Raw genomic sequence first — 51,140 nt, 5'->3', positions numbered from 1 at the left:
GAACTGTTTGTAGGTTGTACATTAATGCAGCAAATCAATTCACACTTAAGCTTGATTACTCCACATATGTGTGAAATTTGTGAATTTGCCTTTATTTGATGATTTCTCACATTAGCTGAGAGTTTCTCAGTATGCCTGTAGACACCGGTTTGAGCCCTAACTAAATTTGGATAACTAAAGAAATTTTTCATGATGAAGATGAACTCACGCCGTTTTACTCTCAGACGCAGTCCCACACATGTAGGGCCTATTGGTTTTACCTTGCTTTGTTGAACAAGGATATCGGACGCTAGCAAAAAAATGAGAGCAATGGAAAAATGTTTTCATTGCTCTCCTTAGTTGTTACTTGTCTTTCAGCAAGGTTATAAAAAACAGCACAAAGCAGCATTTAGAATAATGAAGCATAGACAAGGAATGAGACCATTAAATCAAAAACAACTCTGTTCAAATAAGGTAATTCTCTGAGAAGGCCAATCGTCCACGCCAGTGAGTTGTTTAATTTTTATTCTTATTTTCCAATCTGCTGTGAAAATCCAAGTCATGATAAAGGTGTGCTTGTTGTGTCAGTAGCTGGAGCATAGAATATAATCCAGCTAGTCCCGTTTTTAGCAATACAGGCATGACTTTCAACTGCCTATGACCAGTTTATTTATCCCTACAAGAGCAAAGTGGGCTTTATTTTTATTTTTGTTTTATGAAGAATGTGCCAAACCTGTGAAATAAGACAATCAAACTTGGTGTGTAAGATCTGTGGCATTCTCATTACGTTTCGTTTAAGATGCACTGGATCACACAGGTTTGATACATCAAGCAATTTCTAATGAAATTCCAGCCTCTCCCTCAAGAGTTTTTAGAGGTACCGCTATTTTACCGTGTCATGTCACTGATACCAGAGATGACCTGACACAGATTACCTGGCAGAGAAGGACAAGAGAAAAACCTCACAATGACATTTTTATTACTACCCAACCCAGGAATGGACTACAGGTGGTCAATGGATGATGATCGATTTAAATATGTCGTAATATTTAATGACAAAAATGGAACTCTCCAGTTTTCCAATGTTGCCCTGAAGGATGAAGGCAGATCCACGCGCGTCTTCACCTTGTTTCCCAGTGGAAATCAGAAGACTGAGATACCTCTAAACTTGCTTACTATGAAAAAAACAAACTAACAAACATCTTTTTTTTTACATATTCTGAGTGTTTCTGTGTGAGACAGAGAATTACTTTCACCATCCTGCTTGCATGTTGATTTATTTTAGTGGTGGCTCACTGGTGCTTTGGCAGATAAAGTGAAGATGACAAACTCAGCCAAAAGGTGATGCTACTGAGCTGAAGACATCAAAACTTCCTCAGGCACTCAGTGCATTTTATTGAACCTTATCTCACCATGAGGCATTTTTTTTAATCTAATGATGAAATATATTTGTTTATAAAAGTAATCTTTATACTTTCAGTTATTTTTACAAAACCCTGCATCAGTATTGTTAACAAAAAAGACACACACTATCAAAATTCTGTAAACACATATGTCAACATACTTCTCTTTGTTGAGGGGTGTTGTGACATTTGGTGTCACTCACTCACAATGGTCAAAAAAATCAATATTAAAATAAAAACATAAAAGCAAATGTCAAAAATTTAAACAAAATACAAATGTATTTTTATTCAGTCACCAAGTTTAGTTGTTTGTGGTTTGAATGATGCAGAACCAGCGATTCATTTTAAGATTACAAAAATATGAAACATAATTCTCTTTATTTTGGACTCAGTACAAAATAAGTAAAACAACAGTAATGGTTATTGAGGTCAATATACCTCAAATTTAGAGCTTCAAGCTATTAATGTATGTACGTGAAAACCATGAATATAGGCCTGACATTAGAGGATAATGACTAGAGGAAAATGTGATGAGAAACAGCACCCTGTGCTTCAAAATCTCAAACACAAAGGCACAGTAAACATGAAGTTTACCTTCATGTTTACTGTGCCAGCAGTAAAAGAATTGATTCTAAAATAGCTTTGGAATGAAATGGAAAAGTAACCAGAATTTACTAAAACATATCTGATAGTATTTACTTTTGTACTTTTGATAGAATTAATATTTCCTTGGTTCAAGATGAACACATTTCTCACTATATTTTTTGCAGTCTCTCCTACAGAGGTGAACAGTTCAGTGGACTGAGAGGACTCATTTGAGTGTGTGACAGAAGCAAACTCAAATTTTAATTTCAGCACTCAGGACATTTTTTGAAGTTCACTGTTCTGATAGAGTTGGGCTTTGGGCAGATCAAATGATTAAACCACTAAAGCACTCTGCTCCTATCTGATTTATAGTTCTGTAGCAGAGTTGGGTGTGGAGTAAAGTGTTTTAATCTGCATCAAAACATTTGCTCATCCACTGGGACACGGAGTTCTGCTGGAGTCCGTCACCCACTGGGAATTGGTCTGACTTACTACCAATGCAGAACAACCCTGCCACTGTGGCTGTACAGTAATCAAGTGGCTCATAATAATGGTCACATAGCTAGCATTCTCAAAGCAACCCACATAAGAAAACCCAGTGAAAACTGCATTGTTCCTCTTGAATATGACATTCAACAGATGGACTCTGCAGTACTCTGGCACAGACCTTCCCAGAGAGGCTGTGGAGAAAGGCTGATTTTCATATCTTGATAGATGCTATATAAATACAGTTTTACTTACTACATTACCTACCTATGGCACCTGCAGCAGTGTGCAAGAGGGTAGGTCCATGCTGTTTCTTCAGAATATTTTAGAGGGGGCCCCGTGATCAAAAGTCTCAAACCTGATAACCCTCAGTGTGAAGCGTCTAACACATACGGAAGAAAACTCGGTCAGCTCTATGTGCACGTGGCATCAGGTGATGTCAGCTTGGACTGAGCTGTGCAGTTTGACCAAATCTTTTTTGAAATTGTTTGATTTTTTGCTGCTGTTGTGTCATTCAGATGTTTCTGTTTTTTTTTTCTTGTGTTCTTCTATCAAAGGAGAACAAAAGAAAGCGACACAGAGACTTGAACATCTAGAATTGGACTCTCCCTATTTAGGAATTCGCCTCATGCCCAAACGAGAGGTTAGACTTTGTTGGAGAGCAGTTACTTTAAAGTAGTGGTTAAGTTACCCTATGGCCAAATTAAAGAGCGCATGAGTGATGCACCACCCAGTACATTACAACCAGTTCAACCACTTGATGTTAAGAAAGTATCTTAGCTTGTAGTTCTTTCCAAATAACACATTTGTCTCACTTGCTTTCCTACCTCAGATCTTGTCAGTAATGACAGGAAGTCTTTTCTGTTTTCAGAGAGCCGGCTCTTGTGGCACGACTCCCAAAGAAGTGCCAGCTCTTTTGGCTCCCAGATGGCTTTCGCTTATGGCATATCACTACTTGTCAGTACATGAAAGTTTTTGAATGTTTTAGAGACAGGTGATGCATGATGTTTAAGCACTGTCTGAGTCATCTGTTTGAGTAATATATTATCTATATTTGAGCTTTTACTGGTGTTGTGTCATTCAGATGTGATTCTGTTTTCTTTTCTTTGGACTTCTATCAAAGAAAACAAAGAAAAACCTGAAAATCTACACACAAAAAATAACTCTCCCTACGGAGGTATTCCAGCAATGCCCAGATAAAAGGTTAGACATCCACTACTTGTCCTAGCCTGTCAATGGTTCTTTTCATTGTCATAGTTAATCCCATTTATTTTTGTACCTTTGAGCAAGGTTTGAATGCACACTGTAAATTTAACAGAATTGATTCACCTTTGAATAGCACTGCATGCAGTGAGTTTAATTAGCCATATATTATAAAAAGGAAGTTCACCTGAGTTACAGGTCTTCCGGTTTTAAAACTAGATGGTCTGCTCACAGACCCGCAGCTTGATTGTCATTTTCCTGAGAACACCAGAATTGGTAGGTCTGCTACTGGCGCCTGAACCATGCAGTGGGGCCTGGGTTAGGCAACAGGTAATTCCTGGGTGACAAAAGCACTGATTTTGTTAATGTTCCCTAACCTTCGCTCTTTAATGTTTTGAATTGTTGTTTGTATATATTGTTTATTGTTTACTTCTTCTTTTCTCGCTGATATGTTGTGTGTTTTGCATTGTTGCGTTTGAGAGAATCCATCAACAATAACCAAATTTCTGGTATGTGGTTCCACATATACTTGGCCAATAAATTTGGTTCTGATTCTGTGCATTTGACACCACCAAATGATCCATAGTCTGGTAGCAGTTTAAAGGACACTACCCACCATCTCATCAGAAGCATTTCTTATCTCATCCTACCAGTAGAGAGTGAGAGTTAAAACTAGAGAAATAAAACCAGTCAGTCTTGCTGGGGGTCGTCGTGTTGCCTCTCCGGTGCAATTGTTGCCACTTTTATTTTAACCAAAGCAGGTGAAGTAGATTAACAGTGGTTCATGCTTCCTAACTGGACAGATTGATATGTCTGAAGTTTGGCTGACTTTGTGTTATACACTATTCTTCAGTCCCTTTCTTTTATTTATTTGGTCTGAAACAGTGTATTTTCATCTAAATGAATGATGATGAGTGATGGGAAATGTTTAGTAACATGAATGAACTGAAACGTTTCACATGATCTATTACATTCTATAACATTTAGGGATTTTTTTAAAATTTTATTTAATTGTTAAACATCGTGTAGAGGGGAAAGCAGTGCTGGAAACAGAGAGAAAGCAAATCTATGACTATGTTGTACTGTAATTTGAATACATTAGTACCCATTCCATAACTTTTTAAAACAAAACTAAATAAAATGATAGAAAGTCTGTACAATAATATGTAGCAAGTAAAAATGTGCAACCAAAGAGGAATAATTCACAAGCCAAAATCCTGTGATGGGAAAAAAAATACAGCTGGCCCTTTTTTTTTTCGTAAAAACAAAAGTTGTCAGGTCTGTGATCCAAAGTAATTAAAATGAAAAGGTTCAAGGATCCCACACAAAGGCATACTGTTAAAGCAACCGGGGGTGGGGTGGAGGAGCGGGCCAAAGTTCAAATGACTAACAGTTCTAAATAAGCCGAAACTTAGATAACATTCAAAATGACAATGGAAAGTATGACACAAATATGAAAAAAAGTACCGTGTGTTCTTCTCCCAAGTGGGCAAATTATTGATATAGCCTACAGTGTTTGGTGATTTCTCACTTGAGTCTAGAAGTGATTCTAAATTTCAGCCAGTAACTGACTGCAAATGATTTTCACCCAAATATTAAACACAATTCTTATTTTAAAAATTGCTCAGTTACTTTAAGACTCTGAAAGTGAGGCACTTTCTAAAAATGTATTTGGATGCTTCTCGTGGCTTTTTCAAGTGAACTTAAACACTTTTCATCTGGACAGGTGTAATCCCAAAGAAGAAGAACAATCAGTTTATGTTTCTTGTTTAACCTCTTAATTGAATATTTATGTTGATGCCACTAACAGGCATCATAGAACTTGTGTTTAACAAAACTGTACCGGAATATAAAGTGATCAAAAAGTACAATCAAAGAGGAATGATCATGAAGGAAAAACTTCTGGGATGCAAAAAAATAAAACATTTGAAAGCAAATTTCTTAATTCTGTGATCCAAACGAAATAAAGGGCAAAGGACCATGTAATTGCAACCCACTTACTTTTCTTTTATTTGCTTTCTCAGACTAAGTAGCTTTCTTGTTTTTTACAACCTGCTCCTCTCTGACTCCACCTTCCCTTCCAATAAGTTACGGAGGAAGGTTTTTTTTTTTCTCACACACGACTCAGCGGATTTGAAGCGTCCAAACGTCATCACTTTAGAAACGTGTTTCTAACTTGTTAACTGAACTCAACCCTGGTGTGCATGGGTAGCTGTTCGCAGGAAAAAGAAGAGCAAATGGGTGGACTTGCTTGTGTTTTCGTGCGCAGTTATTTCGGGAAAAATTGAAATGCGTCGTTTCTTTTTGGCACCTTGCCTGGCGCTGCTGGCTGTGCTCCTGCTGAGCAGCGGTGCTGACGGTATGTAGAAAGATTTGTTCTTTATTCATGTATGCTTGCACTACAACAAAGCTCATATAACTACAGTCATAGATCAAAGGGCAAACGCTAAGAAAGATGGGGCGAGTATTTGTAGAAACAGATTCATGTGTCAATCTCAGTCGGCGTGTGCGAAACAGATCTGTGCGCGTGTATTCAGATTTACGTAACGTAACGTAAAAAGAACAGACGTGTGCACCTTAGAACACACATGCGGGGGAGTTGACCGTCCGATTGGGGTCTGGGATGTGGGGCTTCTCTGCTACTGCGGACTCGGGGGCGATCTCCTTGTCTCCACTCCAGGGAAAAGTTAACACCTCCTTGGTCTAGGTGCAGTTTCCCGCTCTGGGGGAAAGGGTACCTGGACCTGGGGTTTAGAGTGTGTTTGAGGAGTGTGATTGTGTGTACAGCGTCTATTTATGTCCATCTCCACGTTGGGTGAGTGCTGAGTATGTGTGCATGGCGATGGGAATGGGTCCTAGCCTGTTTGGCGCCCTGGGCGAACACTCCCTCTGGCGCCCCCACCCCACACACATAAAACATATTAAGGATTGTACATTAACACTAGATTTACTATCCTGCGCAAATTTGCGTAACTTCCCTAAACCCAAAACCCCCTAGAATTACTGGCTTTTTTTATTTTCTGGTGCAAGTCCCGAGGTGTTAAGCACCCCTGCTGAGATTTTCACAGGTCGTCAGATTGTTCCTCCTACAGCTTTTGTTGTGCAAACCACCCATTATCCTTGAGGCCTGGCACATTTGCATTTGCTCACTTAGAGTTGCTCAGATCCAAGGCAGGCCAAACCTCTGTGTTACAACTTTCAGAAATGCCTGGTAGAAATGCTTCGACTTACTCATGAGATTTTGACCACATTTCTTGCAGTAGTCACAGCTATACTGAATGCACGACCGTTGTTGCCAGCTGCAAGAAATGCTTGGTAGGGAACAGCTGTTTCCTACCAAGGTTCGTTGTCCATTCACACAGTATATTGCAACCAAGCCAGACAAATTTGGGATCAAGTTCTGGATGGCCACGAATTTGGACACCAAATATGTCTGCAGTGCATCTCCTTACTTGGGAAAGGACCCCAGTCGTCAGAAGGGAGAGAGGCTGGCAGAGAACATGGGCATGAAACTGATGGAGCCGTTTTTGGATGATGGGAGAAATGTCACAATGGACAATTTCTTTACTTCACTGTCACTGTCGCACAGACTGCTGCAGCGCAAAACAACGTTACTGGGCACGGTGAATAAAGTCCGGCGTGAACTTCCTCAACTTGCAAAAGATACTGCAAAGCGAGAGGTATTCTCCACTTCAGTGCTTAGAAGTGACAGTGTCTCCTTGACAATTTATGCACCTAAAAAAAAACAAGACTGTTCCATGCACCAAGACGTGACGATCGGTGATGGCAGAAAGAGGAAACCCAACACGATAACAGACTATAACCACATGAATGTATGTGAATACAATTTAACACCAGTGCTACAATGTTTTCTGATGTGTGCTATACAGGCCTATAGACACGCAGGTGGCCAGTAGCGGTTTTCTACAATATGCTGGACCTGGCGGCAGTGAATGCCTACATTTTGTACAAGGCATGTACAGGGTGGACAGGCAAAAGAAGATTGTTTCTGACTCTTCTAGCTCAGCAACTTCGTTGCCGATTCATGCAGCACAAGGAAATATTAGCACAGAGGCAGGCTGCTGCAGCTTCTGTGCCAGGGACTGTAAAGACAACGCAGTGCCAGGTGCAAGAGAGCTGCAACAGGAATCGCAGCAGGTTTACCTGTGCAACATGTCAGAAATTCACCTGTGCCAAACGCAGGGAAAAGTAAAGTTTGAAACACTTTGAAATAAAACAGACTTGTGTACCCATATATTGTGAATGTGTTTCTTTTGTATGTAGGTTGTAACACAGAGGTTTGGCCTGCCTTGGATCTGAGTAAACAAATGCCAGTGTTGCACACAAACACACACACACACACACACACACACACACACACACACACACACATGTCTGGTTTGCTATCCTCGTGGGGACATCCCATTGACATAATGCTTTCCCTAGCCCCTTACCCTAACCCTAACCATTAAAAATGAATGCCTAACCCTAACCCTTACCCTAAACCTAACCATAACCTAATTGTAACCCTGACAGTAAAACCGCATTTTGAGTGTGAAAATTGCTTTCAACCCCGAGGGGACCTGGATTTTGGTCCCCACGGTGCAGAAAGTCCCCACCAGGATAGTAAAAGTCAGATTTTGGTCCCCACCAGGATAGTACGAACCCGTACACACACACACACACACACACACACACACACACACACACACACACACACACACACACACAGCAAATCTGCATTTATTTGTCCCACAAGTGGAAAATCTGCATTGTCATTGCAAAAAAGTGGACAGAGCACGGTATAGAAAGTGCACTATACAAACAATCTGGAAACATATATATGGACACGAGTATTCAAAAATATTGGTGTATGTACACACACACACACACATCTATCTATCTATCTATCTATCTATCTATCTATCTATCTATCTATCTGTCTGTGTATATGTGTGTGTGTGTGTGTGTATGTATGTATGTATATATATATATATATATATATATATATATATATATATATATATATATATATATATATATATATACACATATAGATGTGTCTGTGTGTATAACTAGACTTTATGCATATTATATAGGGTGTGCTATATAAATATATAAATATATGTACAACTCTGTGTATATATGTTTATGGCCAGGCATCCAATGTAGTGACAAGGATTGACAAGAACTAATATTGCATATAAGAAATATTGCATATACAAACTACCATAGTGTATAGTACGCTGCAGGTAAGGAAGGAAAGTAGCCTTACACGGAAGGAAAGACCTGAATCTCTCATGGTTAGGGGTTGGGGGAGGGTGTGTTTGCACAACAAAAGCAGGAGAACAATGGAGCTGAAGACCTGTGAAAATCTCAGTGGGGTGCCAAGAGGTGTTAAGGTCGGGGGGAATTTACGCAAATTTGCGCAGGCTAGTAAATCTAGTAGTAGGGACTTGCACCAGGGAAAAAAGGCTCAGTAATTCTAGTGTTAACATAAAACTGTTGTCAGAACCATACTGAATTTCACCAGAGAAACACACACACATACACATATGAAGAGAGAGAGTATGCACTGTATGCAAACAGCTACCAAACAGCCATCATAATTCGTCATACAATGAGAACAGGACAAATCAACAATTGACAATAACTAATTAATATTAAAATCTGTAACATGATGTATTGTTTGGAGTTTAGTCTGTTACTTTTACTATTTTTACCATTTCTTTTTGGAGCAACTGTAACCCACATAATTTCCTTAGGGATTAATAAAGTATTCTGATTCTGATTGTTTCAGGATACATGACTTGTCATTATCCAATGACACATCTGCTTACCTGTATCTTTTGCTCATTTCTCCTCCTCTTCTTTTCTTTTTTTTCTAAACTGAGCACCTGATGGCTTTGAACTTTTCTTGTCCATCTTCCATTGGTTTTAATTTTGCACTCCAGTATGAACACAAATCCCCAACCCGAGGATCACCACAACATAACTTAATAGACCTACACCTTAGTTCACAGATTCACTTGTCTAAGGTGTATTTCTGGGATTTCACACAACCCAGGATTCAAATCATGAATACATAATTGGCTTGGATTTACAACATTATGAATGAAATGTGCTCTATTTGGAAGCAGCCGGCCCCTCCCCTTTCGACAGGTTGTGTGTGAAACTTTAAATCATCAAACTATAAATTTTAAATTGTTATTGATCCCTTTACCCCGAGTCCTAAAGTGTATATTTATTTTCTTACTCTTCTTATATTTATTGTTTGTTTACTTGCACTGCTGTACCTGGAGCCTCGTCGTCTCGTCTCTCTATATACTGGACTGTATATGGCGAAGATGACAATAAAGTTTACTTTGTCTTCAGCAGCGAGCAGGCGCAGCGAGGGCTCTCGCGCTCACTTACCGCGTATAGAATTTTGAAAAAACACCGGTGCAAATTATAAGTCTGTATCATAATGTCTGGTGTTTTCGTGTTTGTTGTTTTGTTTTTATTTTGTTTTATTTTGCGAGTTGGTTATTAGACGCTGCTCCAGCCAGCCAGAGAATCCCCCGCCGCCCCGCCCTCTCCTCCCTGTGCCGCAAGCACCAGGCGCACCTCGCAAACGGAGGGCGCCCTTACTCCCAGCAAATGGGCGATAGAAAACCGATCGGTGCCTATGCCATCCCCAATATGCACTGGCTGATGTCGGGGCAGCATGAGTACAGCAATTTTTTATTTTTTTTGCCGTTGCCCGTCTGGGGCTCTACTCAGCTCTTTCCAGGAGGGTGGCACGGTTGCCTCTCTGTTTGTCTTCCTTGGATTCTTGCACTCTGGGGGTATCTGGATATATGAAACGCCAGGGCTGCCAATGAATTAATTAAATACACCATTAAATAATCAATTAAATGTGGCAATAAATAATTAAAATGGGAAATAATGAATTAAATATTTTTTTTAATTAATTAATTATTGCCACATTTAAATAATTATTTAATGGTATATTTAATTAATACATTTTGGCACAGTTGACTCCTTCAGGTCTCACCATGAATTTATTTTATCTGTCAACCTCACCCATCAAACTCAGGGGGCGGGGTTAACGCTGATCGAGTCAAAACCATTGCTTTGGCCTGGTGGCCATTGTTTTTAGCACACAACATCCGGCAGGTTGAAACTAACAGAACTGAACTTTGAAAAACCCTGTTTGCCTGTCACCAAATACCATTTTAATATTTTTTAGCCGAGAATGTAGACTTCAGATATCTGGTCGGTTTGTTGACAGTTTATATATATATATATATATAGACACACACACACACGTTTACACAAACATGTCAGCTCTTTGTTTAAATGTATACAGATGCCCTGCAGGTACTTACAGATCATCCTACTCATTTAGTAACTTCCTAAGCAGAATAGATTATTCCAACATACTCATTGGATTTCAATATCCCTGAGCACATGAGAAATGTGTATTCCCAGACTAGGTGGCAGTAGTTCCTGGAGGTTGCAGTCTCTTGCTGGGTGAAATTGGTTACAAATTAGGTGCTGCACCAAAAACTAAGTGTTTACTTTGGTTGAGAGCAGATTGCCACCATTGTCTGTATTTTTCCATGTTTGTCTGTGAATGCTCACCAACTACTAGCTGAGCAGTAGTACATCTTGAAAAAGAGTAATGCAAACCAAAATTAAAGCCACGGTGTTCAGTCAGCAGCTGGAGCATAAAATATAATACAGCTGACCCATTTTTTAAAAAATTTTTTCCACTACATGATTTTTGATTGTCTGTCCATATAGTGTAAAGTTGAGTCCAGTTTGTCATAAATACCATCAAGTGTTCTTGCAACACATAATGATTAATGTGTTATGCCTTGCATAAAAAACAAAAAAACAACACAGGAGGTCAGATACAAGTTAACTTATACTTTAGTGTTTAATCCTGTAAACTTTATTGGGCACTCTATTTCAACTTTTTCAGTTCCCATCATTAATACTTCTTCATTTACTTTACAGCTCTGCAGGTGATTGGTGGAAGCGTGACAGTGGTTCAAGGAGATACAGCTATCTTACCTTGCAAACTCCAACTCACTGACACCACGGAAGACTTGACACAGATTACCTGGCAGAGGAGGACCAGAGAAAAACCCAGTAATGACAATTTTATCACTGTTGGACCAAGTGAAGAACCACGGTTTGTCCATAGACGTGATGATCGATTTAAATATATCGGGAATTTTAATGACAAAAATGGAACTCTCCAGTTATCCAATGTTGCCCTGAAGGATGAAGGCAGCTACACATGCATCTTCACCTTGTTTCCCGGTGGAACTAAGAAGACTGAAATACCTCTAAAAGTGACTGGTATGGAAGAAAAAACCACAACTTTTATTTAGAATAATTCTCTTTGCGCGTGTGTTTGAAACAGTTACTTTCACCATGTTGCTCGCATGTTAAGTAATTGTGTGCTGTAACTCTCCTAGTGCCTCCTTTCACAAACGTCAAGGACAATCTTCCCACTTTGGGCACAGAAGAGGTTTTATTTGCTACCTGCACGGCTGCTGGCTCCAGGCCTCCTGCAGAGGTGAGGTGGCTCACTGGTGGTTTGGGAGACAAAGTGAGGACAACAACAAACTCCATCCAGGATGACAATGGTACCACTACTACAGTCAGCTCTCTGTTTGGCGTTCCTACAAGCGAGATTAATGGTCACCAGGTCCAGTGTGTCATCAGCGGTGACTTCCTGACTAAAGAAATAAGTCTGCCCTTCACCATACAGGTTTACTGTGAGTATCAGCTGCTCATGTAGTTTATTATTTGTCTTCTTTTGTGTCACTGTTGATTTAAAAATTTTAATGATTTGATCAGATTTTAGTTTAAAACTGTAGTGTATGATACAAGACAAGCTAGAATTATTATCTGAATGTCATGTTGTTCTATATTAAAAAGGCATGCAGACACACACCACCCAGCATTACACTCAGCTGTTTAATTACTAAACTGTAGAAAGTCTGCAAAAACAGCTTGGATTATTTCTCTATACTGGTTACTCATTGTTATCTAGCCATGCACATATTTAATAATAAAATACTTTAAAAACAAAAGAAAAGCAAAGTCTGATCATTCAGTGCTTTTTATAATATAGGTATTTATAACTCTAAATCATTTTTTGTTAGACAGTAACCCTCACTTACATACTTTCTGCAACAGAAAACAAAACATTTAAAGTTGTTCTTCTTCTTCAGGATTTTTTTACTTGCCACATCATCTTTGATCTCATGACTTTCCTTTGAGTAAAGGGTCAATTGTCAAAATGTCAAGCAGAAATAGACATTTCAGACATTTTTTGGAAGTGGGGAAAAATCTAAATGAAAACAAATTGCTCTCACAAGGATGATTTGATAATGAGGAAGAGATTTGTTGGGTCAAACCATAAGACAAAAATAACTGAGGCTATTTTGAAAAAGAGAAAGCTCATTCAGTAGCTTTGCTTAGTGATGTGGTGGTACATTTGTGGCGTTATGTTTCTGTGAAAATTCTCTTAAAAGGCAAAACTTGGCGTGCATAGTTGAAAGTGACTGTTGGCAAGCTAGTGACCACTTGGAATGTAGGACCACAGAAGGATAATAGCATGATTTCAAATTTCACAACAGAGGCTATATTTGATATTTTTTTAGAATCCTGTGAAACAGCACAGTGGTTAGCATGCTTTTTGTCGGTGCTTTGATTGATATAAATCTTATCAACAACAGAGAGCATGACCCCTGCACTCCACTGCACCAGCCACCCATGCACATATCCACACACCCCTTTGTGTGCATCCACAAAGTAGTGTAAATTAGTAGCAGTGTCAGAATGCAACAAAAAAAAAAGTTTCTCTGAATGAAATTGAAAGTAAACAAAAATTCACCAAAATGTACTTTATGTAACAGTATAGGATTTAAACACGTGTGAAATGTTATTTCTTTATTTCAGGATTAAATCTGTTCTTGTTTTCTTTTTTTGCAGTCTCTCCCACAGAAGTGAACATCAGACTGATTTCAGAGGACACATTTGAGTGTGTGGCAGAGGCCAACCCAAAAGCTAAATATAACTGGAGCAGGTAAACTAATTTGCAGAATGGTTTAACCAAAACATTTCAGTACTCTGGGTTTTTTTTAGTTGACCTTAATTATACTGTGTTCAAGATGTGGTTCAAAAAGAGTTTAAACTGCACCCTCAGAGTTTGATTTATGTTCTTTGACACAAAAAATGAACCCTGAGACAGAGTATTGTATTTAAGGCTATATTACATCATGTAGCAGTATTCAGTGAAACATGTTCCAAAGTAAGGCTTTACTGTAATGACATTACATTATCAGTTATACAGTAATATAGCATTAGCACTATACTAAATTCAGTAATATAATTAGTTACTAATATGTTGTTACTTGCATTACAATTATGCTACAAAGGTTCTTGAGTTAACTGAATGATGGTGGATGGAAAGGGAAAAAACAAACATCAAGCATACCTTTTCTTCATGAGCACTTTGCTACAATCAGCTGGTTTTAATTGGTATGCAGGGTGGAGGGAAATGCTAGAGCAGTCTACAACGTTTGAAGAGTGAAGACATGGATATTTATTTGTTTTATTGCACTAAAGTAGCAGAGTGCAGTGGTAAAGTGCAATACTGCATCCTGCTAGCACAGCATAGGCCAATGTTTCCCAACCATTTGGAGCCACGGCACATTTTTCACGTTAGAAAAATCACAGCACACCACCAAACAAAAAGGTCACAAAAAGCATTCTGATTATTTTTCTCTGCGCAACAGGTATAGTGGAAGTGGTTCATTTTCCTAGTATACCTTTTTAGCTTTGTTTTGACCACTACTCATGCTAGGGCCTTCATCTGGGGACCAAGGTCAGACTGACCTTTTGACTTTTTCCTTTTCAAATATTTATCTGTTGCTATTATGCGCTGCATGTCTCACAGTATGACTATTATATAATTTCGTCTTTGTCTTCTTCTGTTTTACTGGCAGTTGCAAATCCATTTAATTGGAGGAAGTAGTTGTACTGCCATCTAGTGGAAGAGAATGTAATTGTTCTGTCCGTTACTCACGCCGATCTCTTAGAGTACTAATCAGTTGGCACCAGATAATCTTCCACAGCACACCTGATCATTTCTCAAGGTACAGCTATGTGCCACGGCACAGTTGTTGGGAAACACTGGCCTAGGCCAGCGGTCCCCACCCTTTTTTGCGCCACGGACCGGTATATGTCTGACATTATTTTCACGGACTGGCCTTTCAGGTGTCGCGGATAAATACAGCAAAATAAAACCAGTACCGGTACCAAAAAAAGAAGATTTTTCAGAACTCACGGGAAAAGACCCAGGGAAACAGAGTTAACGATAAAAACGATAAAAATAAAATAACAAAAACTGCTAAAAATCCTCAAAATCATAAATTTTACACCCGAGCCTCAACTCTTACGGCCTGGTACTAAACGACTGATGGACCAGTACCAGTTCGTGACCTGGGAGTTGTGGACAGCTGGCCTAGACTAGAGCACATAGACAGCCTTACTTTGGAACACATACTCAGCTCATAAGCTGAGTGTGAAGTAAGCAGGCTTGGCCAAGTCCAACACTCACTCGTAACGGATTTGACTTAGTACTAGCAAAATGGACCAGCTCTTACTACAGTTGTACAAGGACCAAATAACAATGGGAGCGTAATGATAGACCATAAATATCGAATTCCTGGAATACCTTTCACAGGATCACCGCCCTGAACCTCCACCCACCATTGAAGAGGTGTTTCAACTAAGTGCCCAACGGCATCCAAAGACAGCATCCTCAACCACCGCCCAATACAGACTGCACCCAATATCTATGGTGCCTCCATGGGTGGTGAGCACTTAGGAGGGGAAGGCCAATGTTCTCAGTGGTATTAGGATATGTTGTAGTTAAAATTTGCCATAAAAGGATATCTTCCTTTATAAAGTATTTATTTTACTGGAATTGCCAAGTCTTATTGCATTGATCCACATGCAGAAAATAAACTTGTTAACATAATGTTTGACTTTAACCTTTTAGCTCAATGTAGCTCAATTATTTTGAATTAGGACTAATCTCGCTTTAACCATTTTTTACTGCGCAATTAGAAAAAGTAACCTTGGCAGAACCTCTCTCATGCACTTTAAGATTTCTGAAAGTTAGGAGGTAAAGTTTCAAACTTTTCTTCTCCAATTAATTGAAAAAACACTGACATCACAAAAAAATAAGCAAAAAAAGTGTATCAGTAAAGATGATAGATTACAATGAATATATAAAAATATATAAAAACATGTTTAAAAAATATTAACATAGGTTTAGATCGAAATTCTAAACTTTTCAAACTGAGAAACATTTCAAACAGAGAGCTCAAGGGTGAAATTGTTACTTTGAATCTGAAAGAAAATTAAGAAAATAAAATACACTTAATGGTGACAACTTAATGAGAATGCAAAAGCTTTTAAAAGGGAAAGGCGTCAGTGTGTGATCATGACTTTCCTGTTCAAAGGGTTTGTGTGAGTATGTTCGAGGTCATGAGGCGCACTCTCTGCGGCTTTGTGATCAGGAAAGTTGGTATGTGACTGTGGAAACAACTCCCTATATGTTGGGTTTCTGAGTTCTGACTCCCTCCACGCTCTCCCTTCAGGTAAAGCAAGACACAAAGGTTAGTTCACTTTTTCACTGACAACAGACAAAGACAACTTCACCTGGCAAGGTGTAGTTTATTGACTGTGTTACTCAGCAATCCAGCGTTGATTGAAGCGCATCCACTCAGTTAATTTGTAAGCCCATGATGAGGATGATTAGCATCAGGTGCTAACCCTAACCAGGTGTTGCGCGAAAGCATGAACACCGCCATACGCATACAGAAGAAAATGAGGGACCAGGAACAGACAACAAAACTTAAAAAAACAAAACAGATATGATAGGTCGACTAGCGAGGACTGGCGAACCATGACACTACAACTGCATAAACTATTTTCTCATTGATTGACCAGAGACACACAAGTACAAAGTAGTTTTATCTCTCTTTCCTATATCTGTGCTGGGATGAAGGCTGTTATATTGATTCTTTTGCAATGGTTTTATTCAGTAACTCTCAAACAGTCAGTTTGGTTTTGAGGCTCTTGTTTATTTCTTCACAACAACCTGATATTTTATTACATAAAGACTTGGTGTTTCTGTTGTGTGTTTTAATATAAATGGAACGTGATTGATAATGTTTTGATGTACTGAGCAGTCCTGACATCTGTGAATTTGAGATCTGAAGATTTAATTTTAGATTCATATAACATTGGTGATACTGCTTAATGCTTTCATGTTAGAACGATTGATACATTCCTTTTATGTGGGTATAGGAATGCAGAGATATTGCCCATATACATGCCCATTAACCTCCTAAGACCCGAACTCTTCCACAACATGCATTTTTAATTTCTCTTTGATATTTGGGCATATTGGGGCCCAATGAATGTAAAAACAAAGAATTACCAGATTTTTTTTTTTACCTTATTTTTGTTTTTAAGAAAAATGATAGCCACAAATGAGGATATTTATTTAAAATTTTGATAGAACAGTAGCAGTATAATGTCCTCGTAAGTGGATATCAGGCCCATGTAGAGCAAAATTGAGTATTTTGGTCTAAATAACCCAAAATGTGATGTCCACATATGTGGATGGCAGGTCCTAGGAGGTTAAGGTTGGATCGACTTAACTATTTTCTATTGTCTATTAACTATTGGTATATTATACACATACCAAAAGTGAGCAAGGCAGTGTGTGGGAGTTTGTTTATCTTTGTAATACCTCTGCGTCATGCTGGTTTTAGTTATTGTTTAAAAATGGTCAATGATCAACCTGAGAGTAGGAACTCTTTATCAACTCTTTATCAATCTGTGGTATGCAACTTAACAAAAGTTAAGCCACTGCTATGCTGTCTTATTCTGCAGAAACCATATTCACAGTCAAAGCATTGTATGCTTTATATGGCGTGTAACATCTGGTCTGATAACCCTTTGCTTATTAATGCAGTCCTCACAAGGGTGGCTATCTCCAATACTACAGGGCATTATAATTATTATATAAATTATACAAAATTAAAACTACTCTGCAACCTACCTCCTGCAGAAAGAAATACTTTTAGTCAGTTACCATAATCATAAAGTGGTCTAATATTTTTTAATCTTTCTTTTAATGGTCCAGAAAATTCACCTTAGATGCCCTTTTGTGTTTTATCAGACAAGTTTCACATGCACCCAAATCTTTCATCTTCTTGTTTTATTACAAATATGCTCAGCATGCACCCTCCACCCTCCCTACCTGCAGACACACACATGCACACACAAACGTATTGCCTGCTTGATTATAAAATGTAAAACATTTGTAAAGAAGCACAAATGGCCTTTAATGGAAGGCTTTCAGGTGGTGAAGGGGGGCAAGGAAAATGAACTTTTTTTAGAACACAAAGAAGACAACGCACACTGTGACAAGGGTTGAGCAGGGTTTAAATACACTGCCGAAAAAAAAAATACACTTGTGCTGGATAAACTGTACTGATGGACTGGGTAATCTGTTAGGGACTGAAGGATGGCACATTGTTTAATGGATATGAAAATCAAGCTGACTGAGCTGGGCTGAATTCAGTGACAGTCTAAAAGTGAAAAACTGAAATGTTATAGCAGCAACTCAAAATGGAACTGAGTAGTTCAACAGCCCCGCACATGTTTACATGTTTGTATGCATACTGGACAATGTCAGGGTGTACTCCTAATGCAGTGGTTCCCAAACCTTTTCTTGCTAGCCCCCCTTTATTTTACAAGAAAATCTTCTCACCCCCCCCCCCCCCCCCCCCCCCCATAATTATTTAATGTTTAGTTGGGTTTTTTGGTCTTCTTTTTTTACTGTGTAAGAATATTCAACACTGCTATCAATACATTTTTCGAAAAATGACTCTCTGTGCAAAATGAGTTTAAAAACATAAATGACTGTGGGATGGTATTTGTCCGTGATTTGAACCGGGGGAACAAATTGTGGCAGGATCAGCCTGATATTATTTGTGTCCCATTGTAACTTTACTGTATAAAGAGCTAACAACTAAAAATCAAGAATGTGGGATAGTGTTTGTCCGTGATTTGGACAGCTCAGCGCGTGCTCCTGACGCAGGGGAAATAAATTTTGCTGGGTACACCTACCTTGGCACCACCCTTGTGCAGGTGAAGCGAAAGGCCAAGATATGCTTCATCATATTTTCTAGTCTTTGGCATGGAAGGAAGTTGGTTTGGAAGCGTATTTGGCAACGCTTTATCCTCTGCTTTGCGTTTGTGTGGGAACCCCATCAAAAACCTGTGCATTATGCTAGCAGTGTCAAAGCATTCTTTGTTTTGGCTCTGCGCCCCACACTTTGGGAACCACTATCCTAATAAAAGGACAGATGGTGTGCTGGGGAGCTCTCCTCAAATCTGGACCAGATTCCTGAGCTCCTAGACAGTCTCTGACATATGTTGGATTCAGGCGAGTGCAAAGACCACTCAGTAGCATTCTTTTTATCCCCCAGGAACTGCATGCATACTCTCACCACACTGGCATGAGCTTGCAAGGGGTGGAACCCAGTAACCACTGCACCAGTGTAAAGTCTGTTCCCTAGTCTGTATTGGACTGTGCATACCTCCATGAATATGTCCATGTTAAACAGTCTGCTGAATAAGTCCACTGGCCTATCTCCTAAACATCACCTTACATCCAGACATGTCATCATCAGGTATGTCATATGAACCTGAATTAAAGCCTAAAACTAGCAGGACAAATACTTTTTAGAAGAAACACAATGACATCATATGAAAAACAGGACTTGGTAAACCCCCTTTTTGATGACACACACGTAAACATGTCTGATCATCCTGTCTGCTTGTTTGTTTTGAGGGACAACATTTTTGGTTGATATCATTAACTCGTCAAAGCATCCCATTTTTTGCCTCTAAGATAACTACAAAAACTGTCCAGGAAAAGCAAGATACAAAACTTTGTGGCAGAATTGCACTTGAAAACTAAATATTGCCAGTAAATACACAAGTAGGTCCATTTCAGTATAAGAAAATTATAATGTGTAACAGAAAGCCCAGTTCAAACTTGTTTGAAAGCACCTGGAAGTATTTACCACTGCAGATGTGTTGTTTTGGCTGTCCAGGGGCTCGGCTGATTCAGCTCAGCAGATTGAAACCAATTCTCAAATCAGAGCCAGTAGGCCTTGTGTTGGCCAATAATATGGATGACACATTCAGAAAGCAAATGATTCATGGGACTGTTCTACAGGTTTAAAAAGAGTTGGCACTCATTAAACAATCATCTTTTCAGGCAGATACAAATACAGACTTGCCTGTTTGTTCTCATTTACAGGATGTGTGCACAGTTCATATTGAAAGTTGATATCATCCTTGTTGATCTTTGTTGGCCTTCAGACAACAATTCTGACGTCTAAAGAACCGAATGGGACAGGCAAAAAAAAAAAAGATCAGCCTGATGTTATTTGTGTCCCACTGTAACTTTACTGTATAAAGAGCTAACAACTAAAAATCAAGAATGTGGGATACTGTTTGTCCGTGATTTGGACAGCTCAGCGCGTGCTCCCGACACAGGGGAAATAAATTTTGCCGGGTACACCTACTTTGGCACCACCGTTGTGCAGGTGAAGCCAAAGGCCAAGATATGCTTCATCGTATTTTCTAGTCTTTGGCATGGAAGGATGTGTCATTTACAGGATGTGTGCACAGTTCATATTGAAAGTTAGGACATACTTGGATGAAATACTGAGTCCTAAAATAAAATAGTTACACCCTCCATCTTGAGATTATTTTGAAGTGATTGCTAGTAACAAATGTGTTATGTTCATAAATAGACAAAGGAATCACAGATAACATGAATATTTTTTCTCATACTAAAGCTGTTTTATTTTCCTTTTTTATTTCATTATGAAGAAACTCCTATCCATTAAACTGGTGTCACTCAGTAGTCTTTCTTGGGCTCTCTGTCTATAGTTTACTGCTGATGATCCATTAGATGTGAGGAATTCCTGGTGAATGCCGTGTTTGTGTTAGTGTTGCTTTATGTTTATTGCTCTAAAGCTACACTAAGTGATTAAGACTAGTTCTTTCTGTTAGAGTTATTGAGCGCTATGTGGACCCTGTGGAGAAACAGAAGTTTTATTTTCTGGTATCCAAACCTGCTTTTGTTTAGATGTGACCTATTGAATCGTCCGATCAATGCACTACATAAGGCAATAAAAACTAATTCAAAAGGGAAACATTGCTTTAAATTTGATTCTTTTAACTTATAAAATGGTGAACAAGATGGTACACAGTACAAAACATTACTAAAACTAAAATTTTCTGCCCAAGAAAGAAATGATGTAACATGTAAGGTTAGCTTTACTTTTGCATTTAGGCTGAAATGAAAGAATACAGTATCTTGGGGTGAGCAATAAAAGAGCTAAGACAAATGACTAATAATTGAAATTAACGTGAGTTTTGACACAACTCACAGTTTTCTGCCCTCTCTGTACATCTCACATTAAAGTTTGTTCATGTTTTTCCAGATCTGGCCAGCCTTTGCTGGAATCTGCTGTCAAAGTAGAGGGTGCAAAGCTACAACTGCTGAGTCTGACCTCTGGTCTAAACGGCCTCTATCGGTGTGAAGCATCTAATCCACATGGAAGTAAACACAATCAGCTCTATGTGCATGTGGCATCAGGTGAGGTCAGCTTGAATTTAGCTGTGCAGTTTGTTCAAATCTTTCTGGATTTGTTTCTGACTTTTGGATTTGAACTGATGTTGTGCCATTTTGATGTTATTCTGTTTTCTGGTGCTACCCCTCCACAAGTTTATATAAATACATACTTGAACATCTAAAATTTGAGTAAAGCCTCTCCTTATGGAGCTTCAATGATTTTCCAGCCATGCCCAAGAAACATGTTAGAATGCCTTTGTAAACATCTAATTTAGCTTAAACTACAACCTGCATTCAAAAGAAAAGTTAATGAATAGGCAACTGATCCTCTACCCAGTTCAGTACACAATATCATTCAAGTCACCACTGAAGCGTAGACCATGTACCACCATATCAAGTTTGTTTCATATTTGCATGTCAAGTTTCTTTGATTTACTTTTGCGCAACAAATCTTGTCAGTACAAGTCTGTAATGTGTTCAGTGGAGGTGTTGCATGGTGTTTGAATACCATCTGGGCCATCTAAATGTGAAAATATAAAACTGAATTGCAGGAAACTGGGAACTCATTATATTCTTCCTTTTTGTGTCCCTGTAGGAACTTGCTCTACTGCTTGGACTTTATTTGGCCTTTTGGTTTCCCTCAATGTCATTGGAGCTGCAGTATGGTGCTTTTCTAAATCTGGATATTTTAAAAAGTATGTAGAACAATGACTCTACAGATACTTAATATGTAGCACAATATCGAGTACTTCTCATATGAAACCATAGTCACATGATGTACAAATAGGTCCACACATTTGTACACAAAAAAAACTAGTGCCGTTGCAGTGCAGACTCTCAGGTTGGACAGTAATATTTGTTCATTTATATACACAATTCTCAGTTGTCTTAATATATTTTGAAGGTCTCAAATATAATTCAGCATTTCCCTCTAAAACTGTTGCAGAAGAGTGTGGGCTGTACTATAAATTAAACAGGTAAAAAGTCTGGAGAGGATTCCAAGTGTTACATTTGCACCCTGGAAGCTTTTTCTATCTCAGTGCAAGATAAACAGAATGTAGTCTAAGGAGCTTGGAAAGAAAAGCGTCTGGACTTCTTTAAGTTGATTGAAGACATTTCACCTCTCATCCGAGAAGCTTCTTCAGTTCTAAGGGTCAAATGGTGGAGAGTCCCAGATTTAAACAGGAAGAAACCTGCGGCAGAACCAAGCTCAGAGTGGGGCGGTCGTCTGCCGCGACTGATTGGGGAGAGAAAATGAAGGACATGACAATACTTGTAAACTTGTTGTATATTCACCTGAATACAGCAAATTCAGTCAGTGCCTCACAGTGAGGACAAAATAAATGCATAAAGATCAACAATAAATATGTCATGGTGCTGGGTCATTGACCCAGCGTTTTTTGTTTAGTATGATTACTGTCTTCTGTTCTAGTTTATTCTGATTTTGGTATCCTGTGTCCTCCCCTTGTGCCCTGTTTGTGTCCCGGAGTTTGTGTTTGTGATTTTCCTGTTTTATTTTGAAGGTTTGTGTCTGGTGTCACTGTGTTCAGCTTGTATCCTCCGGTCATCTTGTGTATTAGGATCAGCTGTGCTTCCCACCTGTGTGTCATTACCTGGTCTCCTTGTGTGATATATTGTGGGTGTCGGTCTGTGCTCGTTGTCGGCTCGTCTGCATTTCATGGTGTTCTTTTCCTTAGTCTGCGTCTCTCTGCCCCTCACCCTGTCTCGTGTGATCTCAGGTTTGCTATTTAGTTTTCCCAGTTTGTTCAGTAGCTTCTCTCTTCTTACTTCCTGTTTTTGTCACTCTGCCACTTGTAAATAAACTCTCACTCATATGATCAGTCATTGCCTGCATTTTGGGTCCTTTTCCTCCAACACTACACGGCTTGCCCCGGCAGCCGTGGCAAAATATCTGAAAACAGAAAAGAATCACAAAAGGAGGAAAAGAGAATTAAAAACTAAGATGTGGTGGGATACAGAGACAAAGTTGTTATTGCTCCTGAAAGTTCCTGACCTAACTGTAAATTGCGAACGCTATGTCTTTTGTATTTTTTCACAGGCGGCATCATCTAGTTTCAAAAGATTCTAAAAATGGGACTAATAGCCAAAGAGAAATTCTCCGCGAAAAGGTAAAAGTGTTTTTTGTTTCCCCCAAATTTAAACATCACCCTAAATATATTGCATATTCAGTCATAACTAAAATGCCATTTTATATAAATGATCTGAATTGTCTCTCTCAGGGATCTCAGCTGACAGCTGTGGAAAGCAGAAATGGACAATACAGCGCCTGTACTGAGGGCTCCACCAACGTGTGATTGCGGACTGACTAATAAACAGATAAGGAACAGGTTAAAGTACTTGGTATCATTTACATTCCTCCCTCCATTGATATTTCTCCATTTATGAATGTTAGGACCTCATGACATCCTCACTGAGTCTGATTTGACAGTTTCATCAGTAACATGGGCAGTAGTAGTCCACCGAGTAGTTGACTGATATCATTTTGTAGAGCTGTGGCAATGCTCCTAACATTCCTACTCTGCTGCTGGGTCAATGCTCTTGTATGTTGTTGTTCAGCATTCATGTAATACACTGTTCTGAGAGATGCGGAGCAAATGTTTTTGCAACAGCATGTATGAATATGCTGTCCTGGAGCAGCTGAACTCTGTCTGGAACCTGAATAGGCTTCAGGTACCATCTCATGCTACCAGTCATGGATACTAGCAAAACTACAGACAACTCAGTCAGGATGGATGAGAGTGTAAGAGTAAGAGTGAAGTAAATAAAAAGTGAAATAAATGACCAGAAATGGATGTGGACAGATGGATATTTTTCAGTTCATTCAACTGAATTCCATCTTGCAAAGTTTTGGTTGTTAATGACTGCTTGGTTTTAAAATGCAGCATACCAGAAAGAGCTTTGAAGCATCACACAACCAACAAAGCTTCTCCCGTGTGTCATATAGTTCTGACTTTTTTGTTGTTGTTGTTGTTTTGTTTTCAGTGGAGGGGGGTGGGTGTTTATGTTTGTGGCAACTTTTTTAAAAGCCTTAAATCATTCAAGTGTGCTGTTTGCTTTGTTTTAAATTAACCAGCTTTAAGTTATTGTGTTTCATTTACATTTCTGTCTTTCCTGAAATTTCAACACTGCATTTTTTTTGTTTGTTTTGTAATTATCTTTATGAAGTGTTACATTGTTAATATTTTTACCTCTTTTTTAAAAATATATTTGCATTGTTCCTCAGTACACATATTTTTAGTGTATATATCAAACCTGTCATCCATGATAATACAATACAGGATCTCGTGGATAAATGATATACACAGACCGAAGCTTTCTGACACGTCATATGGATGGAAACTGGTTTCGGTCACGAACCCTCAGATTGTAATTTTTGGGTAATCTTGTTTAATTCTTTACTATCAAGTCTCCAGCCGCTCCTAATTCACGTGAGCAGTGTTTTGACTATTCATTTCACAAGTCTGCACAGCTTCTTTGTAGCTTAGGTTTACTCACAAAATGTTTGACCAGAAAAATGACTACAGTGATCAACTGATTGTGTTATCAAATAAAATATCTCAGAAGTGCTGCGTGCGATGGAGGAGCAATGTAGTATTGTTCCAGGGAAGGCTCCGGTGCAAACAAGTCTTCTAGAAACTTGAACTGCAGTGGGTTACCTGACATGTTTCAATACTGTCTACGACACAGGAGAAAAGAAAAAAAAAACTTTTACTCTTCTGAAGTAATATACCAACATTATACATGTGGAACTGTGTCTTAATCATTTAAAAGTAGCTCTTTATCTATTCTCGCCGTTACTAGAAACTGAAAGTCAGAATGTCTCAAACTGCTGTTTTGTTTTTACAAGTTACTGTTTTTATTAAGTTGGTTTTTGACTTGCTTTAATTTTATAGAATAAACATAAATGACCTGCATGTCCCTGTCTCATTGAATATCATATTAATATAAAAAAAACCCTTTTATTTCTTTGTTCTATTAAATACACTGCACCATTATATCCCACACTGCAGTGCCACAAAGATGTCTTTCTTTCAACCTCTCTAGATCACCGTGGTAACTCATACTGAACACATAATGGACCGGAGATGGTTTAAAGTCCTTTCAATGAGTCTTTTAATGCACTATGAATGCTATAAAGTCTCTGCTGAAACCTGTTAAGACATATCTCACTATTGCCAACAAATGATGACCTGCTGGGAAGTTACAGAAGTGTGCACTAGAAGTGATAAAGTATTCAGTTAGTGACACAGAAAACCTATAAATATGTTTTTAACCACCAAATGGAAACACTAACAACAATCAGTTTATTTCTAAGCTGTTTATCTTGACAAATATTCGATCAGTGTAATTCACTTTACTTTGATCTGGCCACAAACCAACTGTGGCACAGTGTCAGACCACAAATGCATGCAGAAGACTATAATTTTTAAATGCAGCAGCTTGACAGTATAGCAGCCATTATGTACAGCTTTATGTCACTTTAAAAATAAATCAGCTTACTGGAGCTCCTGCCCTTATTTCCAGCTACATTGTTGCCTGTTGTCATTGTTTTTTGAATTTTTATTAAGGATTATCATCCATTTCAATTAATCTGTGTAAAGAAAAGTTAAATGTGTGAGTGAAGAAAGACTGGATTAACAAAGAAAGCTGCAGACCTAGCTATGTTGAAGTTGCTTCATACTAAGGCCCCCCAGTCCACTAAAATACTTAAACTCATTATCCCTTTCCTTATTTATATAGTGTCACAGTTGTGGATTCTAATAAGGGAGGAGAGATGAAGATCAGCTCTTAAGAATTTTTAATGAAATAAGTCACTTTTTATGAAAAATATGACACATTTTCATCATCTGATGGATTAAAGATAGTGGTTGTGTTTTGTGTGGTGCTAGGATCATCTCTGAGGAAGAAATGCCCTGGTGGAAAAATCTTGGCTGCTCATGATCAGAGATAACTTGAATATTGTTAAATATCCTAATTCTTTGATCTTTGGGCTGAAGTAAGAACAACACTCGGTGTATAAATGCTCAATAAACAATCTCATTATTCCATACAACACTTTGAGCATAAATGTCCGGACGGGAAATGTGGACAGGAGGGTGTCCGCCAGATGTCAAAGTGTCCGACTGTTTCTCACATTCTTATAGCTTCAGCCCCCCTCCAAAGTCATAAAACCTAAACATCCACATTCTTTCACATCCACAAGATTCAACAATTCTTTGATTAGAAGTATAATCACTGTGTTTGGGCAATTCAAATGCAAGAAAAAATAATGGCTACAACAACAACAGTAGTTACAGATAACACTCCCATCACTCTCCAGTTCTCCCCCAGCTTTATTTTTGGTGCTCCAGTTTCCCCCCACCCTCATCATGGTGCTACCTTAAGCCTTCAAACGCACTCAGACTAGAACCTCTGTATGAGGAGCTTTTGACCTTTATCCAGCTACCAGTGTCTTCCAGTCGGGTGATTTTCTGCTCCTCTTCTTTCTTCAATGTCAGGGGTTGACTACCCTTCGGTTTGTTGCATAGATGAGGGGATTTATTCTGCCCCTATGTCAAAGATCTATGTCTTCTGGGGTCACAGCTGTGTCCCCCTTTTTTGGTCGGAGCTTTTCGGACCTCCTTGGTCTGGTGCGTCTGGATTTTCGCCAATCCCTTCGTGGTTATTGCTGTGGTTCTGGGATCTTCTCGAGGTGGCTAGCAGGAGCCCAAACAGCACTACCTTTGACCCCAATTGCTGTCTTGGCAGTGTCTGTGTCTGCTGCCAAGGATCCTCCTATCTCCACGACCTCGTCTGGTGTCTGCTCCTCTCTCTGTAAGAGACAGAAAAGCCAAACACTTCTCTGACTAGCCTTGATAATCTAATGTTGTTAGCGATTTTTCTTCTAGTGATTCAAAGTTGGTTTAGAATATCATGTTCGGGACTCTCTGACCTAGAGGATTAGTCTAATTATTATCTATGAGTGTAAGCGTGTTTGCAATTACCCGCCTGCACTCTAAGTCATTTCCTACAATATATCAGTCCAGACAGTCACGCCGAACGAGCGCCAACTCTCATGAGCACATTTGCAATGTGTGTATGAAAATAATTATAAAACATTCTCAATCCTAACATTTTCCCCCCTTCCACAAGTTTTAACTGGTTCTCTAGAAAAAGTCTGGGGACTTCTGGGTCATTATAAGTTTTACCATACCTGAATTATTAAACACACAAATAAAGTCATAACAATGATTATAGAAACCATTGTTTCATGTTAAAACTCAAATTCCCCGCTTTTGACACATCCCCATGTGTCAATTCCCCAGAGCTAGAAATTAAAAGAAAAGATTAGTAACATCATTTCTCAGAAAACATCAGAAATTCTCCTCATGAATAGCTTTGCTCCAGCTCTGCCACCCTGTGTTAGGGAATGAAATCCGTTTAATTATCATGTTAAATCTGTTGAACTCCTGACTCTGCTCCGAGCCTGCATCCGCAGAACTGCCTAGAAACCAAACCTGTGTGTTAACATGAAATTCACATTTGCAACTCCATCTTTCCCCACTGTCTTTCCCTCACTGACCACAGCAGGGGAATTTATGATTCAGCCATGAATCCAGGTCACCTGATTCATCACTGAGCCCAACCGTCACTGGCATCTGATAGTGTGGCACTGCATCTTCTTCCCTTAATGTCACTGTTTTCAATCTGTTAATTAGAGTCCTTAAACATGAAATAGACTGCATCCACAATGAGTCAATACAGCTGTGAATGTGGCCAATTATCAATCAGTTACCAATCAATAACAAAATGATAGCTTTTGCTTTAGTCAACCACTCACCCAGATAATCTTCAATCCCAGAAAATTCCTTCTCCTCATTTAATATTGTCTGTCATCCTCTCATGCCCTGATACCTGGCCAATCCGGAGCTGTATCATTTTCAAATGTCGAACCACACTTTGGTCGCACCAACCCTTTTTCCACTGAGCATGTCCAGCGCCATCCTAGTCTGGACCGTCAAAGGTGACTTTAATGCCGACTATTCTGACAGTCCTGTTTATTGCATTCCCTAGCCAGGTTAGCCAATCTCTTTCCCACTTTTGGTGATATTCCTCCCTCGAACATTTGCAGTTACCCACCTTTTGGCATGAAAACTGGTGGTGTGGTCAAGTGGGTGCTATAGGAAGCAAAAGCTCAGGACAGAACGGTTATCAGTCATGTGCTTCATACAAAATTTGCATATATTGATTTCATATTGATCCTCTGAGTGTAATGGTACATTTTAATTTGAATTTATCAAAGCTAAACACAATAGGTTTTCTTTCTTTACTTTACTGTTGTTCTTTTGCAGTATCACATCCTAGCACATGCCCCTGTTGGTTGTATTCTACTTTTAATAATTGACTATTTTAAGGGGAACCTAAATCACGTGGACCAGTGTTTCTTATTACATAACTCGAGTTTGAATGTGAAAAATCTACCATTCCCCTTTTATTCATAAATATTGTTTTGGTTTTGGCTATTTTCCTCTATAAAATTTAATTGACCTCTACAGTGGCCTGCTATGGTTAATAGTAACATATTCCAGTCATGAGTGATATCAAAAGTTTTCTCCACTGTAGCATTTGGCATTCCCAAGAATAATGTGATACCCTAATCAAAACACAGCCAATAAAATACAATTTTCTTAATGCAAACATCAGTAACTCAAAATTAGCAACCGCAGGGTTAAGTCTGCAGCTCCACACTTTCATGTGAAGCTACAGTCTCCCCCTCTGGTCTCTCTTGTCCTCCTGCTCCTGCAAAAAAACAAAAACAAAACAAAACATCCACCCTTTTCTTACAGGCTGGGTGAATTGTTTTTTGTCAACATTTACTAATCCTAAGGTTGGTGCAGTCTTTGTCTCAGTATCAAGTCAGTCAAAACTTTAGTCCACATCGTCAGTCCATCACAGTCCAGTCACACGCATTCATTCACACACATCCATACCAGATATTGCTGATAGTGGAGTCTCACGTGCAACCTAGTCCAGGCTCCATCACCAGCAAGATCACGTCATTAATTTTAAAAGAAAAACAATTCTTTATGATTTTGGACTGGATTGACTTGCTGCAATCCTTTTAGACTCAGGACTTACCACCTCATGTGATCAGTGTCCCATATAAGTGAACTTCCCCAAAGCCCATTACAATCAGAAACACACTTTGCGACTGTTTCCAGTAAGAATATTTCATAGCACTTTAAATTTCAGTCTTCCAGGCGCAGGTTAAAAGAGAGCTGATTCTTAAAGCATGAACTCACAAAATATCACAGATGGATCACACCTCTCATATTTCTTATCTCAGTGCACTATAACAAAAGTAAACAATAAAATAAGAATAAGAATAACAAATACTAGGGCCAGTTCCAGACATGTCCAAGCATAAAACCGTCTCTCTCTCTCTTAGAGAAAGAAAACAACCCTAACCTCACTGATAAAATCAACCTAGTGCTGAGCAAAACCCAAAAATAAACCAGAAAATTCACAGGAAAGTTTTTGCTTCCTCATGGAACAGTAGTGTTTGGGAAGTATAACCTCAGCTGCCGTAGCACCTTTTGTTCCTCCATGAATTAAATCTCAATCATAGAAAATGCAGTGCTCCGAATTAAACATTACACAGGTAGTTCATCATTTTCACTCTGTACCACTGCTCCTCATCAGGGTGTGTGAAGCACAGTAAACAATTCAGTCGAGGGCTTGAGCAGCCATAAACATCCCGAGGCATGAAGTCACGTGCAAAAATTCCACCCTGTCACCACACAGAGACATTGTTTTCATAAGCAGAGCTTTCTTAAATGTACAGAGGTGCCCTCTGGATGACATAAAATGCATTCTGTGTTATCAATGGCTTCTTGTATTCTCTATGTGTGTGTGTGTGTGTGTGTGTGTATACAGCATTTTGCATAGGCACTTGTTAGCAAAGCATTCTTCATTGTATCAGCATGTGTGTGTGTGCATCACTCTTCATTGCACGAGCTTCTGCATGTGTATTTTGTGTGTGGATCACTTCTCATTGCATCAGCATCTAGGTTTAGGTGTGTGTTATTTCTCACTCAATCAACAAGTGGACATGTGTTCATGTGTGTGTATCACTCCATGCTGAGTCAGTGTGTGTGTGTGTGTGTGTGCGTGTGTTCATCACTTCTGGTGTCTTGGGTAAACCACAGCCTGAAGCGTGCCCTGGGGTCCTGCTCTCCTCCTTTTCAGTCTTTTTGCGACCACTGCTGTTGCTCACAGTGCTGTCCATCCTGGTTCTGACCCCAATTTGGGCAGTCCTTTCCCAAATGTCCATGCTTGCCGCAGGTGAAACCTGCATCTTCTTGTGTTTTTTCCGTTCTGAGGTGGCTTTTGACCTCAGTTGCTCCTTCTATCTCCGCCACGCCCTTTTCCTCTGCCGCCCGATCATCCGTGTTGGTCCGTCACTGCCCTGCACAGTGTTAATGCAGAGTTATCAAGGTCAGCATTCTGTTGCTCGGCCTCACTTTTCATCCAGGCTTAATGGGCGTCTCTTCACAGCTCTGTCAGCTGAAGCCGTCTGGTAATTTCCCCCCATGTAGTGAAACGGGCCTTAGGTTTAGCGCTCTCCGTCTCTGCTGCATAAGATCCCTTTCCTGCAGCACTGTTGACATTTTCAGGTTGTTGTTGTGGGTCCAGCTGCTGCAGTGATTGGTCAGGGTCACGTCTAGGATGGGAGAGGGGAGAGCAGGAGTCCAGTGTATGTGTGTTCAGTGGAGCTGCAGATCCAGCAAAGCCTCTCTCTTACATTTCTCTGCCTGTGTGCGTGTTTTTGTTTCACCTTTTGTTGCGATGCTCCGGACACTTTCTCAACCTCCACAACTCAGTTGGCCCCAAATTTCAACCCAATTTTTATGTGCTCTTAAAACCTTCATTTCTCCTCTAATTCTCTCCTCTCTGCTGTCCGTTCTACAGCTGCAGATTCGTGCTGGGTGTGGTTCCCGTTATCTTAATCTATTATTTTGCTCCAGCCGCTGTGCTTGTCAACCTTTTTACCTATTGCAGAACTCAACCTGTGATTTTTAAATGCGTATCTTGTTCTACGCCAGAATAAACATCAACCCGTGATTACACAGCAGTCTCTTTGTTTATACTGGGGCTGATGCGGGAGTCCTCAGTTCCCAAATCGCCACCTCATCTAACCAGACGCCGCTGGGCCTGCCCCTGCATCCAAAGGCAGGAGGGTTGCCAAACCATGAACAAAGCTTTTTAGGGGTCCTACTCCCAAGGTTGCTATCCTAGTTACATCTGGACTGCGTTGAGAATAGGGGTGGGTTTTAATAATCGATTCATCGATTAAAATCGATTCTAGCTTGGATAACGTGAAATCGATTCATTAAAATCCTGAATCGATTTTTTTTAATATAAATTTATTTTGCCCGAAACGCCAGAATCTCAGGTGAAACCTCACAAAATTTCAACAACCACCAAACAGCTAAGACAGTAAATGAGAGCAGGAGCACGGCTTCTGCACAAGGACGTAAACACACAGCGCGGACCCGCGGATCAGAATCAGTGAGATGTCGCCTTTCTCACCTGACGGGCGCTGCAGCTTTAAGCGGCTGCGCGCGCTCCCGCGGACGGCAATCACTTTCTGGCAGACAATCACTTTTTGGCACAACAACTGCTGAAAGCCGACAGCTCGCTGATTCTGATGAGCTGTCGGGCGTGAACACACTCCAACGCGCGGGTCCGCGCTTTGTGTTCACGCCCTTTTTGCGCTGATTCTAAAGCTGTTAGTTGTGTCTCTCTCTCCAAACAATATTGACCGAACCAGCAGCAAAAGAAGATCCAAACTACGCTTCACATAAACATTGTCATGAATTCACTCTGACTTTTACTGTTTTGCTTCCACCACGATAAAATCACACTTCATGCACAGCTCTCTCTCTCTCTCTCGCTCTCTCTCTGTACTTCAAGAACAGTTTCCCGTCTAAAAATCTGTTTTCTGCATTATTCGCTTGCTTGTGTCTACTGTTGTTTACAGCGCTGTCGGCCACTGTTTTTTTTTTTTACTTACTTCCGAAAAGAAAACCTAATTTCTGCCGTTCAATACTGAACAAATTTAAACTTTTTAAAATTATGCAAAATGCAAAACGCTTAGCCGTGTCTCTAATAAAACTGCTGTAACGTCAGAGGTAACGTTCATATGTTGATTAATGGTTTTCTTTCGTTTTTGATGTACTGCAGAATATTTTTATAAAATCCCAGGCCAGGAAAATCGCCCTCATGTTTTTCTGTGTTTTATCTTCAGCTACTTTGACAGGAAGGCATCTGCTGTGACGCTCACACCTTTGATAAAGTCTTGCGTGTGTCAGCTTCCTTTTTATAGATACAAAAATATGTAAATGTACTGATCTGAATTATAATATTTCTGACTGTCAAAATTTCCCAGATTCAAATCGAATTTAATTGAATTGAATTGAATCGAATCGAATTGAATCAAATCGAATTGAATCGAATCATGGATTGAATCGATTCGGGACCTTGTGAATCGGAAACGAATCGATTCTAGAAATCAGTGACGATACCCGGCCCTAGTTGAGAATACCGGTTGGGGGAACCACTCCTAGGACAAAATCCACAAGGCCCACTAGGCATCAACCTGAGTATCTTATCAAATGTGTCTTCACTCTAGTGCCCTGTAATTCACACATCAACCGTCACTGTCACCATGTTCATATTTCACACACTGAAACACACAGATAGCGTGTCCCACATGCAGAAACACACACAGAAACCTCCGAGCTCAACTTGGAAATAATTTAAAGTTTTTCTGCACCAAAAGCCAGTCTCTATTTTATATACTGAAACTATGGCTCTAACTTTTTTTTTTCACAGTTTCTTGCCCCAAAAGCCAGTCAAATGTAGAATTTAATGTGGAACCTACACACACTGGAATTCAGCCTCAACTTATGTTGTTCTTTTTCTCACGTCAAAAACCAGACACCGACAGAATTTAATGTGAAAATACGTGTAACTCAGCGAACAGATTAATTTAGAATGTCCAATATGCACACTTCGATTTTTTTACAACAGGTAGCGCTCACCTTTTTACTCTGTTGGACCGGTCCTCTGTTCGCCTCGTCTCATGATCTCACCACAGACCAAATCTGCCTTCCTCAGCACACCAAAGATCCGGGTCACACGGCACCAAGTTGTTAAATATCCCAAGTCATTGATCTTTGGGCTGAAGGAAGAACAACACTCGGTGTATAAATGCTCAATCAACAATCTCTTTATTCCATACAACACTGAGCATAAACGTCCGGACGGGAGATGTGGACAGGAGGGTGTCCGCCAGATCTCGAAGTGTCTGAAGGTTTCTCACTTTCTTATAGCTTCAGACCCCCTCCAAAGTCATAAAACCTAAACATCCGCATTTGTTCTCTCTCTCAGTGAGCCTGAGTTACGAACTTGGCTTCCTGTTCAGTATGTTTTGTTCTTTCTAATCAGAAAAGGAAGGCCATGATTCTACACAAACAGCATTTCTTATAACTCAGCAGTATAATGCATCATACAACAGTGTAATGATTTCACAATCTTTAATCCAAGGCATAATGTGGCCTATAGCCGTATAATAATTCAACAATTATTTGATTAGAAGTATAGGGTGGCATAAGATAGTATAATAATCTCACAATGTGTAAAGCTAAAAGTTGTGTCTTCTTTGGTTATGTGTGATTTAATGTCAAGGCAGCAGGCAGGATAGGACCCAGAAGCAGACTCACAGGCAGGACTTGAACTCAATAAAGCAGCTTTATTGCTGGAGTGCAGGAGATACACAACTAACTTAAACTAAACTGAAATAAAACTCACACAACAAAAAACAGTCAGGGAAACATGTGAACAGAAAAGTGAAATAAAACAGAAGGACCCACACATAAAAGAAGGAACCAAAGGGGGATATAAGAAACTCAAGACAGACTAACTAATGAACCTAGAACATAAACCAAAATACAAAAAGGACACCAAAACACAAGACTTCAGAAACACTGGGGAAATGACCCAGAAACATGACAATTAGGTCATTCAGCCCGTATGTGTAATAGTTGAGCTGAATGTGACCACATGTTTGACAAGTTTCAATTTCCCATGAGTTTTCATAAAGATCTTCTCTGCTCCTCCTACGGAAAAAAAGTCATTATCTTCAGTATCTGTGAAGTTCACTATCTTTTCCTAAAGTGGACGACATGGTAATTCAGATTGATCTCCAACTTGCCAGCAATGAGATCTATATGTTATTGGTAACTTTTTTTCATAGTTTGACTCTGTAAACAACCACACCGGATTTTAAATCAAATTATCTTTTATTCAAGATGTTTTATGTTGTTTTTGTTTATGAATTACAGTCACTTTCATCCACAATCCCCGATTTTAAAAAGCTTAATTAATAATTGCACAACTCGCTGAGAAGTGGTTTCATGGCCAGCTGCGACATGTACCCTTGTTGTTTCATTACATATTAAACAGATTCCAAGTGTTGTAGAGGGTGTTACTCTCTACTCCCACTGAGCTGAATGCTGGACATGGCTTCACAGTGCTAATAATTAATAACTCCACCCATATTGTAAAAGCAAATTGCGAGTTTGTCAAGGCAAAGAAAATGGACGTTGGCCTTGGACTGAACTGTATATTCTATCTTATTGTCTAATAATAATGTTATTAAAATCATAACTTCTCAACAGACAAGACTCAAATTACATTATATTTACCAATTGAGCACTGAGAGATCAGGTGATGTTTCTCTTCAAAAAAAGAAAGAGAGAGATTTTGTTCTGTGATTCCATTAGCACAAGATCATGTCATAGAATACATGGAAGCAACTTACTTTGATCATTGTTTGCAGACTCTTCTCATAATGGCCAAAGCAGTAATTGTAATAACCAGGAAACACACACAATGTACAATAACTGCTGTTGCATCATGGATTCCACTTGATTCAGCTTCCTCTGTGGAAAACAAAGTGACTCATTTCACTTGTAGTACTTAATTAACTTGTGTTCCCTTCATTAGAAAGAAGTATTATTGTTTTAGTGTGAATTAGATTGTTGCTTTCATGATGGAAATCAGTACTGCTTACACATGCCCTGTGGTACAGGCAAGTGGTAACACTTCAGGCGCTCACAAAATGTGCCTTGCTGTGTTAAGAAAATAGGATTTTGGTGAGGAGAGCAATAAACACTGCCTCAGAATCTATCCATAAAATCTCTAGTGTTGTAAGACACACAAATATGAATGCAATGGAAGTGCAGTTACAGCTGATGATCTCTTTTGTGTGTGAGTATAGTGGCAGGTGTAGGTTAGCGTTCCGCTAGAATCACCTTATGTAGGATTGCCAGCCCCAAAAACAATTTTAGAGGAAACTTGCATCCCCCCATCACCCTTTAATAGGTTTCAAACCACAGGTAAAACCATAACGACTCGTGACAAACTGGTGAGGAAAATGCCAAAATTTTCACCCTCTTCTTGTTTGCATTTTCCACCTACCTAGAAATGAGGAACTCACCTGTAATTATAAGTTCCCATTTCTATTCAAAGACTCCCAAGTCCATGACCGTTTCACAAGTGTAGTTTCCTGTGGGATATTTCTGGACTCTCTCCATGATTAGTGCATATTTCTACTTTCATAATGTGGTTTGAGTGGGAAAAGCAATAATGCTGCCACACAATCTAATCTTAAAGTCTCTAATGTTGTACAATGCACAATTATGAAGGAAATGTCAGTGCAGCCAGAGGTGCTCAGCGCTATTGTGTGTGGGTGATAGGGATGGGTATCGAAAACCGGTTCTTGTTGAGAACCGGTTCCCACTGTTTCAATTCCTTGGAATTGTTTGCCATTTTTGCAAACGATTCCCTTATCGATTCCAGTCGCCCCGAATGACGTCACCGCGTTGCGGAGCGTCATTTACCTGGCAGGAAACATGGCAGCTCAAACGCTAAAAAGTTTGGTCATACTTTACAAGAACGGATGACAACAGGGCAACTTGCAATACTTGCAAAGTAGATATTTCATTTAAGGGAGGAAACACTACGAATATGCAAAAGCATTTGCTCACAAAACACGCGATGACCTTAAATGAATGTCGTGTTTTTAATTCCGCTCCGGACTCGTGAATCTCAACCCAGCAGCAGCGGAAACGTTTGCACGTCCTCTCCCGTTAATGCGGCAGGTAAATAATCAACTAACAGTGCATATTATCTGCCTTCTTACAATCTTACGATCTGCCTTATTACAAAACCTGCCATTACTGTGCATTTAGGTGACCATGATGAGAGAGACAGACAGAGTCTGGCTGGCTCAGATGCTGGCAGTTCTCGCTGCAGTCTACCGGTAGCGTCTCCTTTCAGGCCAGAATGTCACCGAGCAGTGACTAAGTTTGTGGTGAAAGGCATTTGCCAGACCAGATGCCCCCGATTTTCGGTAAGTGAATGTGTTTAATTGTAGGCAGGGAGATTACTGGATATTCTTGTGTAATTGCTACAAAATAATTTATGGTATACTTTGTTATTGCTACAGAAGAATATTTATTTTATTTTACATTTACAATTTTTTTCCCCGGGGACCCTGTGACACCCCATTGAAGAGCCATAGGCTGGATCTCTTAAGATCTCACTGTTGGGTTTGTAAGGCCATGTTACTCCTAAATTTCTATCTTTTTCAAAGAGAAGATATAAAACAAAGTTTTAAGCTAATCGACCTTAGTGTTCTCCATTTAAAAAAAAAAAAAAAAGGAATCGATAAGAGAATCAATAAAGAATTGAATTGTTATACAGAATCGAAAATGGAATCGGAATCGTGAAAATCTTATCAATACCCATCCCTAGTGGGTGAGTTTTCAACTTTCACCTAGAACAGCATTTAAGTAGTGCTCTTACCAGCCGCCTATAAAAGCTCACAAACTGCAGGTAATCCAGTGTAATCTTTAGAGCATAAGGGCAGGGACTTGTATATTTTAAAAAGAGGATAAAAACGGGATAAGCTAAAAAAAAAATGCCATTGTTGCCAACCTATTCTTCTTTCCATGCCCCACCATCAGCCAGCCTCTGCCCCTGCCCCCACACTGTATTCAGTCATGATGGGTGTGTAAGGTATGCTTTTTTGTCTGTTTGGTTGGTTGGTTTTTGTAATCTTAAAACTTCAAACGTTGATATACTCACCTGTAATCATTAGCTCCCACTTCTGTTCGAAGACTCCAGAGTCTTTGGTCATTTCACAAGTGTAGTTTCCTGTGTGACTTTTCTGGGCGCTCTCTATGATTAGTGCATACATTTGGCTTTCTAAGGTGGACATAGTCAGATTCAGGGTGGCAGCTGCAGGAGACCTTATTATTCTGCTGTCTGAGGTTTTCTGATTACTGCTGAAGGTGACAGAGCTGCTGTTTAAGGTTTGTTGTAGCTTGAAACTAAACAGAAGAGTCCCATTCCTTCTCCATGTCAGTTGAACGAGGTCACTGATTGTGTCACTGCTACAGTGCAGGGTCACTGTGCTCCCAGCTGTCAAGGATATGCCTTTCCCAACTGAGGAACAAAATAAAATCAGATCATAGTCATCATTTTGCTGCATCCAATGGATTTGTAACATTTGCATTACACTAAAAAAATCGAACCTATTTCCTGTTTAATTTTGATGCTGCATGATATATAATGCACAAAACCTGAATGCAATTATTTGCAAATGATTTAAATTCTCTATTTTATTCTATGTATTCTTAAAGGAACATATACGCTTCATATTAATTAAAAAAATCATTGCATTCTGGTTTTATTTACATTTTGCTATGCTGACTTTAAGCTGAGGCCAAGATCCCCAAACACTAACTGATCTCACTGACAGGTCATATCAACTATAGATTTAGCAGATACTCCTCAACACATCCAACTGTATCATCTCAATTTGCTTCAGCTTTTCTATGGATGCTGTTTTTTAACTGTACCTCTGCTTTTTCATGCAGAGCTGGGGTAGAGGTGCACAGTGTTAATCAATATCATGTAAAATGGTGTGGAGGTTTTATTGTCTCACACACTGAATTACAAATTTGTCTTCATGCTCTGATTTGACCTTGTCTTCTTTATTGTCATTTATTGTCTCAAAAACAACCTCTTTGAAATGTCTGCAAGTTGTTCAGAGTGAAATTTTCTGACTTGTTAGTATTCTCATGTCACACCTTTACTATTTCCGTTACACTCCTACGAACTTCAGAGTCCACTTTTCTATTCTGGTTTTGACTTTTAGAGCTCTACATGGGCAGTCACAGGCACACCTAAGTGAACTTTTAAGTCTATAAATTCCCAGCAGATCCCTGAAGTGATAAACTAAATATGTTTTGTCACTCTCAATAAACTTGAAATAAGAATTTTAAGTAAATGCAGAAGACGCAATCTTATTTGAAGAATGCTTCTTCAAATAATTCATCAATAAGGAAACCGTGCTTGGTATAAACTAGAGATGGACCGATCCGATGGACCGATCGGTATCGGTCTAATACTGACCTAAATTATTGGATCGGATATCGGAGAGAAATAAAAAAAAATGTAATCCGATCCATTAAATATCAAAAAATCACCGCACAAAACTTGCGACACGGCGTAACTCGGCTCATAACCGTAGCACATCGGAGCAGTGTGGTCACGTGATCGAACGGCTGCGTGTATTTGGAGCCTCGCTACCAAACCAGCATTTCATCTCCGAGGAAGTTATCCCAGAGAGAAGTAAAGCAAGTGTGTAAGTTCATCTCGGAATGCTTTTAAAGCCTTCCCACGTTAAGCTTAACAACCAATATATGGAGCGACTGCCTCTCTCTCCCTCCCTCTCCTGCTGCTACTTCAATCGTTAAACTGATTAATGATCAGCTGATCGGCTTTTCTATCGCGACTCCGTCTCTCTTCTTGGTTTTTGGCCCACTTTGCACCAGAAAGAGGAAACCAGCGGCTGAACAACAGCAGCACGTTTAACCTTGATAAGCTGTTGTTAGAATTTATTTAATATTACTTTCTAGACCAGGATCCTTTTCTACGTAGCTGACGGCTGGTAACTGTGCAGGGGCGGATCTAGCAAAGTCTAGCCAGGGGGGCCGAAAGGGCATGAACAGGGAAAAGGGGGGGGGGCACAAAGACATACTTTTCTCTCTTATTCTCATTTAAAATGTCTAGCTTTTAATAAATAACTATCTGAATCTTACACCCAAAGTTTTAATCTGATGTAAAATGTATAGAAGTCCATTACTGTATATAGTAACTGTTAAGTCTAATATACCCTAGTAAGCTATAGTACTTTTTCCTTTGGGAAGATACCATCTGTGCAGTCTGCAATTCTGTTGAAGAAAGATGTTGACTCTATTTAATTATTCTTGAAAAATAATTCATTTCTGTGCATTTTTTTTCACACTGCATCAAATTAAAGTTGATTATGTCAATTAAGCATCATGAGGTGGAGGGTGGGGGTTGTTCCCTATTTTTTTTTTTTTTTTGCTGGGAGTTTGCAACCCTATTAGTTAGGTTGCTTAATATTTCTGCTAAGTACTCTTTAAAATACCAGAATAGGGAGGATGGAGTAGGTTTAAGTTTATTAGATTGATCAGTATTGCTGAACTATGAAATATTTTGGGTGCAGTGTATTTTTTACATACAGGTATAACAGAATAGCTTTAGTGTTGTTGATTATTTAAACTTGAGTATGAACTTATACAAAATGCAGCAAGATATTAAAAAAAAAACGTTTTATTGATTAAAAAACACACTATATCGGATTCATATCGGTATCGGCAGATATCCAAATTTATGATATCGGTATTGGTATCGGACATAAAAAAGTGGTATCGTGCCATCTCTAGTATAAACTGAATGTATAACAGTCATGTATATTTCATTTGAACAGATTCCATTAAATGCAACATTATGACAAAATTATATGGAAAGATTTGCAGATATTTAATTCAGCATTTTGGTTAGAATTTTAATTTTTTTATGTTTTAATTTATTCATTGAACGTGTTATCAGGGCAGGTTTGCATGACAGAAGGCTGCGAACTAAAGGAGACAAAGCTTTTGCTAAAGTAGACTCTGCAACTTTCTATCATTTAGATCTGTGTGACTGTGACCTGTGGGCTCCAACTTGACTTTGGGTAACCTTTGGTTCTTATTCCTTATCATTTTTGTTGTGAAGTGCTTTGTGGTATCTATTTTTAAAGGTGCTATATAAATAGAATGTTTATTTTTTGTGAAAGATCTTAAAACAACCTTACTAACAAAAAGCCACAACTAAAAATTACTTTCCCAACTTATATTTTAGAGAAAAAAACATATTTCACAAATTGTTAAACTGTTCCTGTAGGTTATACCCATTGTCATGGAAAGCATAAATTAAATATACCTGCTTCCAGGAAGATGCAACATATCAGAGTCGAGGTCCAGTTGATGCCCAAATATCTGAGAAAGTCTCCCACAGCAACTTGAAGAAAATATTATTTAGAAACAAGATTTCAGTACAACTGACTCAAATTAAAAAAGTTAAATTCGAAATAAGATGTCCTTATCAAGAATGCCCTGGACAGTGAAGCAGCACTGAATAAACAGTCTAGCACAAAAATATCACACCAAGCATTCCTTTGACTTTTTAACGCCATAAAACTGAAGAAGAGTAGCCAAAGAGAAGAACTTAAATCAGATGTGAATGTAGTCAGATACCTTAAATTGCCAGTAAGAAAGATCACTTCCTGTGTAAACCTACATGTGTCACAACAGAAATAGCACAACAACAACACTTTCATACCGGTAATGAGTGTCATGTGTAATTTAGTCCTTATCTCTATACAACGCCTTTAGCAACTGCCACAAAACAGAGTAAACTGCATATGTAATAATCATAGCAATTATACTGCACAGCATCTAAAACACATATACAACCAAAGAATCAGCCTTACCTAACTACTTAATACAGCACACATATATTTTCCAAACAGGAAGTGAATGACATTGGTCTGTGGTTTACCTTTTTTGATTGGTTGGATCACAAGTTGGAGAGGATGTTGTAAGAGTGACATTTGTTCACTCTAACACTCACAAGATGGCCACTGAGCAACATTACACATTAAAGGTTAAAACAATTTTTAATACAGTTATTCTCACTTCAGATGTTGGTTAACTTTAAATTCATAATAGCCCAAAGTTTTTTAATTAAAAAGAAAAGATATTTATGGTTGACTATATCACTGCAGATGGAAAACAAGTTGTGATAGCACACGTTGACAGTGACATACATTTTCTGACTGTTTTCTGAACAACACAGAATCACGTAACTTGTTTTTTTTCCATGTCTGAAAATGCACAAAAGTACCCCTGATGCTATCAAATAGAATCCAACAATGAAGTGCATTTTAGCATTTCACTGCTTTGTGCTCAGATAAGGCACTACAGATTCCATGCTGCACGGCTCAAGATGAATGTGAAAATGTAATGGGCTGACCTCCAGTGTAGGTGATATGTAGCCTAAATTTTTGTACTTTGTTCTGACCGCGCTTCTGTTTTCTTGAAATGGCATTTTGCCTTCTCTAAGATTGTTTTGTGATGTCACTGAAAATTTGTGGGAGAGAAACGCATCAGTGGACGATTTTTGCTCAGTCCTATCTTGAATTGTACATTTAATTTTCTACCTAGTCAAGAACAGCATGTTTGCACTCTCTGCAGGAGCTACATCACAACACAAACAGCCCATCATCTAAATGAAAAAAAGAGCAAAAATTCTGTGTAAAGACACTCAAACACATCTGCAGAGAAGACTTCTAGTCCCACCACTTATTCATCTTCAGGCACCAAAACTGTTTCATTTTGGTTTCCCTTTCACATGTTTTTTTTACAAGATTACCATTAAACAGTGTTATAAAAGTTCAATCCCATCTAACATCTAAGATGGGCCATCATAGATTTTAGATAGTTATTCACACATTAGACCTTTTATAACTTTAAAACAATTTATCACAGCACAAATTTAAAAAAAGAAATGCCCCCAAAATATAGGAATTTCTCATAAACTGTGTTGTAATTTACTTTTATAGAAGTCCTAAAAGATATGTCTCAAAATTTACACCTGCACAGCTCGAGAAAATGACCCAGAAGGAGGGGGAGTTTTCAACATTTACATATTCTATCTCTACAAGATGGAATGACATCTATCCATGGACATAACCAGCTGTGAGGTCACCAAGGTCTGTGCCCATAGACGGTATAAAAAATGGACATTGCTAGTGTGATGTCACCCACTGTTTGCTGATGTTTTGAATCCTCAAGATTAGTGCTGGGCGATATGACGATATATATCGTGTGGACGATAAAAAAGTGTCTATCGTGCCATTTGTCTTCTATCGTTTATATCGTACTAACCCAAATTTTTATAAATTATTACATAAAATATATAATTAACCCTTTACAACCGGTCGGAGCAGGCACACTCCGTTTTACCTAACTATTTTTAAACCCCTGTAGAACTGGAACCACGTAAGGTAGTGCAATATATTTTTTTTTTTGCATGTGAAACCGGAGGAGTTGTACTTACATCTAATGCCATTAGCTTGCCCAAGGTCACGGTTTCCTTCCACATATAACTTTGCAAAAATTGCATAAGAAGCACTTGCAGCAACAAAAACATAATATTCCAAACTTGCAGCAACAAAAAGATAATATTCCAGAAACACGCTTTGCCGACGTTCATAAGACTTCCTACGTTGGCATATACGTCAGCGCGAACTATCGCATGTCCGCCATTACCTGCCCGAAACTGGAAGTGACGTCATTTTCAGGAAAGGGCCTTATAAGCCTATGTTGGTGTTTTTAAAAGACATGTTTGACTTTATGCTTTTCTGTATCGTTTCTGGGATGCTTAGAACTCAAATTACACTGTTGGAAATAGTTTATTTTGATGCATTATAATATTTATTTTCATTTTTCCTGTAGTATATAAAAATTAGTGTATCTCAAAAATAAAACTATGAAGACACTCAAAATAAATTTCTCGTGGTTGGAAACTTTTGTATTTACAGTTTTGAGGGATACACCTCTTAAATTTTTTTTTAACTAGAAATATATGTAAAAAACAAAACAAAAACGATTTTCAATTTTTTTGTAGTTTATTGCACTACAAGTTTTTGCAATTTATGTAGTTACTATGGACTTAATGCATACATATTATTAAAATTTGGGCTATAACGGTTGTATTGATATATGGAAACTTGAAATACTCCCACAAGTGGCACTACAGCATGTAAAAACATAAAGATAAGCTCTGGCGGACTTGGTTCTATGGTAGGTCTTAAAGGGTTAAATAGCCTGTGGCAAATATATTAGTGTTGTCTTCTCACTATACATGCTCTTAACTTTATGCAAGAAAAAATAAAGTATAAAAAAAAAGATATTTTTCGCAAAGAAACTCCGTCTCGTGGTTTGCGAGCTGGTGCTGCTGTACGTGCACCCGGATTTGCGACATACTTTACGGTAACTCAAAACAAAGACTGCACCCTCGGCACTCGCTGTTTACAGACTGCGTACTTTCTAGATGACCACAGGTCAGGTCGTATATCGTGATATATATCGTTATCGTGATATAAAAGAATTCATATCGTGATAAATATTTTTTCCATATCGCCCAGCACTACTCAAGATGAACTTTTCTACCATCGCCATGTTGGTTTAAGAAAACACACACACACACACACACACACACACACACACACACATTTAACAAGGAGAGACTGAATAACTGCACACTCTTTATACAAAACAGGATGACCAAGTTTGAAAAATTGACTTGTGAGAGACACACACACTGGGTCTTTCTGGTGTCCCCTCAGTAAGAGTCAGTGCAGCAACAACAACAATTCACAACAATCCCACTGTTACAGAGGGAAAGTGTCAAAGACGGTGGAAAGACTTGGAAGAGGGAGGAAGGAAGCAGGAATCAAATCTGGGATGAGAGATATGGGTAAACACAGAAAGTAAATAGAATGACACTACCACAGTGTAGTACAAGATGAGTCATCTGCCAAAAGGGGATTTCTGATATTTGCCCCAAAAGGATTGCTTGTGTTTACACAGTTGTAAATGACTTGGCCTACAATCTGTCAAACATAGGCTGAACATATCACTCATGAGCGAAAGACCCAGAAAGAACATCCTTGTCACAAGTGGCTTTTTCATATCCTTTATTTATCACTGTAAAAACTCTTTTCTATATCTTACAGTGGCTTGCAAAAGTATTCGGCCCCCTTGAACTTTTCCACATTTTGTCACATTACAGCCACAAACATGAATCAATTTTATTGGAATTCCACGTGAAAGACCAATACAAAGTGGTGTACATGTGAGAAGTGGAACGAAAATCATACATGATTCCAAACATTTTTTACAAATAAATAACTGAAAAGTAGGGTGTGCGTAATTATTCAGCCCCCTGAGTCAATACTTTGTAGAACCACCTTTTGCTGCAATTACAGCTGCCAGTCTTTTAGGGTATGTCTCTACCAGCTTTGCACATCTAGAGACTGAAATCCTTGCCCATTCTTCTTTGCAAAACAGCTCCAGCTCAGTCAGATCAGATGGACAGTGTTTGTGAACAGCAGTTTTCAGATCTTGCCACAGATTTTCGATTGGATTTAGATCTGGACTTTGACTGGGCCATTCTAACACATGGATATGTTTTGTTTTAAACCATTCCATTGTTGCCCTGGCTTTATGTTTAGGGTCGTTGTCCTGCTGGAAGGTGAACCTCCGCCCCTGTCTCAAGTCTTTTGCAGACTCCAAGAGGTTTTCTTCCAAGATTGCCCTGTATTTGGCTCCATCCATCTTCCCATCAACTCTGACCAGCTTCCCTGTCCCTGCTGAAGAGAAGCACCCCCAGAGCAGGATGCTGCCACCACCATATTTGACAGTGGGGATGGTGTGTTCAGAGTGATGTACAGTGTTAGTTTTCCGCCACACATAGCGTTTTGCATTTTGGCCAAAAGTTCCATTTTGGTCTCATCTGACCAGAGCACCTTCTTCCACATGTTTGCTGTGTCCCCCACATGGCTTGTGGCAAACTGCAAACGGGACTTCTTATGGTTTTCTGTTAACAATGGCTTTCTTCTTGCCGCTCTTCCATAAAGGCCAACTTTGTGCAGTGCACGACTAATAGTTGTCCTATGGACAGATTCCCCCACCTGAGCTGTAGATCTCTGCAGCTCGTCCAGAGTCACCATGGGCCTCTTGGCTGCATTTCTGATCAGCGCTCTCCTTGTTCGGCCTGTGAGTTTAGGTGGACGGCCTTGTCTTGGTAGGTTTGCAGTTGTGCCATACTCCTTCCATTTCTGAATGATCGCTTGAACAGTGCTCCGTGGGATGTTCTAAGGCTTGGGAAATCTTTTTGTAGCCTAAGCCTGCTTTAAATTTCTCAATAACTTTATCCCTGACCTGTCTGGTGTGTTCTTTGGACTTCATGGTGTCGTTGTTCCCAATATTCTCTTAGACAACCTCTGAGGCCATCACAGGGCAGTTGTGGAGCTGTTTTGCAAAGAAGAATGGGCAAGGATTTCAGTCTCTAGATGTGCAAAGCTGGTAGAGACATACCCTAAAAGACTGGCAGCTGTAATTGCAGCAAAAGGTGGTTCTACAAAGTATTGACTCAGGGGGCTGAATAATTACGCACACCCTACTTTTCAGTTATTTATTTGTAAAAAATGTTTGGAATCATGTATGATTTTCGTTCCACTTCTCACGTGTACACCACTTTGTATTGGTCTTTCACGTGGAATTCCAATAAAATTGATTCATGTTTGTGGCTGTAATGTCACAAAATGTGGAAAAGTTCAAGGGGGCCGAATACTTTTGCAAGCCACTGTATATATGACCCCTTCATTAATCCTGTTCAATAAAGTCTATTTACCAATCTAATCAAAGGTATTACACATAGAAAATACACAGAAATGTTAGAAATGTCCGTTTGGTAGACAACCACTTTTTATCACAAGCTGAAAGCAAGCTTTAATGCTGCAAATGGACTGATTCTTATTTTTCTACTCTCCCGGAGTACTCAAAGCGCTCTATACAACATGACTCATTCACCCAATCACACCCATTCTCACAAGTACTTCATCTATACATAGTGCTTTCTAACAACATTCATACACATTCATACTCCAATGGATGCATCGGAGAGCAAGTTCGGGTTACTATCTTGTCCAAGGATACTTGACATGCAGACTGGAGGAGCCAGGGATCGAACCACCAACCTTCTGATCAGTAGGTGACCAGCTCTACCTCCTGAGCTACAGCCACCCACTGTAGTATAATGGGGTGGGGTTTTCTCTGTTTTCTCTGAGTGATTTTAAGGTCTTCAACTAAAAATATAAAGCACGTTGAGGAAAATGTTGCTGATTGATTGACAGTACGGTTCAACTTCACAGTGATTATCTCATCAGAAACCTCATCACCCCTCATTCTGGTGGTGGATGACATAATAACCAAGCAATGCTCTTAGTCACTAGCTTGCAGTAGTCATCAGTGTTTTTCACAACATCAGTTATTATTATTGTATCTTTATTTCAGACATACACAGAAAAAAAACAAAACAAAAAAACAATATATATACACATACTTGCATTTACAAATACGAATATATATGTAAATACACACACGTATGTGCTCAGATAAAAAAACAAATAAAATAAAACAGAGTCTAAATGACATGAAATGACAATTATTAAGTCTGAAATGGAGTAGGAAGAAGTATAGCATACTTATTAATCCCTACCCCATGCTCAACATTCTATTGAATCCCACCATTCATTGTTACCCCTAATTCCCATCATCACTTACCTCACACAATAAACAAGGACGACATGTGTAAACATAGCTACAGTGATAGATATAATTTAGATACAATTTAGCATAGTTATATATACAATGGGTGATCAACTTTATCAGTTTCATATTCTTCCAAAAGTAGTTTTCGAAACATTTTTATGAACTGACTAATGCCTGAACATTGCTGTAGGTCCACAGTAAAACTATTCCACAGTTTTACCCCACAAATAGTAAGACAAAAGGTTTTAACCTTTGTCCGTGCTTTAAGAGTCTTCAGATTTAATTTTCCCCTCAATTCATAGTCCCCTTCTCTGTCAAAAAACATCCTCTGTACATTTCCTGGTAACATATTGTATCTGGCTTTGTACATAATTTTTGCAGTTTTATATTTTATAAGATCCATAAACTTCAGAATTTTTAATTTCAAGAACATGATGTTAGTGTGGTCTCTAAATCCTGCTTTAGTAATCATCCTGATTGCTTTTTTCTGAATTTTACATAATGGTTGAAGTGAAGTTTTGTATGTATTTCCCCAGATTTCCACACAGTATTCCAAATATGGCAATATAAGTGAACAGTAAAGTACCCGGAGTGATTTGGAAGGCAAAAAATGTATAGCTTTACTCAGTACAGAGATGCTTCTTGACAGTTTAGCTTGTATATGCTTTATGTGAGGTTTCCAGCAGATTTTGTTATCTATTATCACACCCAGAAATTTTGTATGAGAAACTTGCTCTACTTCAACATTATTTATTAACAATTTTGCTCCAGCATCTTTTTTACAATTTCCAAATAACATAAATGTAGTTTTTTTCAAATTTAGTGATAACTTGTTTCTGTCAAACCATATTTTCAGTTTAATCATTTCTTGTGTGACAATTTCCAAAAGCTGCTGTGAATTCTCTCCAGCACAAAAAATATTTGTATCATCTGCAAATAAAATAAACTGTAATATATCAGATGTTTTACATATATTATTGATGTACAGGATAAACAGCTTTGGTCCCAATACTGACCCCTGTGGAACTCCACAAACAATGTCCAGGCACTCTGATTGATATTCACCAATCTTCACAAATTGTTGCCTGTCTCTCAAGTAACTCTTTACCCACTCTAGCACCACTCCTCTAATGCCATAGTACTCCAGTTTATCAAGTAATATTTCATGATTAATTGTGTCAAAGGCTTTTTTTAGGTCAATGAAAACACCAACTGTGCATTGTCTTTGATCTATATTGTTGGTGATATTTTCAATTAGTTCCATTAATGCCATAGATGTTGATCTATTTGGTCTGAAACCATACTGACTGTCCGTTATTATTTTATGTTTATCTATAAATTTGTCAAGTCTATTAATGAAAACTTTTTCCAGTATTTTTGAAAATTGTGAAAGTAGAGAAACAGGCCTGTAATTTGTGAATTGGTGTCTATCTCCATTTTTAAACAGTGGTATTACTTTAGCTGTTTTCATTTGTCTTGGGAATGCACCAGCTTGTAGAGACAAATTGCAAATGTATGTTAATGGTTTAGAGATGCCATCGATCACTTTCTTAACGATTTCCATATCAACGTCATCAAAGTCTGTAGAATTTTTTGTTTGTGATTTCCCAACAATATCAATTATTTCCTTTTCTTCTACCACCGTTAAAAACATTGAATGAGGATTACGGTCAATGAGTTTAGTTTCTTTCTCTGCAGAATTTGTTATATCAGGAATTGTATCAGCCAAGTCTGGCCCAACACTTACAAAGAATTTATTGAACTCATTAACCACATCACTCATGTTACTAATATTTCTATCATTATTAGTGAAATATGAAGGATAATTTAACTGCCTAGAACCATTTTTAATGATGGTATTTAATGTTTTCCAAATCCCTTTAATGTTATTTTTATTCATATTTAATAATTTCTCATAATATTCCTTTTTACATGACCTCAAAATACTAGTTAATTTATTTTTATATTTCTTGTATTTATTTTCAGCTTCTGTACTTCTGTTCTTTATAAATTCTCTATATAAGGTATTTTTCTTTTTACATGCATTTTGTAATCCTTTTGTGATCCATGGGCATGCTGCATATTTTTGTTTTTTGCTATATTTCTTTACTGGACAACGGCTATCATATAACAGTTTAAATTTTCCTAAAAAAGTCTGATAAGCTTTATCAATATTTTTTTCCTTATACAGCATCTCCCATTCTTGCTTGAGTAAATCACTTTTAAATGCATTTATGGACTCCTCTGTTCTCACTCGTTTGTATTTTGTTGTATTTTCCTGTTTGACCTTCCTGTAATTGCTGTCATACACTACAAAAACAGGTAGATGATCACTGATGTCATTAATTAGGAGACCACTTATAGATCTGTTTTCTATTTCATTAGTAAATATATTGTCTATTAAGGTTGCCGACTGTGCTGTAATCCTGCTGGGTTTAGTGATCACTGGACAGAGTCCCATGCTATACATTGTATTAATAAACTCATCTGTAATACTATGTTTGTTTGGATTTAATAGGTCTATGTTGAAATCCCCACAAATGAACATAACTTTTTGATTTGTCCTAATAAATGTTTTATCTACCCACTCCTTAAATATTTCAATATTAGAACCTGGTGTTCTATATATACAACTTACAATGACATTTTTCTTTTTTTCCATACTAATTTCTATTGTTACACACTCTAATATGTTGTCCACCACCTCCTTAAGGACATTCAAGCCAACACTGAGTTTAACCCTTTAAATCCTGAACCCTGAAATAACTGCCAGAAATCTTTAATCATTTGATAATGGAGTGTTTGTTGAACTTTTAGACAAAATATAAATGAAAATACATCAAATCTTAATGTGCATATACGAGTTTTTTAATACGAGTTTTAATTACGAGTAAATACAAGCTTTAATATTTTTGCAATTTAGTCATTAAAAATGTGTCATGCAATTTATATCATATTTTGAGGGTAAAAAACATCACGCTGATGATGTAGAAGTCTCAAAAACTCACAAAAACACATGTATCAAATATGATGCACTTGGCTTTAAAGGGTTAATGCACTGGCCTAACTCCACTAAGACAGGAACTCCGTAGACAATAAGAGTCAAATCAAACGGCCTGCTTTCCAAAACAGCTAAGAGCACCATTGTTCTGTTAGTTCACCTATAACACTCCAGACACTGTGAGTAAACGTTCAGCCTTCTTGCTCATAATACACTCCAATTTAACCTTGCCATTCACTAGAAATGGGTGTTGGAAAAAAAACCTCTTCTGATCCTTCAACCAACACAAAAGATCTGGCATAGCTGTGCAAATGTTAACATATCGGACTCATCTGCACTAAGGGCTTTTAGTTCACCTCCACACTGCCCCTCTCCAAGTGTGGGTGATCTACTTTTTTCAAAGGCTGACTCTGGCTTGGCCTGGGTCACTGATCTCCTTCCATGTCTTTTGCAGCTGCTTTTCCAATAACTACTATTGAAGCATGAGACACAGTCTCTTTGTTGTAGCTCATGAGAGTGGATTGACTGGTATCACCCGGTCCTGACAATTCTCAGGAAAAACCCTCGGGCAAACTGGCATGATGGCATTGATGCAGTCATATTGTTGTGGAATGTATGGACCGAAACCAGAGACAGAGATGAACTAATTAATACTAGAAAACAAATCTTTATTCATGTTGTAGAACAGGACCAATTTGCTGCTGAAAAGTCCAAAAATCCATCAGAAGCATGGAGGAAAATACACATGCTGCCAAACAGTCAGTACAGAGCAACAAACAAAACAACAGCTTTATGGTTTAAATAAACAAGAGGAGATCAGGGCAGAGTGGAGATACCAGTGGAACTACACA

General features: G+C 38.6%; 1 protein-coding gene across 1 annotated transcript; it reads left to right on the top strand.

Moving 5' to 3' along the window:
- The first annotated feature begins 5,783 nt into the window (after positions 1–5,783).
- On the top strand, positions 5,784–25,356 carry LOC134646126 (poliovirus receptor homolog). Its single transcript, XM_063499841.1, has 8 exons — positions 5,784–6,015; positions 11,661–12,008; positions 12,128–12,430; positions 13,653–13,746; positions 21,272–21,426; positions 21,998–22,097; positions 23,462–23,531; positions 23,643–25,356. Exons 1-8 carry the CDS (start codon positions 5,946–5,948, stop codon positions 23,715–23,717), a joined length of 1,215 nt encoding a protein of 404 aa, XP_063355911.1. The 5' UTR covers positions 5,784–5,945; the 3' UTR covers positions 23,718–25,356.
- The last annotated feature ends 25,784 nt before the right edge of the window (positions 25,357–51,140 follow it).

The sequence above is a fragment of the Pelmatolapia mariae genome, linkage group LG16_19 (genome assembly GCF_036321145.2).
Source record: "Pelmatolapia mariae isolate MD_Pm_ZW linkage group LG16_19, Pm_UMD_F_2, whole genome shotgun sequence".
Classification (NCBI taxonomy): domain Eukaryota; kingdom Metazoa; phylum Chordata; class Actinopteri; order Cichliformes; family Cichlidae; genus Pelmatolapia; species Pelmatolapia mariae.
This window is presented reverse-complemented; position numbering and strand designations above follow the sequence as displayed.

What these genes read in the sequence shown, in the direction of transcription:
- LOC134646126 (XM_063499841.1), top strand. Translation starts at nt 5,946, where the DNA reads ATGCGTCGTTTCTTTTTGGCACCTTGCCTGGCGCTGCTGGCTGTGCTC. An exon ending in GCTGAGCAGCGGTGCTGACG is followed by an intron (nt 6,016 to 11,660) that starts GTATGTAGAAAG and finishes TTTACTTTACAG; the next exon opens with CTCTGCAGGTGATTGGTGGA. An exon ending in CTATGTGCATGTGGCATCAG is followed by an intron (nt 21,427 to 21,997) that starts GTGAGGTCAGCT and finishes GTGTCCCTGTAG; the next exon opens with GAACTTGCTCTACTGCTTGG.